Here is a 70,334-nt window from a genome sequence, read left to right as displayed (position 1 = left end):
TCATCGGTATTCTGAGTACAAGACATCGGAGCATTGGGTCATCATCCATAAGATGCTTTAAAAACGACCATGTTAAATCTCCTGAGTTTTTCCCTTCTGTCACTTTGCTTAGGTCTGGAATTGTCAGCTGATGTTCTGATCTAATCTCATGTCCATTGTTTTTTTCACACTTAGGATCCTGGTGAATGCTCTCATTCAGTGTTCTACATACCTTCCCATATAACTGTATTTTCTTTGGAACTGCTATCCCTTTATCAGTCCTGACCTTTCCATCTGAAACAATAATCCAGTGAAAAGAAGGGACCTGTTGTAAGGGAGAAAATCTTCCAAATGAAATGCAAGAGTAGGAAGTTTGTGTATATCTGAAAAGTATATGAAGAGGGAATAATATGAGAAGGGCATGAGAAAGATGAAATCTGTGGTGCCAGGGGCCAGAAAGACAGAGAACATGTACATGGGATGAAGAAAGGAAGGAAAAGTTCAGACAGTGGACATCAGTTGGTAAAAGGACTGAAGATGGGCATAGGAACTTATCCAGAATGGTACAGAATGGTTATGGATGTGTCAAGATTTGACTGTGCAGGGCAAATATGCAACAAACTGTCAACATGGTAACTAGGGTGGATGGGGGATTATATGGCCCTTTCACATTCTGTGTTACTTATCTTTGAACTGTGAATGTGATGATCCTACAGAGGTGGTATGGACCCCGCTTCCCAGTTACTAGAGATGATGCCATGCACACACACAAGAATGTATGAAAAATTTATTACTCTCATCATGGAACTCTCTGGAGATAGCAGGGCAGCACCCAAGCTGGTCCAGAACTGGCTTGAGTAGCATAAGGAGAGTGAGAGTTAGTGGCCCTGGTTTTTATTGTGATTAGGGGATGGGTCCAGGAAATAGTTCTCATTGCACAAATAGATAAGGGCTTGCATAGCTTGAACTTCCTTCAGGTGCCAAGTGAGGAGGCACTGGGATTTCTTTTAAACTTGCCCAGATGTGGGGCAGAAGGGAAGGGGAAGATAGAGGTTGAAAGCTGTCAGTGATCAAACATCAAAAATGGAGTCAAGATTTTTTTAAAATTACAGTTTAAAGAGAATCAATTCAGGAGATGCTTTTATTTACCATGTGATTCTGGTCTCTCTGTCCTTATAAACTAAGGAGTAATTACAAATTTAGCATTCAATCAATTTTTTAAAAAATGTGTGTAACCAGAAAAAACATGTGTTAAAAAACCAAGAATTCATACTTGGCCATTTGACTTCCTGAAACTCTCACTTCTGCAGAGTGGCTCACCTCCCTGTGAAGTCAGCTGAGGCTTTCTAGAAAAGGTGAGCCCCCAGAGGCAGCCTTTCCCCTCACCAGCCTCTTAAAGGGGATGTGGCTTATGGGACCAGAGGTGAAATTTCAGGGATTCCTGATCTGTTTGGAGACATAACAACTCCTTCTTTCCTTCTCGAGAGGATCAGCTGGGACCTATGAGTAATTAAGAACATTTAGATTCAAAAGGGCATTACTATGGTAGTGATTAATTTTAATACACTGAGGACCCATAACGTCCATCATATTTTCAAAAGGGTTGGAGAACTAAATGAAGTCAAGAACCACTGCTCGAGGGGTGGTGGAGCCTATTCAGAAAGAGCCCTGACTCACCCACTTTTGTTTTGTATCATACACACACACACACACACACACACACACAGAGTCCCACATCAACCTTTTCATCTGCTCTCCTGGTTCACCAAGTTCTCTCTCCAGATCCTCCAGCACAGTCACCACCTCCTCTTCACATTCTGGATGACATCCTCACACTCGGACCAGTTGCTGGTCATCCTACCCTTGAATATTTAACAAGATGATACCCAATGCATCAGAGGCCAATGCTTTGGGGGCACTTTTAAGGTATAGAACTAATTGTTGAACAGAAAGGTATTACTATCAGATGAGCTAGATGAAGGCTGTAACCAGGAGATTCTCTGAAGCTCATATAGCAAGAAGTTAACTCAGAACTCAACCCACAATTTGGGAAATCCTAGATGTCTTCTACATTCTGTTCACCCTTGGGAAACTTTCTTTGACTCGTAGAGAAAATGCAGGTATCTGAGGCAGTGTTTCCAGGTTTGCCCAATCCCCTTGGGAGCAAGGTAGAGAAATGGAGAGAGAAGGAATATACTAGACTTCTCTTTGAGATCACATCAAAGGCTGGCTTTCATCACAGCTCATGCTGTACCCTTTCACAGTGGCAGTACCTAACCAAGTGCTTGATGTCATTTGCCACTTTCCAACTTCCTCCACTTCTATTATTTACTTTCCTGAATCTGTTTCCTTAGGTCTGACTGAAATTCCAGTCTTATTCATGGGACTGTGGACTACCCAAGCCAGGAGAGTCACCACTGTTACCTGTACAACAGCTGATGAATAATGTAGGTGAGGGGTACAGTTCATGAGAAACAATATAGGTGGGTAGAAATCTTACTGGATAACTGAAGCTCTGGGTAACAAAGCTTCTAGTGCTAATTTTGCTAGTAATTAGATGGGGAACTTGAGCAGTCCCTAAATTTCTCTGTGTTTCAGAAGAGAAGTGAATCTTTTAGTTTCAAGGGGTTCTTTAAAAGTGACCATGGGGAGGAGTTAATAAACTGAAATATTTTTAAGGAGCCTACAAATTAGCCATAATACCTTTAATTTTGTCTGGCAGCAGGTGACTGTTCCTCAAGAGGTAAAAGCAGTGCAAGAGTTAAAATGTGTCTAGAGTGAGTGCTAGCCTCCCATACCAATATATGTATATATCTTGAGGGAATTAGAATTATTAAAAAATCATTATGCATGCAAAGCTTTATCACTATAATACTGAAAGGGAATATATGTCTAAGGAAAATTCATAAGTAATGCTCCAAATCATGAGATAGATGTGTATGCATAACCAGAGTCTTTGACCCAAGAATACGTGCAAAAGGACATCGACAAAGACTGTTGGACATATTTTCTCAGATTTTAGGGGTCTGGGATTTCATTTTACTCTAGTAACAAGCTAATTAACTTAGCCTGTGATTGTTTCATGGAATCTGGCATAAAATACGAGTTCCTGGGTCAGAAACAAAGGATTTTGTATGATTCCAAGAGGCCCAATGCCTTTCACATTTTGCCTTCAGAATTTCATTGTGTTTCTCCAATGGATCGATGCCTGCCCACCTCCCCTCCACCCCAAATAGCCATACTATTTAAAAGTCCTTGTAATTGTTATTCTTCTCCAGTTCTCAAAAACCTTAGGCATGGCAGTCCTCCTTGGGCCTTTTGTGCTCCTACATGTCTTGTTGCATGGGTCCAGGATATAAGGCCCTGATCTTTTTTTACTTTTTTTCTTTTTTTCCCAGCCCATTTCTTATCAATAGCAAGCCTAACACTTGTTATTCATAGATAGCAAGCAGCATGAGATCATCGTATTTGCATCAGTTGACCTTGCCCCCAAGTCCCAAGGAGGTGACATGATGGGCTCAGGTGGATGCTATACACACAACATGCCTATGTTGCATCCAGGGAAGCCTGAATTTAGGAAATTCTCAGCTTTTATCACAAGCAGTAAGTAAGCCTGGTAATTAACCACTGGGATGTGTTATCTCATCTTTCAAGATTACCAGCTACATAAACAATCTTGAGGAATAGACTGGTAAAAAAATGACCAGGGTCTTGTCCTAATTCTGTTTTATTCTTTTATTCCTTTTTCTAAAACATTGTGCTCATGACGTCCTATTAAAATTTATGTATTTATTCTTCTCATAGTTTATTTTTTTGTCAATGCCCACTGGAACATAAACTCCATGAGGGCAGAAATCTTTGTCCTTTTTTTGTTACTGTTGTATCCTGAATACCTAAAACAGTGTCTGGCTCAGAAAAGTGACTCAGTTAACATTATTGTTCATGTATAAGACTCCTACAGGTTAAATAATTTAAAACTGTTAAGTCCATGTGTATATCATTTTCAACTTTACTATATAGTATATACTGACATAGTTTTTTTTTTTTTGGCCGTGCCATGTGGGATCTTAGTTTCCTGATCAGGGGTCTAACCCATGCCCCCGGCACTGGGAGCACAGAGTCTTAACCACTGGACCACCAGGGAAGTCCCTGACATTGCTTTTAAAGGTGAGCATACCAGCTTACACACCCATCAGCTGTGTACAAGAGTTCAAAAATTTTCACATTCTTACTAGCAAATATTATTGAAGCTCTGTAAAATTTTGCTGAGGTATGGGTATGAAATGGCTTAAAATTTATCTTCTCTTAGTAAATAATGAGGTTAAGGATCTTTGCTTATGTTTGTTGGTCATTCCAGATTCCACATCTATGAATTGCCTGTGTATGGTTCTTGTCAATTATTCTGTTTGATTGTTGGCTTTTTTCTTGTTTATTTGTTAGTGCTCTCTGTATAGTCTGTATATTGATCCTTGTTGATCATATGGCTTGCAAATATCTTCTGTCAGTCTTCTGTTTGTAGTTTCTACTTGTTTCCGGTATCTTTTGATGTAGTTTAAAATTTTAATGATGTCAAATTTACAAAATTTTTCCTTCACATTTTGTGCAGTTTGTGTATTTTAAAAGAAATCTTGCTTTATTCAAGAGCATAAAAAAATGCTTCTAATTTTTTTCTAAAATTGTGAAAGTTTTCCTTTTTGACTTTTAAGTCTTTAAACAACTGGAAGTAATTTTTTATTTCTCAACCAAATTTTATTTTTTTTCCATTTATATCAAAACATTGCAGTGCTATTTATCAAATACTGTATATACACGTATACACCTGCACGCCTACATCTATATTTATTTCTATAAGTAACTGTAGATATTGGGAATTGAGTTCACGCTGATACCTTCAATTCCAATCCAACACCACAGGATTCATTTCAGCCTTTCTCTTTTTCATGTTTTCTAACTCCTTTTCTGACATGAGGAATCTGGCTCCCAATATCTTGTATATTTACTTAATTGATTAATCCTTCCTGTGTGTAATCAATTTCCCCATGTCGCCTTGCTCCTCTCATGGGCTCAGACCTCAGATCTTATGTTGGTGAAACTTGAATGGGGTCTGTGGAGTAGGTAGTTGTAATATATCAGTGTAAATTTTCCTGCTGTAGCTTCCTCCCTTCACCCCTCTGAATGCTGTTCTCACTCACTGGGGCTCCGAACTCACTCTGGGCTGGGCCGCCACCTCCTCTCCCACTTCCTTTGGCCCTACCTTTTGGATGGAATTATTCTGGAAGGAAGGTAGGATTTTGTTTAATTTAAAAGAAAATTACTACGGAAAATTTCAAACATATATAAGTGTAAAGAGAATATTACAATGAACCCCCCTCTGCCTCTCACGCAACTTCAACAACTCTCATCTTTGCACCATTTTCTTTTTTCCTCTGTTTCTTTCTGAGTATTTCAAAGCAAATCTAGACCTTATATCAGTTCACCCACAAGTACAAATTTCAGTATGAATTTCTAACAAATGAGGACTTTTTTCTTAACATGAACATAGTATCATTATGGCAACTAACTTGGTAGTGATTCCTTAATGCCATTGTGATATAGTTTTCCCAGTTGTCTCAAATATGCCATTTTACAGTTGTTTTGGTCTGATTAGGGCCCAAATAAGGTTTACCGTTGCATTTGGTTGGTATATCTATTCAGTCTCTTTTAATATATGACAGCTCCCCTTTCTCCCCTGCCCTTTTGAAAGATGCCATTTATTTGTTGAAGAACCTGAATCTTCTGTTCTATAGAATATAGAATGTCCCACATTCTGGATTTGGTTGATTACTTCTTTTAAGTATCATTTAACTCATTAATTCTCAAACTCAACTGCATACTGGAATCATCTAGGAAATATTTAAAGTCATTCATGCCTGAGTCCCACCCTCTGACATTCTAATTTAATTGATTTCGGTTTCAGCCAAGGTATCAGGATGTTTTAAAAGCTCCCCAGTGATCCTAATGTGCTGAGGTGTTTGAAAACTGCTTAACTTGCTTCTGTATCTCACCTATACAAAGGCATTAAGATCTAGAAACTAGATTCAGGTTCACTCATTTTGCCAGTGCTTCATGGCAGTGCCCTGTACCTAGTGTGGAAGCTCATCAAGAGAAGAATATTTTCTAGTAGTTTTGCTTTGTAACAGCCTTGACATCTCTCATTTTATTAAGTTTTATCTCTTTGTTATCCCTTGAACTGCAGAGGGAACAAAAACTAGGGAATAAAAACTCAGGAAGGGGGCTTCCCTTGTGGCGCAGTGGTTGAGAGTCTGCCTGCTGATGTAGGGGACACTGGTTCGAGCCCTGGTCTGGGAGTATCCCATATGCCGCGGAGCAACTGGGCCCGTGAGCCACAACTACTGAGCCTGTGCGTCTGGAGCCTGTGCTCCTCAACAAGAGGCCACGACAGTGAGAGGCCCACGGACCGCGATGAAGAGTGGCCCCCGCTCGCTGCAACTGGAGAAAGACCTCGCACAGAAATGAAGACCCAACACAGCCAAAAATAAATAAATAAATAAATTTATAAAAACAAACAAACAAAATAACTCAGGAAGGTATCAGCATGGTATTCTTCTATTTAATGAACTTCTACCAAACTTGTATTCCATTGGGTAGAAAGGGGACTTACTGACATCTTGGTCCACCAAAATAACTTTGCAGTCATTTCTGGCTTAAAATCTAATCCTGCCTGGTTCAAAGGAATCTCGGGGCTTCCATTTTAGGGTAGGCCTAATTTATTATAGGCCAGGCATTGTTCTAAGCACTTTACACAAAAACTCACCTTAATGTACACAACATCCCTTTCATCAATGCAATAATCAATAAACAATCTATAATAATAATAGAAAAGAGTTTCATTTGAGCCAAACTGAGGACTGTAACCCAAGAGACATGGATTCAAGAAGCACTTGAATTGTGTTCTGTCAGACTACAAAATGGGGGGCGGGGGCTTAGGTAGGCAAAAAACAATTTGTACACAAATTGTCAAGAATTAGGATTGGAGGAGACATCCCTGGTGGTCCAGTGTTTAAGAATCTGCCTTCCAATGCAGGGGACAGGGGTACAATCCCTGGTCGGGGAACTAAGATCCCACATGCCACAGGGCATCTAAGCCCACGTGCTCTAGAGCCCACGTGCCACAACTAGAGAGCCTGCATGCTGCAACTACTGAGCCTGCACATGCACCACAACGAAAGATCCCACATGCCACAACTAAGACCTGACACAGCCAAATAAATTAAAAAATTAGGATTGGAGCTGGCAAGAAGTAAGTGTGCTTGCTAAGCAAGGGTTGGTTGGGGCCCAAAATGGGTTACATAGTTACAAGGGGAGACCTTGAGACCTTAAGGTTGCAGCTGGCAGCTACTAGCTGATATTGTTTTGAGAACAGCTGGTAGTGTCCTTGAGTTTGATACAGTTTAGAAAATTCAGGTTCTCAGTGACGCAGGAACATTTCTGAAACCACATGCACAATGGTTACCCGGTTCCATTTTGGATGCCCGAACCACAGTTTCATATCTTGTCAGAACAAAGAACAAATATCAAACATGACAAGGGTGCATTCCTTCAAGGTTTCAAAAGAGACAGATTAGCACATACACAGCGAGTCAGCATGACCTTGGTGTCTGGGAAGGGACCCTTATCTTCGAAGGAGTAATAGCATTGGCATCATGGGCAGGGTAGGGGGGGCATTTATCTCTGTCTTCACAGTGGAGATTGTGAACAATATGGTAAATGCATTCTTTTTTAATGGTTAGAACAGATGTACACCATGTAAGTCAGAATGACTTCCCCATACCTCAACAGGCAAAAATTTCCTCCATCACTATCTACTGTTACTATCCCCATTTATAGATTGGGAAAGTCGGGCACAGAGAGGATAAGTAATTTACCAAGGTCACCCAGCTAGTACGTGGTACAGCCAAGATTACATACCCAGGTAACTTGGCTTGAGAGGCGGCGGATCTAACCACTATTCTAGACCATAAATGAGGGCTGGAAAGAAACAAGAAGAATGAGAGCCCAAGATAGTATGGTCCCTGATGCCAGGGACTAGAGAGTTTCTGATAGTGGGAAGCCTGGAAATCCTGGTTGCCTGAGAGGAAGCCATGGAAAATAGAAAGTGGTAGCTGTTGTGTGTGGAGGGGAAGAGGGACAGAATCTCTAGTTACTTTTGCAGGAGCAATCTCAATGGCTTTGTTGGCAGTTTGCCCCCTACAGTGTGTTAAGGTGAGGACTAGAGTCAGAGATAGGAGGACTTTCCTTCAAGTAAGTTTAGCCTTGAAAGGGAGGGAAGAATGGCAGCCGGAGTGGAGCAAGAGCCAGGGGCAGCCACTGCTTCTCCAAGCAAGTGCCTGGTGATGTGGTCTTCGATGTTTCTGAGAGAAAGGGCATGTCCTCCTGCCTGGTGCTCTGAGGAAGCTCTGCTTTCTACTGAATTTTAGTGTCAATCTTATGCCAGCTCTGTAGTCAATCAAGCTTTACATCAGAGCATGGGGGGGGGGGCACAACAGCATCCTTACAGGACTGAAAGATCTAGTCTTATTTCTTATGATACAGAGCCTGTCATCCTTTTCTTCTCTTTCCCCTAACTGCTTCCCTTGAGTGGAGGTAAGGGCATGGTTGCTAACGGGTTAACTCGGGGACAACCACCGAGAGGTGCTTCCTAGAGAGCCCGGGAAGTGGCATTGATTCCCACCGAGGCTTCCTGTGCTCCATCCTCAGTTTTTCTCCAGCATCTGGAATCTGTTCATTCCACCAAGACATCCTTTGGCGTTACTTATTGTGGGATTCGGGGTGGGGTGCAGAGGAGGACGCTGCAAAGGCACGGACTACAGGGGGCAATCTGTGAAGTGGCGCCCCAGGGGTGTCCTGGGCCCCTGGACACGCGGAAGGGGACCACTGCAGTTTTACAGTATAATTGTGATTTCCCACCTTTCAAGAATTTTCCGAAGAAATACAGCTCCCAGCTAGACTGAGGCCCAAGTACTGCCTTGGTCCAGGATGGCTAGAGACTCGAAGGAAAGCGCAGCCTTGGACGCCCAGTCTGCAGAGGACCGGACCGGGATCCTGACCGTGAAGGTGGAGAAGGAGGAAGCCTCAGCCTTGGCTGCTGAGGCGGGCGCCCCAGGCAGCCCAGCTCCCGGCTCCGAGCACTCCCGCCAGCGCTTCCGAGGCTTCCGCTACCCGGAGGCTGAGGGGCCCCGCGAGGCTCTGAGCCGGCTCCGGGAGCTCTGCCGACTGTGGCTGCGGCCAGAGGTGCACACTAAGGAGCAGATCCTGGAGCTGCTGGTGCTGGAGCAGTTCCTGACCATCCTACCGGGGGACCTGCAGAGCTGGGTGCGGAAGCAGCACCCGGAGAGCGGGGAGGAGGTGGTGGTGCTCTTGGAGTATTTGGAGAAGCAGTTGGATGAGCCGATGCCGCAGGTAGAGAGAACAGGTTTAGCCTGTGAAAGCTGTGGTCTGTTTCTTCCTGAAATCTCCAGATCAGAGTGAGGGGCTTTTCTTTAAGATCCAGAAGTTCTCAGTCTCTTTTTGTACCTGAACCTCTTTGCCAGTAAGGTGAAGTCCCTGGACTCCTTCACATAATAGTATTTTTTAAATACATAAGAGAAAATATAAAGGATTTAAAAGAACTCAATTATATTGAAATACAGTTAGCAAAGCATTAAATGTATGATAAAGTTATATATGTGCTTTTTAAAATTAATGCACTAAATATTAACATCTAGAGACAGGCCTAATAACTAGTATAATTTCAAAGTGGCGATGAATGACTTTGACATGTACCTGGTTGTAATGTGGTATGAGAACACCTGCAGTTTCAGTTGGTGACAGATTCCTGTGTACTGCTTATAACACCTTGGTTTGTTGCTTGCATTCATAATTGAAGGAAATGCTAAATTTTGCTTAGAAGCTAGTAAAAATAAAGTTATTTTTCCTATTCACATTCATGGAATACGTGGGAGGGAGTCGGTGGACAACAAGTTGGAAACCCCAGGGTTCATTTTTACTTGCATCTTCCTGGATGTTGTATGAGCCTATTTTCCCTTTGCAGTATTCTGTGTCCTTGTGTGTTCCTTTCAGCGTGTACATAACCAGACCAAAGACTTCTAACCTGTGACCCTGAGACCAAGGTTCTTGAGTAGGCATTAGTGTCCCTTAGCCCTGTAACAGAGAAGAACAGAGAAGAAGCATTTCAAGTCTCGGCTTCAGGCTCTTCATTCTTTAGATATGGGAAATTCTAAGCTGCACATGAGCTAGTTATTACGAAAGTGACTTGAAAATTAATTAATGACAAATGTCTGGAAGGAAACTTTTATTTAATGAGGACATACCATGTACCAGGCCCTGTGTTAGGTGATTTCACACACTGCGATCTTATTTGCTGGTCTCCAAAACCCTGTAAGCTAGAAATTATTATTTTCATTTTTTAGATAAGAAAACATATTAGTATTCTCTGAGAACTTAGCCCCAATTCCCAAAGAGTTTTCATAAAAGCACAAATATATATAATGAGGGAGCACAGAGTAATGCTTAAGAGTGTGGGCGCTGGATTCATTCTGCCTGAGCTCCCATCCTAACATTTCTGCTTTTACCTGGGTGACCTTGGGCAAGTTGCTTAAACACTGTGCCTCGGTTTCCCCATTACAAAAATACAGATAATAAAAGTACCTAGCTCATAAGGTTGTTGCACTCTGCATCAAGTGAGTTAATATTCACAAAGCTCTTAGAAATAGTGCCTGGGAAATAGAAAGTACTAGCACATAGAGAGTGTGGTAGAAGTGTCTGATGAATAAATAAATGAATGGCTTCTAGGTCCCAGGTGGTGAACAGGGGCAAGAACTGTTCTGTTGCAAGATGGCAGTGTTGACACCAGCTCAGAGGTCACGAAATACCCAGTTCCAGCCAAGAAAGGCTCCACTCAAGCATGAATCTCTGGGATCCCACTCCCTACCAGACAGAGGTGAGTATTACCTTCTGGGCAGTATGAATTCTGCAGACTTCAACCAGTTTTATTTAAGGATCACCTACAAGATCTACCGATAGGTGTCTTATATGCCCCTTGCAGATCTACTTTACTTTGAGACTAATAGGGAAATTTCAAACAATAGTGGAAAGCTTTCCTAACCAAACCTGGACACGGTAAATAAGACTTTATTAAAATTGGTGTTTGGAAAGAGTTGATTTTTGTAGCAACACAGTGATCTCCATTCATTCAACATATATTTCTGGAGGCTCCCTACGTGGTAGCCAGTGTTGTAGGTACCAGGGATAGCATTGTCAGTAGGACAGATTTCTTCCTCCAATGGAACTTACATTCTAGTAAGGAGAATAGCAAATAAATTAATATGATTTCAGATATTGGTAAGTGCTATGAGGAATATAAGGCAGAATATGTAAAGCCAGTCAGAATATTCCAGAATTGTAGGATTTCTACAAACCAAAGAGTATAAATCTTCTAAACCTGTCACTTAGAACAGGGTGAAAATCACTCAGTAGGAAACTGTTATATGTTCCCAAGTGTTCCCCACGTACTGTGAACATCTGGGCAGATTTCCAAGACAAACAACACTGGGATACACCAGCCAACAGGAAATCTTTATTTCTGAACAGAGGTCCTAGCCTAACCTAACTTGTTTCCTGTCTCCAGCAGAGTTCACCTTTCATAGGAAAACCTAAAGTTCCCCTTTACTTCTCTCAAATCTGAGCAAGTTCTATATAGGCAGACTCCCATTTCCTCCTTTCTGGGCCCAGCCTCATCTGACTCCTCTTAGTCTTTCAGAACTAAATAATAAAGCACCCAGGGCTTCCCTGGTGGCGCAGTGGTTAAGAATCTACCTGCTGATGCAGGGGACATGGGTTCGAGCCCTGCTCCGGGAAGATCCCACATGCCGCGGAGCAACTAAGCCCGTGCGCCACAACTACTGAGCCTGCGCTCTAGAGCCCACAAGCCACAACTACTGAGCCTGCGTGCCACAACTACTGAAGCCCATGTGCCTAGAGCCCGTGTGCACTCTGCAACAAGAGAAGCCACCGCAACGAGAAGCCTGTGCACCACAACGAAGAGTAGCCCCCGCTCGCCACAACTAGAGAAAGCCTGCTCACAGCAACGAAGACCCAATGCAGCCAAAAAAGAAAAAAAAGAAAAAAAGAAAAGAATAAAGCACCCAAAGAGCTACTAAAGAAATTTTAACAACAATAAAAATCCTTGGGACTTCCCTGAGTGGTCCAGTGCTTAAGACTCCGTGCTTCCACTGCAGGTTGCGCGGGTTCAATCCCTGGTCAGGGAAGTTCCTCATGCCGTGTGGTGCGGCCAAAAAAAGAAACCACAGAAATCCTCTTATTCCCTCTCTCAGCAAAATTCAAGATTAAAGGCTCTTCAGATGGAATGCTTTGTTTTGTTTTTATGTTGCTACCACTTCTTACCAAGGATCCAGCCCATCGTTTTGTGCATCTGTGGAGTATACCACATCTCTTCAGGCCGTAGGATTTGAGCTGGCAGGGATCAGGAATTTTGGAAAGACACACTGTATAAACTTCTTTATGGGAATTTATGCAGTTTTTGAACTTGGACTTCACGGCTTACGGAGGCTGAATGCCAGGGAAGTTGAATGTCAGGGTCAATCTCATCCAGAGCTTCTTTCCTTCTTAGTTCTTCAGGTTCCTAGGCTTGCCTCTGGAGGGCGCTGCAGAGAAGATGAAGTGGTAGCCGCCAGGCTTGCCCCAGAGTCCCAGGTGAGGTGGAGCCCCTGTCCCTCCCCCAGCACCCAGCACCCTTCACTGCTGATGGGCTTCCCATCAGATCCCTTTCTCTCCATGCCTCCTCCACCCTCATCCTGGATCTACATGGAGTTTGAGTATTCTCATTTATCCCAAGGTTGCTAATCATCATCTGTCATTATTTTGGTATTCACTTAAGATTTTCCTGTTTCACTCCTAGCTTGGAGACTGTGCTTCCCTGCTCTTCCTAGCCATCTGTTTGATCAGCTCCTTCATCAAGGAGATTTTCTTCTTCAGCAAGGGAAATTTAGCAAATACAAACTGAAGATTTTGTTGTGATGGTGATGTAGTTTTGTTTTTTTAAGTATCATAAACTGTGCTGCTAGTGAGGGATATAGAGTCATGCCTGCTGCCCTCTAGGAACTTAAACTTGAAGGAACAGATAAGGCGTGTGCTTTTAGTCTAAGATTTAATATTACAATTTGAATAGTCTTTACTTAACCTGGATTTTAATTTCTTACCCAGTCTTTCATGTCCTGCTTGAAGATCTCAGTATTTGAGGCTCCGTAGAACCTATTTTCCCTGGTTTTTCCTCACCTCAGACCTAGATTTCACTGTATTTTAAAATCATTAATACAAATAAGCCCCCATCCCCACTTTGCCAAAGCACACCACAAATATTTTGAAAAGTTTGGATATGGTTCTACTCCTTTCACTGCACTGGCCCTTGTTTTTCCAAACCTTTCACCTTCTGGACTGTTTAGATGTTTATATGAAAGTATTGATAATGTGTGTATTTCTTTCCTTTAATGGTTATTTTTTTGACAGAGATGTTATTAGAGATAGGGTTAAGTAGGCATAAGTATGCCATTCTTGCTTTTTTGTAAAGAGCTCCTGTAAAGGGGATGCTCCTTCATTGCATGTACCCAGCTTTGGGAGTGATTTTGGACAAGAGGAATTACATGGAATTACTCACTGTTTCAGGGGCTGCTGAAAATGGAAGATGTGGCCCTGACCCTCACTCCTGGATGGACACAGCTGGATTCATCTCAGGTGAACTTCTACAGAGATGAAAGGCAGGAGAACTGTGGCAGCCTGATCTCCTTGGGTAAGACTAATGGGCACTGATTTCTTATAAGGTTTCCTGGCTTCCTTTGTGTATTAGAATCTACTAGGCTGTTAGAAACTGTTTGAATTATGTTTGGAATTAGAACCACCATTTCTGAATCCCAACTACTAACCAGCTGTGTGACTAGTTTATTAACTCTTCTGAGCCTTGCTTTTTTATCTGTCCTGCCAGTGTCCTGGTCAGTTCAGTTTAAGTGCGATGAAGGAGGTACAGCCCTTAGTACAGGTCCAGCTCACAGTAGATGCTCAGTAAATGCTGATTTCTTCCCCTTCCCTTCCTGTTGCTAGCCCTTATAGTGCAGGAGAGCTGAGGGATCTCTTCAGGAAGTGGGCCATGGGACCATAGAGTGAGAGCTAGAAGTGAGCCAGGGATTGAATGCAGAGCCTGGCCTTAGAGATGAGCGTGCAGTGCAGAGGTGCATAAGATTGCCTGGCTTGTCTGAGTTCACATAGCTCACTGGCAGCACAGTGGGGGCTCCAGCTCAGATCTCCCAGCACTGATGCCAGTTTTATTTGGCAGACCCTGCCTCTGCCTGGGGTGCAGCCAGAGATGACTGCACCTTCCAGTGGTCAGTGAGTTCTGAGTTCCTACTTTCCCTGTTTCTCATAGAACATTTCAGAAATCCTTTCACTTGCCTTGTTTACTGTCACCTTCTGCTCAGCCCTTTTAGTATCTAATCCTAAGCACATGGCCCTGCCTTACTTTCTTAGAACTTAGAGCATCTGCATTTATCCCCAGCACAGTCTTCAGGCCTCACCACCTTCCCTCCAATCTCTCCATTCCCAGATTGTACCCTTCTTCCAATGGCCCTATTCTCATTCTCAGGTCTCCCTCCCCAGCACCCCTGTTCTCCCCCTTTATTCCCATCTTTATTCTAATACTTAAATCTTCATCCATGGCATATATACACCTCTGTAATTCTTGCCTCCCTGGGACTCATCACGAAGCTCTCCCCTGTGGCAGGACATAATTGACAGTTGCTGGCCATTTGTTGTTCAGGTGGTGCAGTGCAGACGAAGATCAGGGACCTGCCTCCAGACGAGGACCATCCAGGACAAGAGTCTGGGCAGATGCCATGCCACCTGGGTGAAGCCATTGGCCAGATTCCTGCACGTGCAGAAGCTGGTGCACAGGAGGGCAGGTTACAAAGAAAGCAGAAGAGTGCTGCAGGGAATAGGCGGCATTATTGTCATGAATGTGGAAAGACTTTTGCTCAGAGTTCAGGCCTGACTAAGCACAGGAGAATCCACACTGGGGAGAAACCCTATGAATGTGAGGAGTGTGGCAAGACCTTCATCGGGAGCTCTGCCCTCGTCATTCATCAGAGAGTCCACACTGGGGAGAAACCATATGAGTGTGAGGAATGTGGCAAAGTCTTCAGTCACAGTTCAAACCTTATCAAACACCAGAGAACTCACACCGGGGAGAAGCCCTACGAGTGTAATGACTGCGGGAAAACCTTTAGCCAGAGCTGCAGCCTCCTTGAACATCGCAAGATCCACACTGGGGAGAAGCCATACCAGTGCAACGTGTGCGGCAAAGCCTTTAGGCGCAATTCACATCTCCTGAGACATCAGAGGATCCACGGCGATAAAAACGTTCAGAATCCTGACCGTGGAGAGACCTGGGAGAGTCAGGGGAGGATGGGAAGCCAGTGGGAAAATGTTGAGGCTCCCGTGTCTTATAAATGTAATGAGTGTGAGAGAAGTTTCACTAGGAATAGAAGCCTTATTGAGCACCAAAAAATCCACACTGGTGAGAAACCCTATCAGTGTGATACATGCGGAAAAGGCTTCACCCGAACTTCATACCTTATTCAACATCAGAGAAGCCACGCTGGGAAAAAAATTCTGTCTCCATGACCCATGTCTTATATGCCAGAGTTGGTGCTCACTCCTCGTTGAACTGAAGCCACCGTGGAGCCCTTGCTGACTAGAAAATTGTGAGCTGGGCTTTATTTACTCCCACACATCATCAGGTGTTTGTTAGAAAATAGAGACTGGCTGAGGTGAATTATCTTCTACATCTTAGAAGGTGATTGAAAAAAGAAAACAACTTGCTTGATAAGAGGCTATGGGAGAGTTGTCTGGAAGAGGTCAGACCTGAGATGATTCTCACCTTTTAGACTTAAATGGGCTTCTAGACTGGCTAATTAATCACCCTCGGCCAGCACTTTATGACGTCTCCTGGGTGGATGGCTCTGATTTGGGGGGCTGCTGCTCTGACTGTTCATTTTGCCTATAATGAATTCCTCACCAGTTGGTTGGATCAATGATGTCTTATACCCCCATTGTGCCTTGCATACAGGTGCTATAAACATTTATTAAATATACCAGTGAAACAACCTTCATAGCTCTGAAAATCTAATGTTGTCTAGATTTCTGAGGACTATCTAAGGCCATTTGTGTGGCCTTAGTCTAATTCTCTGAGGTTCTAGATTCTGGGTCTAGAATATTTATCTAGATTCGGATTCTAGTATATTTATTGTCAAATACGTAAGATTGTCATAGTTGGGGTGGAGGAATCCATATTTTTTCACCAGCATAGTAGTTATAGTAAGAATGCCTTAAACAGCTTCTTTATCATTAAGACATTGTGAGACTGCTCCATCTGTACAATTCCAGTCTATAGTCAACGTTAACTACATTAGTTCATATTAATTTTGCTACTCTTTAGGGGGAAACCTTTCACATTCAGGTAAATAAAAATCAATTTACCAAGTCAGATCAAAACTATTATGAATCTTGACGAAAATCCTATGATGCGAGAATTCCCTGGCTGTCCAGTGGTTAGGACTTCACACTGCCACTGCTGAGGGCCCAGGTTCAATTCTTAGTTTGGGAACTAAAATCCCACAGGCTGTGCAGCCAAAAAAGTTTAAAAATTAAGGTAAAAAATCCTATGATCCTCAACAGCTTGTTCCTCACCTTTCGGTTATCTTGGGCCTAACCAAGTGCCAAGACACCATCCATATCCTTCTCTCCCAACTTAAAGCCAAGTGTGCATGAAAGCTCATGCCAGCTAAGCTTAAACTCCCTCCAGGTCAGAGGATTCACACCAAACGTTTATAACAAGTATTGTTCATGTTTTTAAAACTGCCCTGTGGTTGGGGAGAGGGAGATTGGGTCAGAGGCAGCCAATGTTGATAGAGACCCAAGTATGGGCAGTAGGAGAAAATGTATCTTTTCAGAAACACATTGGGAGTCCTGGGTATCTGACCAAAACGATTCTACAACATTCAAAGTATCACCCTGTGAAGTCAAGACTCTCAAGAATTTCATGATATCTCCTGTTTTCACCCAGATCACCTTCTGCTAAGTTCTTCAGAGACTGCTACCTTCTTCGTAGGTGCCTGAGTGCCCGTCCCCAGCTTCCAGCTTTAACAAGAATGGGTTCTGCCTCTGAGGAAATCGTCCCCAGCATAGCGTTTTCTTCTGTTCTCAAGTACCCTTGCTGGATTCCTGCTCTGAAGTACCCCTGGCTGACTAGGGACTTTGCAAACTGTGGGGCTCTTCCTTTATCATTTCCCTACAATCTTTCATTGCCTTCATTATCCCCTTGTTGCAGTATAATTTAAAACTTTAGTGTTCTAAAATCCTGTAGACGTCCTCCAGTTAATCTTCTCTAGCCTTTTAAAATTTCCTTTTAAATTAACCGTATTTTTGTTACCTCCGCAAAGCTAGCCATTTCCTCTTGTCTCCTTATCTTTATTTTTCCTAAATATTTGCTAATAGCCCTGATCTTAAACATTGTTCATTTTTCTTTGGTGTTTGTTTCTTATGTCATGTAAAGAGATACATATAAAGCCTTTTACAAACCAGAAAACATTATACACTTAATACGTATAATTTATTGAGATTAACAAAGGAACACTGCACCTCCTTTCACTCTTTCTGCTCCTTCCAAACCTAAAAGACTTCTCCATAGAGGAAGGAAAGATTATAGAAAACTACTTTTGAGTGCCTACCATGCCTGACAATGAAAGCGATAAAGCATACACACACACATGCATACATACTTGGGCTTAAGCTTTCAGTATAGTAATATTGATAAGACTTGCACATAAAAATAAGACAGTGCCATGGTAAATGACTTGTGAGTGGTGAACTGAATGCTGTGGAAGTTCAGAGGAGGGAAAGGTTACTTCTGGCTGTGTGCTATTGCATGGACAGGGTGACATGTTAGCTGAAAAGACTAAAGGAGTTTGTCAAATTTAGTAACTAAGGCAAGTTTGCAGAGATACATACATTGTAGCGGCCTTCAGTGCCAGAGCAAGGGGTTGAAATTTTATTCAGTAACACTGGGGAGCCACTGACATTTTATGATAAAAATATTATTTAGGAAACTATCTGGCATTATTGTGTAATTTCAGATTAAAAAGTTACTTTGCTGATAGGCTTTTAGACACCCCACTTTTGTATATAACAAATGTGTGTTTATAAGTAAGTGAATTATAAAATGGGTTTAACTCTAGCCTATTTAAAAGGATGGTCAAAAAAATTATTCTCAGATGAAATTAGACCCCACAAAATAAGCTGCTTAATTAGATATAAGCAGTATATAAAGTGGAATAAAACGTCACTTTTCATGCTTTTAAAAATTGTATTTAGGAATTTTAGTGTCAATTAGCCATTCTGTTGGATTGGCCAAAAAGTTCATTGGGGTTTTGGAAGTTTTTAGCCAATCCAATACTTCACTTCTCCAATTGAAACAATGCTGAAATCCCCCATTTTCTTTCTTCTTCCTTTTCATTAATAAGTAACTAATTATAGCTATTTTTTTCTACTTGGGTAGAATGAACAGTTACAATGAAAAGAGATTTTTGATGAATAGCCCTCCTAGATGGGTTCTTAATTTTGGTAAAGATGTGTGTATTCCTGCAAAAGATTCTGTTTCTTTTCCTTCTCCGGCTGCGTTGGGTCTTGGTTGTTGAGCATGGGCTTACTCTACTTGCAGGTGAGCGGGGGCTACTCTTTATTGCGGTGCATGGGCTTCTCATCGTGGTGGCTTCTCTTGTTGCAGAGCATGGGCTCTAGGCGCCTGGGCTTCAGTTATGGTGCAGGGGCTCAGTAGTAGTGGCTCACGGGCTCTAGAGCATAGGCTCAGTAGTTGTAGCACATGGGCTTAGTTGCTCCGGGGCACGTGGGATCTTCCCATGTCCCCTTCATTGGCAGGCGGATTCTTAACCACTGCGCCACCAGGGAAGTCCCTCTTCCTCCTCCTTTAGTGGGAAAAAAAATAGTAGGAGTGCCAACTTACCTCACAGGCTTGTGAGGATCTGCTCGTACAAATAAGAAGTGCTGGATAAATAATCTGAAAACATTAATATTGATAGAGAAATGGAGGTTAAACACTTTGTTAGCCAAAACCTCTATATATTGGAATGACAATTGTTTAATAGTAAAGGCTCTCTAAAAAAAGTGTCCTGACACAAGCGTGTGACAGTGATGTCCCAAATCATCTGTGCGGTTCCATCTCAATTATTCATAATGAGAACTTTACTCAGTAAACTTAATTTGTCTACTTTTCTCTAAACCCACTTTTTAGTCTATCTTTTGTTACTCCTGTGATAGCTAAAATTGGGTCTGACGAATTCAAATGCAGGAACCTTTTTTCAGTCAGCTCTGTAGATGTGGTACCTGTTTTGTACGTTTTAAATGGAGTTGCTGCTACAGAAATATCTGGGGATGACTACTTTCCTGTGGACTTTTTTTGTTAACATAACATTTTATTGTAGAAATATCCTTTTATTTCTGCATCTACCCACATTTCTCACTTTGTCTGTAGCATTAGCAAGTCCTTTCTATTTACCACATCAATCTAAGACCTTGGAATTTGAACATAGCAAGTGCTCCTGGTCTCCTTTCCCAATTAATGGCTGAATACTGTGATATATTCCTGCCTGTTCCATGTATTTTGTTTATTAGGAATTGGGTTGTCATCCAAAATCCTCTGCACAACTTTCCAAATTCCCATTTTTATTCAAATTTCTAAGCTACTTCAAGATTTTTAAGGGTCTAGGAAAAAAAAATCTGAACAACCCTAATGTAACTTATTTGTATAATAGTAATAAACCATGTGATTATTCCTTTCATCTGAGCGGATTCTTAAACAGCTAACACATTGCATAATTTCCAAGCTGTCAGAAAATAACTATAGTTTCAGGTATTAACTAAAGTGTTAAAACTTTTAACCGTTTTCTTCCCTCTGTTCCTCACCAATTCTGCCCATCAGCATTGGGATCCTCGGAAATGAAGTTTGTAGCCTTTCAGACTCGCTACAGCAGGGTGTATAGAAGGGCTGAGACATATGTGTGAGATAAATGACAGGCTTACCAGAGCATCCTTAGCCCCTAGCAGAGTTCCTATTAAATGAGTGAATCTGGAAATTGATCCAGCTTGTTCTTTTGTGTTATTTGTGAAATAAAATTCATATTTTATGGCAAGACAAGGAAAACTTAAACATAAAAAATTTTCTCTGGGGACTTCCCTGGCGGTCCAGTGGTTAAGACTCTGCATTTCCACTGCAGGGGGCCTGGGTCCGATCCCTGGTCGGGGAACTAAGATCCCGCATGCCGCGTGGTGTGGCCAAAAGAAAAAAAAATTTTTTTTTCTCTGCCCTTTGGCCTCCTCTCTTTCCTCTACTGTGCATTGCGTATCTGCATTATGCATCAACCAAACCTCCCCATCAGCAGAAATACCTGTTCAACCATAAAGAGAAACATTCTAGCACCAACAAGGTACTCCTTAAAAGGTAGCATTCCTTCTTAATGGGAAAAAAGCCCCTTAAAATGAAATGTAGAGAAAAGCTCTCTCTCCATGTTTGGGCCTCTGTCATCATTAGAAAAATTCACTCTGGAGTTAGTTTATAAATGTGATCATATTGTCTATGGCGCTGCTTTTGCTCTACAATGGCAGCACCCCAATTAAGCAAAATGTTATTTTCTCAAAAAATTTTTTTCATTCTTCCCATCAGAAGACCTGTATTACGAAAAATTGTACTCACTTATTATAGTTTGAATAAGATAATTATATTTCATTAATAAAAATGTGTGGAAATTTGTTTTCTGTCTTATTATATAAGTGCATATGTAATATCCTCAATTTTGTCTCTTGGTCCACAAAGTCTAAAATATTTACTATTGGCCTTTTACAGAAAAAGTTTGCTAATCCCTGTTCTAGATAATAGTTTTCTTAAGGAACAAAACTATATTCTAAAACTAATTTTCCCATATATTATCTGAAAGAGATATTCCATCAATCAATCAATATTTGAAAACCCCATCTAATACTAAGTGGCTTAATTTTATCCAAAAGAATATTTTTTTACATATAATATGACATTTTTACTTACAGAGAATCTGTAATACTTTATCCATTGTGATATTTTCACTATACATGTGACCATTCATTTTTAATACTCCCTCCTATTTGCCAGTTCCTAAGGTAGCATAGTTTATGGCAGGGCACCATGCCAGTCCTTGTCTCCTTCAATCACATTACTAAAATTTTACTTAGATCAAATGACCTCATTTGGTTCTATTTAATTTCTCCATTTTATTCATTTAGACACCTAGCATCAGGAAAGCACCATTCCTAATTCTGACTTAACTTTTCTGTCACTTTCCAAGTCTGTCAACTAACTGAGCAGGTCAACTTAACTATAGAGAACCAAGATGATGGTAATGTCTATGCACATTTAAGATCCAGGGGAAGTAATCTTGCATGAAATGTTTGCCATTTTAGAGAGTAAACAAAGTGTGTGCAGAACGTGGTTCCCAAACAACAGTTTCTGAAAAGCTCAACTAGATAAGGAGACATCTACAAGCCTGGGTTAGATGCTTCCCTGTGTTTTGCGAATTTAAGAATACAAATCATGACTCCAGTCCTCACTTAACTCAGGCTGAGCTCAAACTTTGATTTTAAAATAAGTTCTGGGTCTTGCTTCCAAGTGGGATTTGGTAGTCATTAATAAACGTAAACGTATCTCTGCCATGAAGATGGTGGACAAGGTCCTTTTTAAGGAGTTAACAAGAGGAGCGTGAGAAGTAGGGAAACTTCACCAAGGGGTAAAGATAAAGAGGGCGGAAGTGAGAATGATAGGAGAGAGGGTATCAAGATGCTTAACAGCAAGTAACCATGTAGAGAAGGGAGTGTTTGAACAGTAGAGGGATTCATTGATGCGAATTCCTCTTTTTACGTTCCCACGGGGCTCAGGATGGGGAATGTAAATCCTGACAACAGGCGCGGCCACGCCCCCTTTATCCGCTCTTGCGAAGAGGCCACCACGCAGCCTCAACCAAAACAGGGGCCTCACAGCCCACATGCTGATTGGGTTTTCTTCTGGCAAGCTCCGGAAGCGGAAGTCGTGCGCCCGACCGTTGCTAGAGCGCTTGCGTGGTCGGGAATCGCCGTCAGTCCCTGTCTTCGTAGTAACTGCCCTTGTGAAAGCGTGGCTCATGGTGCCAGTGTCCGGGTCGCGCTACCCCGAGGACATCCCAGCCTCTAGGAGACGCCGACGCAGCTCGTCGGGGAGCCTGCCTTCCGCGCAGACCAGACCATCCCCGTGGGGGCAGCCGTTCCCAATCCCACTCGCACTCCCGCGGCCGCGAGGGCCTCAGGCCTCAGTGGGGTGGGTCGGGCGTCGGCGCTCCTTGTACCTTTAGACGCTCTGGATCTCGGGAGCGGCCCAGCGGGCTCCGCAACTACGCTTTCTCGTCCTCTTCTGTCTACTATGGCCGATACCGCTACCATCACCACCACTATGGGGGCGACAGGCAGTGGGCGGAAGACTATGAGGAGAAGGAGGAGAGCTATCGTCAGGGGAGGCTGAAAGAGAGAGAAAGGACTGGGGAGTTGGGAGCACCTGAGGTGTGGGGGCTGTCTCCAGAGTTTCCTGAGCCAGATTCTGGTGAACACACCCCAGTTGAGGATGAAGGGGTAAAGACTAAGAAGAACAGCAGTTCACGTTCCCGCTCTGAAGAAAAAAGGAAAAGGGCCAGTCGTTCAAAAAATAAGAAAAGAGGGCTTCCCTGGTGGCGCAGTGCTTAAGAATCTGCCTGCCAATGCAGAGGACACGGGTTCGAGCCCTGGTCCGGGAAGATCCCACATGCCGTGGAGAGAAAACCTGCGTGCACAGCAATGAAGACCCACTGCAGCCAAAAATTAAATTAATTAATTTAAAAAAAAATAAAAGAAAGAAAAAGTCCAGAGGAAATATTCTGATAATAGCGACAGTAATTCAGACTACGACACTAGCTCTGATGATAAAAAGAGAGCAACAAAATCCAAGAAGAAAGAGAAGAAAAAGAAACACAGAGCTAAAAAGCCCAAGAAAAAGACGAAGAAGACTAAAAAAGAATCCAGTGTCAAAAGCTGTAAGGATTCAGAAGGGGAGTTGCCAGAAGATATCTGGATTGAGCAGTCAAAGATTGCAGATAACATGGCTCTAATAGGTCCAGAGGCACCTATAATACACACCTCTCAAGATGAGGAACCTTTGAACTATGGCCATGCTCTGCTTCCAGGTGAAGGTGCAGCTATGGCTGAGTATGTAAAAGCTGGAAAGCGTATCGCATGAAGAGGTGAAATTGGGCTGAGAAGTGAAGAGATTGCTTCTTTTGAATGCTTAGGTTATGTTATGAGTGGTAGCAGGCATTGCAGAATGGAGGCTGTGCGACTGCGTAAAGAGAACCAGATCTATAATGCTGATGAGAAGAGAGCCCTTGCATCCTTTAACCAAGAAGAAAGACGGAAGAGAGACTAAGATTCTAGCTAGTTTCAGAGAGATGGTGTACCGAAAGACAAAAAGGAAAGATGACAAATAAGCACTTTTGTTTTATAGCTGGACTTTTAAGAATTTTATCTGACCAAAATTAAAAGGCTTTATGATGCTGCTGTACCTACTATAAGTTCCTCAAGAAAAAACTGCTTTTTGAGATCTCTTTAGCAATTTATTTTTTGTTATTTTTAATTTTAAAAGTAAAATGTGCAATTCAAACACTACAGGAGGAAAGTCAGTAAAATGTAAGTCTTTTACCCCAGCCCCTGATCCTTCTCCCCAAAGAAATCTCTTTTTGGAATCTTCTATATCTGTCCATAAGTTCCGTGTATATACAAGCATGTATGTTGCAGGCTAAAAATTGGATCTATTAACCTGAAGGGTTTTTTGTTTTTTTCCCTGTTGCTCTGACTTTTCTCTGTTTGAGGGCTTCATTGCCTCATGGAGCCGTTCATTTACCCCAGGGAGAACCAGAAGAACCCCAGAAAGAACAAAGGATTCAATTGAGTGTATATTTCTGGTTTCCATTTAACACTGAGTTAAAAAGTAGAGGTTTATTGGCTCATTTTCCTCTTCAGGCTGGTTTCCCTTAAATAACGAAAAGGCTGCCAAAGCTCCTGAGTTTGGTTATATATTTTCCTTGTCCACCTATGAAGAGAGAACATTTTTGTCCTGGCATTCCAAACAAGAATACTGAGATGCAGCCTAATTAGATTAGCTTAGGTCACATGCCCTTCCTCACAAAAGGAATTGTTGCAAGGGAAATAGAACGGCCTACTCCTGAATCTGCAGGTTTTGTCACCCTGATGGGCTACATGGGCAAGGAATGGATACCTGAGTGAAAATCAGAGTAATGTTGGGAAGGGGGGGTAGGCAACCAACAAATGCTCACTACAGTTTTGAATGATTTTTTTAAAAATATAGAATAGAGAGTACAGGTGCTGAAAGCCAAAGTTTTCTTGAAGAAAAGCTTGGCTTTGACTTAGAAGCCGAGTACCTGATTGAAGGGGTGATAGGATTTATCCATAAAAATAGATATAAAAAAGATAACGATCCAGAGTGCTTGAGTATTCCAAAGAGTAGATTAGGCACCAGCTAGACTAGGAGGAGAAAGAACAAAATGAGAATAAAGGAGGAGCTCATGAAAAGGAGATCAGATCAGGTGGGACCAGGTGGACAAGAGAGTTAGCATTGAGAGACTGGCTAGCACCAATGCTGGAAAAGACTTTTAGAGTGAGCTCCACTCATGTTCTGTGGTAAGGCTTTTGTTGTCATCCAGTGACATCTTCCTGAACCCTGAGACTTCAGCGCTAACCAAACTAATTTGGATAAGCCCCTTTTCAAGGCTCAAGACCCTGGTAACCCCACAGAGCTGAAGGAGAAGGAGTGCAGTTCTAGAATCTGGCAGGACGGAGTGATGTAGAAGGGCACTTTTACCCCAGTATGTGACTTGATTGACACTGGACCACACTACCTTGAGATTTTCCCCAAAGAGAGTTGGGTGAAAGCCGCCTTGTTACATATGTATATTTCCATTTTTAGAAACAAACCATACCACACTATACAGATGGATCTATACCTTGCTTTTTTCACTAAACAATATATATTGGAGATATTTTATATCAATGCATGTAAATCTATCTCTTTTTAATGACTTTATAATATTGTATGGAAGAACCATGTTTTATCCAATGTTTAAGATGTTTTCTGTATTTTGGTATTATACAATACTTGCAGTGAAAATCTTTGTGGATGTATGAGAGTATTATCTGTAGCATACTCATCTAGAAATAGAATTAATTTTTGGGTCAAAAGTCCTTTGGGTCATCTAAAAATGGCCATCTAGAAGTGGAATTATTAAATCAAAGGGAAGATATTTATAAGTGCTTTCTATGTGCTAGGCACTATAGCAGATATTAGGGATAAACCAAACAGCAAGTTAGGCTTGATCCCTGCCATCAAAGAATTTTACATGCTACTGGGATACTTGTAACTCATGGCTGTAATGCAACAGTGCCTCTGATCATATAGAAAAGGAAGCTTTTATTTTAAATATCCTATGAATGGACCTGATGGAAACATATAGACGGCCGTTTTGTTTACAAAAATGAGGATAATCCTGGAAAATGAAAATCTCAAGTTCAAAAATTGATTTGTATTATTAGTGAAATGTAGCTCTGTCCTGGTAAAAATTGCATTTTGATTTGTTCTCACCTTATCTACCTCTACCCCTTCCAAAAGATACAAACAGACTACATAAAAATGCACACCTTGAATTTTTGTTGAAAAACTTGTCAAGCTACATTAAGTGTATTTATTTTCATGGGATAAACAACGCAATGCCAATAATCTCAGCCTTGATAATATGAGTGACATTTAAGAAGCCAGCCATGGTAGGGAGTTTGAAAGGGGGTAAATGAATTAGAATACATTTACTTCCTTTTAAAATTAAAATTTATGTTTACTCCTTGCATAATTTTTTGGGGGGAAAGCACTAATTTATAAATTTGAAAAATCAGTTGTATGTTTTCCCTTCAGGACAGAATATTAACTTCTAATTAGTAAAATATTTGCATTGACTGGATTTGTTAGCCTAAGGAAAAGTTTGTTTTTTTGTGTGTGGTACGCGGGCCTCTCACTGTTGTGGCCTCTCCCGTTGCGCAGCACAGGCTCCGGATGCGCAGGCTCAGCGGCCATGGCTCACGGGCCCAGCCGCCCCGCGGCACGTGGGATCGTTGCGGACCGGGGCACGAACCCGTGTCTCCTGCATCGACAGGCGGACTCGCAACCACTGCGCCACCAGGGAAACTCAGGAAAAGCTTTTAAGTAAATATATTTTACTTTAATTTTTTTTTTCTCTTTTTTCTTTCTTTCTTTCTTTTTTTTTTTTTTTGCGGTACGCGGGCCTCTCACTGTTGTGGCCTCTCCTGTTGCGGAGCACAGGCTCCGGACGCGCCGGCTCAGAGGCCATGGCTGACGGGCCCAGCCGCTCCGCGGCATGTGCCACCAGGGAAGCCCTACTTTAACTTTTAAAAGATATTTTCGAGCTCTGACCCTCAAGGAGAAGATAACTCTCCTGATGATAGAATTTTTTTTTCTTTCCTGTTATGAAAATTTCAGGCTTGAAACAATATGAATTATGACATAAAACCATGGTTAGTATGATATTTGTTTCAAAATTATCAATGATGAAACCAAAGTTTGTTCCGGTTTTTTAAAGGGTTTATTTTGTTCACAGACTATAAAAATACAGTTTGTGATGAGGTGGGCAAGAGAGGGAATATTTGTTTTCTTCTGCAGAATTTATTTTTGTAGTGATATATGATCCCCTGCACCACCCCCTCACCCCCATACATTGCAGAGAATAATCGTTGATTATTCTCTCCCATAGTAATAGACTGTAACTGAGCAGGACCCTATGGGGCCTCCCCAGGACAGACACCTCCCCCATATCCTCTGCTGTGGCTCCTCTCTGAAGTATAGATACATAGATAATAGTATCTGATGCATTCTTCCTGAGTTGTTTTACAGATGCTAAAATTTACCAGAAGAACCCCAGAAAGAACAAAGGATTCAATTGAGTGTATATTTCTGGTTTCCATTTAACACTGAGTAGGAAGCCCTACTTTAACTTTTAAAAGATATTTTCGAGCTCTGACCCTCAAGGAGAAGATAACTCTCCTGATGATAGAATTTTTTTTTCTTTCCTGTTATGAAAATTTCAGGCTTGAAACAATATGAATTATGACATAAAACCATGGTTAGTATGATATTTGTTTCAAAATTATCAATGATGAAACCAAAGTTTGTTCCGGTTTTTTAAAGGGTTTATTTTGTTCACAGACTATAAAAATACAGTTTGTGATGAGGTGGGCAAGAGAGGGAATATTTGTTTTCTTCTGCAGAATTTATTTTTGTAGTGATATATGATCCCCTGCACCACCCCCTCACCCCCATACATTGCAGAGAATAATCGTTGATTATTCTCTCCCATAGTAATAGACTGTAACTGAGCAGGACCCTATGGGGCCTCCCCAGGACAGACACCTCCCCCATATCCTCTGCTGTGGCTCCTCTCTGAAGTATAGATACATAGATAATAGTATCTGATGCATTCTTCCTGAGTTGTTTTACAGATGCTAAAATTACCACCAAATGGAAGAAATTAACTACTTGATGATCATGAGCCCCTAGACCTACAGGCTCCTAAGAACTGATAACGTTAACCGCCCTGTTACCACAACACCAACCAATCAGAGAAGTGTGCAGGAGCTTGACCACCGTCACCTGGCTTTTAAAAAATGCATTGCTGAAAACCTTTGGGGTGTTGGGGGTGTTTTGAGCACGGACCACGCGTTCTCCTTGCTTGGTCCTGCAATAAACCTTTCTCTGTTCCAGACTCCGACGTTTTGGTTGGTTTGGCCTCACTGTTCGTCCAGCTCACGAACTTGCGTTTTGTAACAATTCTGAATTTTTTATTACCTTAAACCCTTCAATACAAATATACGTTCATTGTTCAATTTAATATTCAAAATACTTCGACATTTATTTTTTCCACTGTATTTGATGACTTTTTAAATTGGGAAGACATGGTAATATATGTGTCCGTGTTTTAATTACGTGAGTAAGCAAAGTGGAACGCCAGCTGTTTGTGCTAACAGTAAAGTGAGCTGGCCCGTTTTTTACATGAATAAAATTAATTTTGGCTTAAAAAATGAAAAAACAGTAAGCGCACAACGGGACGCCCCTCTCAGCCTCGGGGCTTGGAGAACGTTCAGCCAACCTTTGGGAGCTTGGCCGCCTCCTGCGAGGCGGGAGCAGAAGGCCATCGAGCCGCGGTCCTCCCGCAGTCCTAGAGCGACGCTAAAGTGAACCGCGGAGCGAGAGCCGGAGATCAGCAAAGAGCTAAGACGGGGCTTGAGAGCGATTGGCCCTTCCTGCCGGTCGTTGGAGCGGTGAGTGGTGACTGTGCCACAGCTTGGGGAGGAACTGCAGCCCGTGGGCTGGGGATTAACTGATTCCCTGAGGGTGGAAGTGCAGGGAAGCCTTACCCGACAGAGAGGCCGTGTGGACTTGGGGCGGGGGCGGGCGAGAGGTGTCAATCCTGGGCCCTAGGAGGGGAATGATGCTGTGGATCTAGTTATTGGGGCACAACCTGCTGCTGCATATTTTTCATCCACTGAGCTCAATTTTAAATACCTATTAAAGGTAAACCTTGGTAACATTTGAGCAGAAACCTGAGGGAGGTTAAAAGATCTGTGTGGCCTTTGGGGGTACGAATTTTCTAAGCAGGGGGGAACAGCAAGTGCAAAGGCCCTAAAGCGGGAGCTTTTTTAACATGTTCGAGGAATAGCAGGGAGACCAGAGTGGTTGGAGCGCAGTGAACAAGGGGGAAGTGTGTAGAAGATGATATCAGAAAGATTGGGGGGTGGGAGGAGGCCTGTAGAAAAAGTGGGCATTGTATTGTGTAAGGAATTTGGTCATTTCTTGGCGTGAAGAGTTGTCGGAAAATCTTAAGCAAAGGAAAAACAGCTGACATGTTTTAAAGCATCTACAGCTGGGAACTCATGATGCGAACAGACTGTAGGAAGGCAGGAAAAAAGCCGGTCCCAGTTTGAAGGCTGTCAGGCAGGGAGAATCCTCTCTTACTTGGGGAAAGTCAGCCTTTTTTTTTTTTTTTTTTTTTCGGTACGCGGGCCTCTCACTGTTGTGGCCTCTCCCGTTGCGCAGCACAGGCTCCGGATGCGCAGGCTCAGCGGCCATGGCTCACGGGCCCAGCCGCCCCGCGGCACGTGGGATCGTTGCGGACCGGGGCACGAACCCGTGTCTCCTGCATCGACAGGCGGACTCGCAACCACTGCGCCACCAGGGAAACTCAGGAAAAGCTTTTAAGTAAATATATTTTACTTTAATTTTTTTTTTCTCTTTTTTCTTTCTTTCTTTCTTTTTTTTATTTTTTGCGGTACGCGGGCCTCTCACTGTTTTTTTTTTTTTTCTATTCTGGCCTTCAGCTGATTGGATGAAGCCCACTCACATTAATGAGAGCGATCTGCTTTCCTCAGTCGACTGATTTAAATGTTAATCTCATCCAAAAACGCCTTTACAGAAACACGAGAGTAATGTTTGGCCAAATATCTGGGTACTCGGTGGCCCAGTCAAGTTGTCACATAAAATTAACCATTTTTATTTTCTGTCTAAGAATCATTACTTTCGCAGACTTTTTTTTTCAGTTTCATTAAGAGTTCCATTGCCCCTTGAACAATGCCGGGGTTAAGGGCTCCTACCCCCAGTGCAGTCGAAAATCTGAGTATAACTTTACAGTCAGTCCTCTGTATTCACAAGGCCACATCGCAGATTCAGCCAACTGCAGATTCAGCCTATTTATTGAAAAAAAAAATCCATGTATCAGTATAAGTGGACCTGCGCAGTTCAAACTTGTGTTGTTCAAGGGTCAACTGCAGCAGGATTGGCTTTTTGAATTATAAGTCCATTTTTGACAGAAAAATATCAGCTGGGAGTGCTACTCTAATACACATCCAGGTTGTGGCCTCTCCTGTTGCGGAGCACAGGCTCCGGACGCGCCGGCTCAGAGGCCATGGCTGACGGGCCCAGCCGCTCCGCGGCATGTGCCACCAGGGAAGCCCTACTTTAACTTTTAAAAGATATTTTCAAGCTAATCCATGTATCAGTATAAGTGGACCTGCGCAGTTCAAACTTGTGTTGTTCAAGGGTCAACTGCAGCAGGATTGGCTTTTTGAATTATAAGTCCATTTTTGACAGAAAAATATCAGCTGGGAGTGCTACTCTAATACACATCCAGGAATATATAACAGCTGGGTGATATTTTTCAGCTAGCTGTTATATATTTGGAATTTGGAACCTAACTGGCCGCAGCCACTAACTGAGCCTCACGCATATTGGTTCAGAAGTGTGTGCCAGCAATTGGCAGACACTAGTCACTGATTTCTAGAGTCACTCAAGAGTTGTCAAAATCAAGAATGCTCACTCTACACATACCAAGAGCCTGTTTCAAAGGACGATGGTGGAATTCTCTAAGTTCAGTTTTGACATGTTGGGTTTGAAAGGCTTTTGTAAAGTATCCAGAAACCAGATAGCCAGAAGGAAATATAGATATGGCACTTTTGAGGTATCTGGGCTGAAAAATAAGGAAGTCATCAGCATAAAGATAGTAATTGAACTTACAGACATACCTGTCCTCTACATTACCCCCTCCTATCTTATGTCCTATTTCTCTCCTTCCTTTCAATGTCCTATTTTTTGAAAGTAATTTTTGCTTACTCTTGCCATTTTCTCATTCTCCTGTGGCAAGGTGACTGTCCTCCCTATCCCATGACCAGAATTGCCTTCACAGAGGTCACAGTGACCTCTTTGTTTTTTAATTAAGTGCATATGTCATTTCGTAGGTGAACGCACCTTCCTATAACATTTCACTCTCGAACACTGCCTCTTTATAATTCCAGTTATAAATCAGTCAGTTGCTATTCTTTTTCTGGGGGTGGGGGGATGTTCCAGTGTGGACCAGAAAACCTGCTAAACAAATTCTAAAAGAGCTGTACCACTATTTAGTTACTATTCTTTACAATTATTATCTCATTTACCTCAAAACATCTCTGTGAATTAGATATTACCTTCATTTTACAAATGAGTAAACGAACTCATTTTGTAGCTAGCTCTGTAAGTGACAGAGCTAGACTAGAACCCAGGCCTGTCTGAGACCCAGGCTCTTTCCATCACTCCACACTTACAGAAACAGATCCCCTTGGCCTTCTAGATACTACTATCCTTGTTTCCCTACCTCTGCAGTTGTTCCTTCTTACTTCTCTTCCTTACATGTAGGTGTTTCCCAGGGTTCCAGCCCACTTAGCCTTTTCCCAGCCGTAACTAACAACTACCCTGAACATGTGAGGTTTTCCAACAGTTTTGTGCTCAGACTTTTCTGTCTGAAAAACCCTTTCCCGATTTTCTTGCCTAACTTTCACTTGTCTTGTAAGAGTCAGAAGGACTCACCTCCAGAAAACCTTTTCTTTCTTTCTTTCTTTTTTTTTTTTTTTTTGCTATTTAATTGCTTTATTAGCTTTACATTTTCCCATGCAAATGGGTGAAACTCTACTGTTGACAGAAACTTAGATTGGGTGCCCAGGCAACCTCCAGTGAGAAGCTGGTAACACAGAACCCACCTGACACATGGAAATTACATAAGGTTCACAGCAAACGGATCAGTAAAGGCATATCAGGAAAATGTAAGGAGAAGGAGAATGAAAATGGGAATCACAGTATTAATCTCGTGGAAAATGGCAGGAGTCAAGGCATAAGGCAAAATTCATCATGATGGTCATGGTGATTAGAGAGCTCCCCCATAAGGATACGCAGACAGTTCCTCAACTGCAGCTCCCTAAGTTTTCTCCTGATTTCTCTCATCTCCTCCATGAACATTTCCATATCATCTCCATCTCCACCCATCCCATCGTTGACCTGCCTCTTGGGTATGGCCCATGGAAAATTAGGGGCAAGTCGGCGAGCCTGTCCCTGTCTATTATTTCCTGCTGGCTGGTGGCCTTCGCCCCCTCCCAAAGGGCGGTCTTGCTCTGCATTCTGCACAGGCTGCTCCACTTCTCCGTTTTCCTGGACCTATCCTCGCTGCCGCCTGCTCTTGATTCTTGCCACGAGTGCGCCTCCTAGACGCTTAGTCCCGCAGACCTGCAAGGGGCCGGGGTGGGGACAGGGGGCTTCAGAAAGCCTTTTCTGACCTGCTGATTCACTTGAGATTTCTTACGGAGCAGAGAGCTGTAAAGGCCAAGGAGTTCTTTTATCTCTGTGTCTCAGCAACTAAGCGAGTCTGGCACATTGTAGACAATCTGTAAATGAGATGAGTTATGAATATCCGTATATTCTTTTAGTTAATTCTGAAACTGCTTTAATTAATGAACCTACAAGCAGTTTTACTCATTTTGTGTCTTTTTTCCCCTCTCAACATTTGGAGAATTTTCAAATCTACCGAAAATTTGAAAGAGTAGTACAATTAATACAATATACCCCTCATATAGCAGCAGCTGTGAACTTCCTGCTACATTTGTGTTCTCTCTCTCTCTCCACACACCGTCCCCCATAATCCCCCCTCCCCAAAACATTTGAAAATAAGTTTTAGTACCATCTCCTGAGAATAAGGATATTCTCTTATGTGACCACCTGAGAAAACTTAAGATCTACACACTTTTTCTGTAAAGGGCCAGATAGTAAATGTTTTGAGCTTTGCAGGTGATACGATCTCTATGGCAACTACAGTTGACCCTTGAACAGAAGGGTTTGAACTGCATGGGTCCACTTATGTGCGGATTTTTTCAATAAATATATCAATAGTATCAATACCTGTGTTTTCATTTTACAGATCTTTAAGTGTGGGGAATTGTGTTTGATTAAAGATCACAATATGTGGAGTCAAAAGAACTAGAGTTTGAATCCTGATCCTATCCAAGCTGTTTCAGCTTCCTACCCTTGGTCATCTACCAGTTCCTTTGTGTTTGAGGCAGAAATAGTAAGTAGTATACGGATTTTTGACTACACAGGGGTCAGTGCGCCATTGTTCAAGTACTCAGTCCTGCAGTGTATTGTGAAAGCAGATGTAAACACTATCTAAACAAATGGGTTTGGCTGTATTCCAGTAAAGTTTTATGTACAAAAACAGCCTTTGGGCCCTATTTGGTCTGCTGGGCCATAGTTTGTGTGTGTGTGTGTGTGTGTATATATATATATATATATATATATTATTCATATTCAGATTTCTGAATTCTTCAAAACATATTTGTATCTTTTTTTTAACTTAAGAGCAAATTTCACACATTGCATTTTGCTGTATCTCTTTAATCTAGAAAAATACCTTCCCCACACCTTCTTTTTATTTTCACGACATTGATTGTTTGGAAGAGTACATGCCTATTGTAGAGAAGCTGCATTCTGGACATTCTGGATTTATCTGAAAGGTTCCTCATTGTTAGGTTCATGTTAAACACTTTTAGTAAAAATGCTACCTAAGTGATAAGGCACAAGCTCAGTTGTCTTGCTGTTGGTGTTACTAGGTTTCATTTGATTAAGTTTGTGACTGCCAGATAGCTCCATTCTTCCCCTTGTAATTCATAAGCAATCAGTATGGTGATTCTCTGAGACTATGAGCTTGTCCTTTCCCCCTACTCCTTTCACCCAATGATTTCACCCATTTGTGGTCCTTGATTGAAACAGTTATTTCCTCAAGGGCTACAAAATGGTGATTTTTTCAAATCTGTTATTCCTGCTATGTTAGCTGGCAGTCTTCTGTAAAACAGAGTCTTCTCATTTTGTATGGTTGTTTCAGAGAGAAAAGAAAAAGGATAGTAATTATTGGAAATGTATAAACCCAACAAAGGGGTGTTGCTATTGTTGTTATTATCATTACTACTACTATACTATTACTGTTTCTGTGATTCTTGTTATTACATTTTCAGGGGTATCCCTGAGGAGGCAGTCAAAAGAAAGTTCTCTAGAACAGAGAGAGCAGTCTGAAGCTGGGGATGGCAACAGCATTGGTAACCACTCCTTCCCCGGCTCCTCTGAATCTGAAGAAGGAGGGACTTCACTTAGTGAAGGAGGATCACCGCTCTCCTCGGGAACAGGGGGCCAAGCTGCAAGGAAATGGCGCAGGCCTTGGGCAGGAGCCACTGTGCAACCAGTTCAGGCAGTTGCGCTATGAAGAGACCACAGGACCTCGAGAAGCGCTGAGCCGGCTCCGGGAGCTCTGCCGACAGTGGCTGCGGCCCGACGCCCACACCAAGGAGCAGATCCTGGAGCTGCTGGTGCTGGAGCAGCTCCTGACCATCCTGCCTGAGGAGCTGCAGGCCCGGGTGCGGGAGCATCACCCAGAGAGTGGGGAAGATGTGGTTGTTGTACTGGAGGATTTGCAGCCAGAACTGAGAGGAACAGAACAACAGGTGGTAAGGGTCAGATGCGCTCTTTTGTAGGAAAGCAGGAATTGAGACCTCTGGCCAGAGTGGTGGCCATGAGCTCACCAGTGGGAGAATCGTTAAGCTTTGGTTCAGTTTCTTTTCAGTCTGGCTGTTCATTGCTGAAGGTCTTATCTCAGCCTTACCTGTCTCTGGTGGGAGGAAACTGAATGTGCTCCAGCTTCTCCAGCCTCTTTTCTTTGCCCTTCTGTGGTTTCTCTTCGCTCTCTTTTCTAACATAGAAGTGTTTTTCTGAACAGCAGTTTCCTCCTAAACCCACGTGTACCTAATCATCCCTAGGACCCAAACCAGGCAAAGAAACAGAAAATGCTTGTGGAGGAGACGGCGCCTCTGAAAGCAGTGCTGAAGCAGCAGGTCCAGCCTGAGGGTGAAATTCCCAAGCCCAAAAGACAGAAGGGTAAGAAGTAGATTGCATCTTCCTGCATGTGAGATGTGGTGGGCTTCATGGTCCCCCCCACACCCGAGGCCCTGCTCAGCACACTTGGCATTTTGCGTCTTGTTCTTGTTTTGAGTCAGGTTTACTGAGGTGTAAATTACATGCAGTAAAATTCACTCTTTGTAAGTGTACAGGCCAATGACTTTTCACAAACATGAAATAATTGTACTTGTCTAATGATCACCACAATCAAGATATAAAAGTTTCCATCACCCCAGACATTTCCTTTTCCCCTAATCCTTGTTTCTGTTTTTGGATGTTTCTAGTTTGGGTGGGTTTTTTGTTTGTTTTCTTTTTTTTTTTTTGCGGTACGTGGGCCTCTCACTGTTGTGGCCTCTCCTGTTGCTGGATGGAGCACAGGCTCCGGACGCGCAGGCTCAGCGGCCATAGCTCACGGGCCCAGCCGCTCCGCGGCATGTGGGAACTTCCCCGACCAGGGCACGAACCCGTGTCCCCTGCATCGGCAGGCGGACTCTCAACCACTGCGCCACCAGGGAAGCCCTGGGGTTTTTTTTGTTCAGTTAAAACTGAATGTTTCTCCTGTGTAGACGTTCACCTTCCTCTTCTCCCCATTACTGTAGGGGTGAATTAAAAAAGGAGTGCTAGTTTCTTACCCAAGGCAAAGAATTCCAGCCACATGATTCATTACTCATTTTTTCTTACCACATTCAAATTATTGTAAACGACTACTGTCTTTTACTTCTAAATGTTACCTGAATTATTTTATTTTGCTCTACCATAGAAATAGAAATTTCTCTTTCTAATTTGTATCCCTTTCATTTTCTCCTCTTTCCAGTCTGATACAAGCCCTGCTTCTCTTTTTGTTTTACTGTCTGTCATTTTAGTGCTTCCACTGAAGTTAAATTACCTCCTGTTCATTCTCTGTCATTTAAACACATTCATTAACGTTGCTCTCCTCGTTAAAGCCCTTCAGTGAGCTAAGTAGTGTTATTCTTTCAATTTTTTTTGATGTTTGAAAAATTCCATAATAAAAAGTAAAACATAAAAACCAACCCACCACCTTCAGTGACTCCCAATAGCCTTTAACAAAGGCCTCACACGGCATGTTCTGGCATTTGCAGACCTTGCAGCCCCATGTCCACTAGCATCACCAGCTTGCTCCGATTTGCTTGAGACTTTTAGCTCCAGCTGTTGCATGTGCTGGGAAACCCCTCAGTCCCAGACACATTGGGCTAATTAATCGCCCTTTGTCCCACCTGATCACACTGTGTGTTGCCCTCATGTTGAGTTGCATTCCATTTCCCATTTGCTCCTCTTCTGTCTGGAATACTTTTTCCTCACTCTCCCTGGCTAATTCCTCCTCATCCTTCAGGACCTAGCTTAGATATCACTTTCTTTGTCCTTCCCTAATTTTTCCAAGTCTGGATCAGTTTCCCCACCTCTGCTGCTAGAGCTCCAAGTTTTCTCGTACCACGGAACTGATCGTATTATATTAGAGTTGCTGGTTTACTTCTCTTTTTCTCCCACCAGACCAAAAGGGCATGGGCTTTGTTTTGTTTCCTGAGTCTGCTACTGTCCCTGGACTAAAGTAGACCTTCAGTAAATGTCTGTTTGATGAATGGCTGATTTCAATTCTAAAGGCTCCTTTTACCTACTACCTACTCCCCCTGCTCAATTTCTGAGTCTGCTTCAAAAGTCCTCTTCTTCTGGAAGCTTTCTGAGTAAAGTCACTGAAAGAGAGAGGCCTACCTTTTCTAAACAGCCTTGCAGAAATGAATTTATGCCGTGTAATCAGTGATGGGTGTTTAAGTATGAAAAGTAGATTTAGCAATAGTAGATTCTTGAAACTGTTCCTTACCCTCTAGATCTGTTGAAAATGGTATTTTATATTCTTCTTTTATTTATTTATTTACTTTTGGCTGCGTTGGGTCTTCGTTGCTGCATGCGGGCTTTCTCTAGTTGTGGCGAGTGGGGGCTACTCTTCGTTACGGTGCACGGGCTTCTCATCGCAGTGGCTTCTCTTGTTGCGGAGCACGGGCTCTAGGTGCGCGGGCTTCAGTAGTTGTGGCATGCAGGCTCAGTAGTTGTGGCTCGTGGGCTCTAGAGCGCAGGCTCAGTAGTTGTGGTGCACGGGCTTAGTTGCTCCATGGCATGTGGGATCTTCCCGGACCAGGGCTCGAACCCGTGTCCCCTGCATTGGCAGGCAGATTCTTAACCACTGCACCACTAGGGAAGCCCCATTATTTTATATTCAAGTTCAGGTTGTTTTTCAGTTTTGGAGGCCCCTGCCTCCCCTTTTAGTTGTGTATGTCATTATAAAATCACTGGAAAAGAACCTCTCTTGTTCTCATCCCTTAACTCTCACTCCCTCCCCCATGGAGCCTACTTCATCCTCTTGCAAAAGGCCTTTACACATAGTACATGTTTTTAATCTTCCCTCTCCCACATGTGCTTTTACTTTCCCTGATGTCTCCTTCCCACTTCCCCTTCACTTTCTCATCTACTCTCACTCATTAAATGATCTGCTGCCTTTATCTTGCTTACACGAGGTAACCCTCATTTGCTTGTTATGAGTGCTGCTTAGATGCTCCTTCTTCTATTTTCTCCATCCATCTCCCCTTTTACTCTCTCATTCTGACTTTGCATCCCCTTTCAGGCTCCTGGACTTAAAAGACTTATCTTATCTACTGTTCCCTCTCACCCTCTTCCCTGTGTGTCTGAGCTAAGGTTTTATTCAGCACACATTGTTATAATTTGCTTATATGTCTTATGTTCCAGACATATAAGCAAATTATTACAGCACTGAGACATAATAGCTCCATTGAACCACACAGGAAAGCAGTTACTGCCGTCCAAGGAGATCAGGAAAGGCTAAGACATTTTTGTGGACTTCATGTTACCCTCAAGGCCTTGTGGCCCAGTGTTTTTGATTTATTGGTGAGGAGACTGAGCCCAGAGGAATTACCTAAGATTACACAGTTAATCATGATAAAATTGGCACCACGTCTGTGTGTCTTCATTTCCAGTTTATTTCTTCATTTCTGGTGCTAGCCCTTTCTTATTGGCCCCAGGGTACTCAGTTGACCTAGCTTTCTAATTTTCCACATGAGGCCATTATCAAGAACATACAGCCATGCCCTTTATGACAGTTTGCTTGCTTGCTAACTTCTGTTTGTGTGTATGTATGTATAGATGTGCGTATCACATGATAAACCTCAAACCATTTAAAATAAGTTGCCTCTCACCATAATCCCCCAAAGGCAGCCACTGTTAAACAGTTTCTTATGTATCATTCCATGTATGTTCTATGCAAACACCAGCACCCACAACATTTCCACTTTGCACACATGGCTTGATTCAATTTTTTTCCCTCCTAATTGTAGATTCCTTTCCCTAAGCACCAAAAAACAAGTAACTGGTGGTATATATTTAATGTTTCAGGTGAGGAGACAAGGATTGAGAATGGGAAGCTGGTTGTGGAGACAGACTCCTGTGGAGGAGTGGAATCATCTGGGAAAATATCTGAACCCAAAGAGGCTTATTATGAGGACTCTAACTTGGATAGGCATCAGGCCAAGGCCAAGGAGACGACTGACTATAAATGCTCAGAATGTGGGGAGGGGTTCATCCAGCACTCAGACCTGATTAAGCATGAAGGTTCACACAGGGGAGAAAAGCTCTGTGAATCTGAAGTGTGTCAGAGTTCTAGTCTTACTGGACATCAGAAAATCCACTCTAGAGAGAAGGGTCATCAGTGTCATGAGTGTGGGAAAACCTTTCAGAGAAGTTCACACCTTGTCAGACATCAGAAAATCCATCTTGGCGAGAAGCCTTATCAGTGTAAGGAGTGTGGAAAAGTCTTTAGCCAGAATGCAGGCCTTTTGGAACATCTCAGAATCCATACTGGAGAGAAACCTTACCTGTGTATCCACTGTGGAAAGAACTTTCGGCGCAGCTCTCACCTTAATCGACACCAGAGAATTCACAGTCAGGAGGAGCCCTGTGAGTGCAAGGAGTGTGGGAAAACCTTTAGTCAGGCCCTACTCCTCACCCACCGTCAGAGAATCCACAGCCACTCCAAAAGCCATCAGTGTAACGAGTGTGGGAAAGCCTTCAGTTTGACCTCAGACCTTATTCGACACCACAGGATTCACACTGGAGAAAAACCTTTCAAGTGTACCATATGCCAGAAAGCCTTCCGACTAAACTCACACCTTACTCAGCACGTGAGAATCCACAACGAGGAAAAACCATACGAGTGTAATGAATGTGGAGAAGCCTTCAGACAGAGGTCAGGTCTTTTTCAACATCAGAGATATCACCACAAAGACAAACTGGCTTGATGAGGTGTCCTCTCCTTACGGACCATCAGAGACAGTACATTAACGAGCAAGCCGGCACTTTAGGAAAGGCGCTCTAGCCAACCCTGGCAGAGAACTCTTGGGGACCAAGTTGGAGGCTATCTGCCTCCTCTCTCTTTCCTTCGTTTTCCTTGTTGTCAGCTTTGGGCCATAGTAATTTGACCCTAGACCCTGGGGGATCAAAGGTAAATAGCATTATTTACTGCAGGACTTCTCAGAGCCTTTAGCATGCTAAGTGCATAGCTATGCATCTCCAAGTAGTAGAGAGCCTCATGATTGAGTGAGGGCTTTAAGTCAGCAATGAATCAAGTGTCCACAGATTTACAGGCTTAAACAGAAAAAGAGCAGGTTGATATTTTTGCATATGCTACAGCAACAGACTCCTATACAATAAAACCAATGATGTTTGGAAATATATCACACTCAAAAGGTATCTTAAAGCACAGGTTAATGGTAAACATTTTTTAAGTCAGCAATGAATCAAGTGTCCACAGATTTACAGGCTTAAACAGAAAAAGAGCAGGTTGATATTTTTGCATATGCTACAGCAACAGACTCCTATACAATATAACCAATGATGTTTGGAAATATATCACACTCAAAGGTATCTTAAAGCACAGGTTAATGGTAAACATTTTCGCCCACTGGTTTTATTACCCTGCCTGCCCCTAGCATTATCCTCTCCTTCCCTACCCCCAATCAGCATTTTGGAAAGCAAAGATGATCTAATTTTACCATTTCGCAGCCCCATCCCTGCCATAATACCTCATTGATTCAAGTTAGAGAGTAAGGTTTTATTTAGACTATGGAAGAGATTTCATAAGCCATTTGAATGAACTGGGCTGAATTAATCCAAGTAGCAACTGTCTTACTTCATAACTCCAGTGTCAGTATAGTGGCTGCTGCATAGAAACTTCAAAAAATGGGGAAAGAAATTGGACTTTTTTCCTTTAATACTGAGGACAGAATTTTAAAATCCTGCTTGTTCTGGAATTTTGAAAGTCAAATCAGAAAAACAGCTTGGGAAGGAAAAAAAAAAGTTAATCCAAGTAGCAACTGTCTTACTTCATAACTCCAGTGTCAGTATAGTGGCTGCTGCATAGAAACTTCAAAAAATGGGGAAAGAAATTGGACTTTTTTCCTTTAATACTGAGGACAGAATTTTAAAATCCTGCTTGTTCTGGAATTTTGAAAGTCAAATCAGACAAACAGCTTGGGAAGGAAAAAAAAAGAAAAAAACAGCTTGGAAGAGATCATGATCTTCATGTTGTGAATGCCAAAATGTCATGGTAATGATGAAGAATATTAAGCTTAGGGAAGTCCACTTCTGAATATATCACCAGGATGATAAACATCACTTGCTGATTGGTGGTAGCTGCTTGGGGTACTTCTCACTCTGTCACGTGAGTGGGAAGACTGGTGAGTCCTCATGTTTTGCTGAGGTTTTTGTTCAGCTGAGTATAGTTTAAAAACAACAAAAAAAAGTGGGAATGATGTAATAAAGGTTTGTTTTGCTCTTAAGTAGAAAAGGCAGAGACAGCAGTCCAGCACTGGTAAGGTGGTTTCATGACATCACTAGGGAACCCAGCTTCTGCCTTTCATGCCATCATTCCTTAAGGTCATCATCCTTGATGGCTGCTGAAGCTCCAGCCATCACATGCAAAATGTGGACAAAAGGCAGAAGGACAAAAGAGACTCCTCCTGGTCAGTCAGCTCCCTTTAAGCAGCCTTCCTGTAAATCACTTCAGCGGTTGTATCATAGGCCAAATCTTAGAAAAGGGAAGCTGGAAAGTGTGTCTTATTCTGGGTTGCAGAATGCCCAGCTGAAAATCAGTCTTCTGTCACTAAGAGTAAAGGGGAGAGTGAAGGCTGAAATAGGCACTTGGGGGCCTTTTATATAGATATATTTTTTATTATTATTTTTGGCTGCGTGGTGTCTTCCATTGCTGCGCACGGGCTTTCTCTAGTTGAGGAGAGGGGGCTACTCTTTGTTGTGGTGGTGAGCTTGTCATTGTGGTGGCTTCTCTTGCTGCGGAACATGGGCTCTAGGCGAGCGCATAGTTGCTCCACGGCATGTGGGATCTTCCTGGACCAGGGATCAAACCAGGGTCCCCTGCATTGACAGGCAGATTCTTAACCACTGCGCCACCGGGGAGGTGCCTGGCACTTAGGAGTCTTTGGCCCGCTTCCCACTCGGATCTGAGTGGATGCAAGCTGAGCAGAGCAACAGTTAATACCATTATCTGGAGGAGGACCAAATCAGCAGGAGAAGCAGCTGTAATTTTTTGAGAAATTAAAGAATTTCATGGAAAGTCAGTCATGTTCCATTGCTTAGGAAACCATAAAGGTATGTGTCTTTATTCTGCCTTTATGAGTAAAATTAAGTTGATAACAGGGATTTTTCCAAGAGTTTTAAGGGGTGTGCTGAGGTTTGTACCTAAACATTTAGCTCCATGTCATAGTTTAAATCTATTTGATTCTGTTCAGTTTAAGGAAAGAACATGGAATATCTTTATTATTCTCATTAAAAAGCAAAGATAATTAAAAGATTCAAAGTATGAACAATTGATATATACCTTAAATATATGGAAAATTTATTCTGGCTTTCTCTTTTCATGATGATTCCATAGTATAGGTATTATAAGCATTCTAAGTTCATTTACACCTTAACCTAATTCTTCCTTACAGTTCCACAGGAACTGGTGTTCTCATCTGTACCCTGGGGCAGATCCATAACCACCTGGGCAAAATTTTGGATACAGATATATTTAAATAACGTGTTTTCCTTATTTATTCCTGAAAACTATAGAAATATTGAACAAAGGGCAAATGTTATAACAGATCTTGACTGGGGTTTTGCTTGCAATGTAAGACATCCTAGACACCCTAAAAGGCAGTTAAAAATCTTTTCAGAGAGCAGAAGTCCAGGAAGACTAACTGTATTGCAGCAGTATCTTCTACTGGTCAGCCATTTCTGTTTGGGTCTGCTTTTTTTTTTTTAATTAATTAATTAATTACTTATTGGCTGCGTTGGTCTTCGTTGCTGCGCGTGGGCTTTCTCTAATTGTGGCGAGCGGGGGCTACTCTTTGTTGCCCTTGCGGTGTGCAGGCTTCTCATTGCGGTGGCTTCTCTGGTTGCGGAGCATGGGCTCTAGGCACATGGGCTTCAGTAGTTGTGGCATGTGGTCTCAGTAGTTGTGGCTCACAGGCTCTAGAGCGCAGGCTCAGCAGTTGTGGAGTACGGGCTTAGTTGCTCTGCGGCATGTGGGATCTTCCGGGTCCCCTGCATTGGCAGGCAGATTCTTAACCACTGCGCCACCAGGGAAGTCCCTGGGTCTGCTTTTTAAAGAGTTTTTAAAGAATAGGTTTACTGTCAAAATTGAAAGTCTTTTCACATGTTAATTGGTTGGTAAGTAACATGTTAATTCTGATTTTGAACTGCCATGTTCACCTTGGCTGAATTATTCTATTAGATTCTCCTTTTACTCTTAAACAGCAGTGCCCTTAAAAATTAAATAAGGGAGCTGTATATCAAAATTTAAATGCACATGCCCTTTGACAAATAAATTTCAGTGTGTAGTATTTACCCTAGAAATATACTTATAAAACCATGTAAAGATATTCAATGGTGTTCTCTACTTAACAAAGAAAAAATATAGTAGGAATAGTTAAGTAAATTAACCCATACAATGGAATACTAATTAGCTGTTAAAAGATAAAGTGGTATGGAAAGATCTCCAAGCTTTCTTAACTGAAAAAGATAAGGTGCAAAATTATATTGTGATGCCAGAGGTGGTTTAAAATACATACTTATTAAACAGATGTTTAATGAGTGCTACTGTGTGGCTGTTAGCGTCCTGGGAAGATATACACAAAATATTAACAATGGTTAACTGGGGAGTGGGATACTTTTCATTTTATTGTTTCTATGCACCTTGTGTTTTAATTGTACATATATGATCTGTATGTTTAAGTTTTTAAAATTTGTGCTGCTTGCTGTATTGTAATCTTTATTAATCTGTTCCCCCAGCAGCCTGTGAGGACTCTAAAGACAGAAACTCAGTTTTGTCTTCATCATCGAGTTGGTTTTTAATTGAAATGATTGCAAAAATGAGGGGCAGGCTGGGAACATCCCCATGGCCTGGTGGGGACTCAGCAACTGAGCAGGGCGGGCGGGGTCTGCGGGGGTCCGCCAGGCGCACCAGTGAGACGTGCGGCCGCATTCCTAGAGAGGCATGGAGCCGGCCGGGCTGCGGTTCGGCTGCTCGCGCGGCAGGAGGGGAAATCTGACCCCGGGTCCCGACGGCCGGAAGCGGCAGACGCTCGGGCCCTGCGGGGACAGGCGACTGGCTCATCCCGACTGTGGAGAGCCGGGCCTCCGCCCTCCGGTGGGGCTTTTCACTGGGTCGGCCATGTCTTCGTTGTGCATGTTCCTTGAACTTTTGGTCCGTTAACCAGCAATTAGACGCTCACTCACCGAGTGCCCGCTATATGCCAAGGCTAGGAGCTAGGGGGCAACCGCAGTAAGATGCGTTCTGGGCCCGTCGCAGGTCCCGGCTACCGACATCCCAGTACATCTACGTGCCTCCGGCAAGACGTCCGCCAGTATTTGTTGAATACCAGGTAAGCCTGGGCTCGCTGAGGTCATGCAAAGATAAACCCCTGTCCTCAAGGGGCAGGGGTGGTGGTGGTGGTGCGGGGTGTGATCCGTAATGCGGGTTGGAGAGGGAAATTGGTTGGTGAGTCAGGTTTGGGCTCACTTTTCCATGGGAACACCCTCCACCTGAGTGGCTCAGAGGACAGAAGACTGTACATTAGGTTTGGGGGTGGCATTTGCACGGAGCCTTGGGAATATACCGTTAGAAGACTGGTCGTGGCCATAAAGTACAAGGTTGGTGGAACAAATCTGAGTATCAGCTGGCAGTGTTACGAGGCATTTGGGAAGATGATGGCTTTCTTGGAGGTAGGGTCTATGTGTTTTATTATGGGGTTAGCGTTATGCTTGGAAAATGACGTGCTTGATAAATGTTTATCGAGTGACAAACACACAAGTCAAACTCAGTTAAGATCAGATCCTGGGGAGTTTGAACTTAGTTCAGCCTGCTTTTTGGTGGGACAGGTGTGTCGAATATGCTTCGAATTGTGCTTTAGGAAATATCGATCCAGTGATGATGGAGTGTGTGGCGCGGCAGGAATACCACACAGAAAATTATTGTAATAGTGAATGTAAATCGTAAAGCAGGAGTAAAAAGGAAGGAGTGGCTGCAAGAGGCGTGTGGAGGAAGAATTGACTGGACCCAGGGTGATTATATATAATATATGTAAGCTGGTTTTGAGCCTGAATGCATGGAAGGTGGTGGTGATGCCAGTAGAAACTGAAAAATACAGAGTGCGTGCAGCTTTGAGGGGACTCTGATTTCAGTTTGGGATGTGTCGAAATTACAGTGCAGGAGAGGCCCAAGATGTGGGTTTGGAATACGAAAGGCAAGTCAGAGCCAGACTGAGATTTAAGTGTTCTTAGAATAGAGACATATTGAATTTTGATTGAGATCACAAAAGGAACAGGTGAGAAGAGAAACAGAAGTTGAAGTATTTCTACTGTTTGTTATCTATTGTTACATAAAAAAATAAAGCCCCAAACTTAGTGGCTTAAAACAACCTCAGCTTATTCTTATGATTCTATGGGTTGACTGGGCAGTATTACTGGAGTTACTCATGTGGCTGCTGGTCAGTCAGCTGGGGACTAGGCCCAGCTGGGGCTCCGTGGTTCTCTTCCACGTGACCTCTGCATGGCTAGCTTGGGCTTTCTCACAGCATGGAAGTCTCATGGCTGTGTGTCTGGCACTACAAGAGCACTTCCTCTTACACTGTCATTTCTGCCATATTCTATTGGTTAAAACAAGTCACAGGTCAGCACAGACTCAAGGGAAGGAAAAGTACACTCCACCTCATGTCATCATGACAAGTGACAAAATCTCATCATAACAGGTTTTAGGGGATGGAGGCTTTGGAAACAGTCTACCTCACCTACATTTAAGGTGGAGTATTCTGTGAGAAATATGCAGAGATGAACTTTAAGAGTATATTAATCTGTCCATAAAGACAGCCATCTGGCTCCTCCATGGATCAAATTATCCCTTCCCTCCATCTAAAGTATAAGCTGCTCAAGCATTCTTATTGTTAACCCTTCTTCCCTGGTGTCCCTTACCTTACATCCCTTGCCTCTGGGCTCAACTCCCTTAGGATTCAAGGTAGACTTCTGATTAAATTCACTGATAATATTGATAAGCAGGCTCAGTTTTTGAGCATCACTTAGAGTGGGGACAAAAATATGTTACATAGAGTTTTGAAGCTCTTATAATTTTTATGTTACTGATCAATTCTTATGCTTCAGATGTACATTTGGAAAAACATTTCTGGAGCATAGACCTCAGCTAAGTGAACTTTTTTCTAGCCTTTAAGGTCAACATGGATGAAGCTTCGCCAGGCCCCGCTCCTGAGAATGGAGACAGCCTTGTGAAAGTGAAGGAGGAAGATCCCACATGGGAGCAGATGTGCAGCTCACAGGACAGCAGCTCCCACACTCTGGAGCTTTGCCGCCTGCGCTTCCGGCGGTTCTGCTACCAGGAGGTAACCGGGCCCCGGGAGGCTCTGGCCCAGCTCCAAGAACTTTGCCATCAATGGCTGCGGCCGGAGACCCACACCAAGGAGCAGATCCTGGAGCTGCTGGTGCTGGAGCAGTTCCTGACCATCCTGCCCCAGGAGCTCCAGGCCTGGGTGCAGGTGTATCCTCTGGAGAGCGGCGAAGATGCAGTGACAGTGCTGGAGAATCTAGAGAAAGACACAGGAGATTCAGGACAGCAGGTGGGAAGAGAATGTGCATGGTGGCCTGGGAGATGTAATGGCGAACATTTGTCTGTTAAGTTTTAACTTTTTACTTTGAAGTAATTTACAACTTACAGAAGTTTTGGGAGAGTAGTACAGAGAACTACTGTGTACTCTTCACCCAGATTCACCAGTTGTTAACATTTGTTACAGGATGTGCCCCTCTCGTGTGCGAGCACGTGCTCCCTCTCTCTCTCTCTGTATATGTACATATATGTGTACACACACACACACAGGCTCACACATTTTTTTTCTTGAACCATTTGAGATTGGAGTTAGTTGGAGATACCATACCCCTTTATCTCTAAACACTTCGGTGTGTATTTCTGAAGAAGAAAGATATTCTCTTGTATAACCAGAATACATACTATCAAGTTTTGGGAAATTAAAATTTTTATGATACTATCACCTCAACAGTAGTCCTTGTTTAGATACATCCATGATAGCCCAGTAGGATTCTTTATGACAGTTTTGCCCCAATCCAGGATACAGTCCAGCATCACACATTACATTTAGTTGCCGTCTCTTCAGTCTTCTTAGATCTGGAAAGGTTGTTCAGTCTTCCTTTGTCATACAATGATTTTTTTTTTTTTTTTTTTTTTGCGGTACGCGGGCCTCTCACTGCTATGGCCTCTCCGGTTGCGGAGCACAGGCTCTGGACGCGCAGGCTCAGCGGCCATGGCTTCACGGCATGTGGGATCTTCCCGGACCGGGGCACGAACCCGTGTCCCCTGCATCAGCAGGCGGACTCTCAACCACTGCGCCACCAGGGAAACCCAACAATGACATTTTTGAAGAGTACAGACCAGTTATTTTTTGGAATGCCCCTCAATTTGGGTTTGCCTTGTATTTTCTCATGATAAGACCCAGGTTGTGCATTTTGGCTAGAATACCACAGAAGTGACATTGTGGTCTCCTCAGTGCATCACATCAGGAGGCACATGGTGATGGATTGTCGCATTACTGATGAGGTTAAGGTGGTATCTGTCAGATTTCTCTACTATAAAGTTACCATTTTCCCCTTTGTAATAAGAAATTTGTGGGAGATGTTTTGAGACAGTGTACATATCCTATTTCTCATTGAACTTCCACCCACTAGTTAAGCAACCATCTGGGTTTTTGTTTTGTTTTTCTAGGCAAGGATCTTTGCCTGTCTTGTGTCTCTTCTTTGGCACTATATCCCCAGCACATAGAACAGAGCCTGGCTTTTAGTAGGCATTCAGCCCATATTCGCCAAATGAGTGAAGCAAGTCTCTGTCTTGCTACTTTGTCTTACTTGCTGCTGCTTAAGGATTAAATGGAGCTTCTCTGGTGTTCCCTTGAGGATATCCCTAACTGCTGTTGGGTCCAGTTCCCACCAGGATGCCTTTTCTCTTCTTTTCTTTTTTAATATCTTTATTGGAGTATAATTGCTTTTCAATGTTGTGTTAGTTGCTGCTGTATAACAAAGTGAATCAGCTATATGTATATATATACCCCCATATCTCCTCACTCTTGCGTCTCCCTCCCACCCCAGGATGCCTTTTCAAAGTGAACCTTTTGTCCCCAGGCTTCTGTCTACACTCAGGGACAGGATGTGCACCTACCGGTGACAGAATATCAAGGAACCTCTTTGGAGTGTCAGAGGCCCCAGCTACTGCCTGGGGTAACCACCTTGAAGTGTGAACCCCCAGAGCCCCACCAAGAGGTCACCCAAGAAGTGAGTGGTGAGTGCCGCAGGGTGAGTTTAGTAAGGACACTGGGAGCAGGCCGCTGGCAGGTGCATGGCCTTCTAAGTAAAGCTTGTTTATCTGTGGGTTTTTGTTGTTGTTTTTGTTAGCCCTATACCTAAGCAAACTTTTAAAAACATTTGGAATTGTAAAATGTTAGAAGTCTAAGATATTCTTATCCAACACCCTTAATAGTTAGGAAAACCAAAACTCAGAGTTTAAGTGACTTGACCAGGGTCAACAGAGGCAGAGTTAAGTCACGTGACCTTCTGACCAAGATTCTCTCTTTACTATATATCTCTATTCCACATTTCTAATTCTACACTTGTGAATATTTTAAATATTTACTTGGTAGCTTTCCATAAATTTGTCTTTTCCCCATGGTAACATTTTCTTCAGTAGCCTCCCTGCCTCTAATCTTTCAGTAATTTACATACAGCTTTAGGTTTAAACAGGTTCTCCCCTTCCTGCACTTGGAGTGTACCCTCCTGTGTGCACGGCTCTCACTTTCCGTATCCATCCCAGCTACTGGTTATATTTCAGCTGTGTGCAGTAAGATAGGCCGTGTAAAGAAGGCAAAGTCTGCGGCCTGCAGTTTGCAGATGGTTTGAGAACACACAGAAGTATACAGATCATTCAAAAAGGAGACCTCAGAACTCCGCAGTGCAATGTTTTTTAACCTTTGTGGTGAGGGATGCTATCATTTTCCCCCAGAATTTATTGAAAAGGATTAACTCTCTTCCCTAGAAAAGGCATACAAAATGACACAGACAACTTCATGATTTACCACATTGGTTTACAGTCACCACATTGGTGATATGTGAATACTGATATTTTGATATTAAGTGCAGAATAAATGGTTCATATAATAAATGATTTTAAAACATTCAAGGGGGATAAAAGAAAATGTATGAGGCTCAGATTACTTGTGATATTTACCCATTGGAGCATAAACAGAACTTGATATTTCCCTACTTACTTGATTGATAGTTCTGTCTTATTTCTTTGGTTATTAAAAACCACCATGACATGAAGCCCAAATGTTTTACGTGAAAAAGTTTAGACGTGGTAGGGAGCCTTACGGCCCTGGGGTTGGGAAAGCTTTCCTGGAGTCATGAGCTTGCATTGAGCCTTGATACCTGAGGAGTTGCAGTGGAGCAGGCATAGGGTGAGTGTTGCCATCTGCCTGTGAGATGATGAACGCGCATCTGCTGAAATCAGTTTCACCTCATTTTGACTGTGGAGGGGGAGGGGTAATGAAGAATGGAGGTACTTGTCAGAATGGTGAAGATAATTGACAGAAAGATAACAGCGGTCATAGGATATAAGATTCTTTCGTGTGAGCATGAACTGGCTCTCAGAACTGGACTCCAGCAGCATCTACCGGGCGGAGGGGGGGCTTCTTCGGTTCTCTAGGTCCCCGTGCGATGCGCCACTGCTGTGGTGTGTGTAATCGGGTTGCTCTGTTGTCCTTTCGGAAGCACACCCTGTCATTCTCAAGGGCTTTTTATACCCTCTAAGGCCCTCCCAAACATTCTGGAGACTGGCTAAGGGCCTCCCTGCTTACTAGTCATAACCCAAGCACATTTCTCCAGGATACCTGCGACCAAATGAACTGAAGATCAGTTTCCCAGGCTACCTGCATTCCCTCCTCTCCTGCTAGTATTTTCAATGGGGTACTAAGTCAACCAGCATGACAGGATGGTGGGGTCTGTTTAGGGGAAAGAGTGGGTGGGGGGAATGGGAAGGTCAGTTGGCGCCATTTTATGGGGTGTTTAAATTCAAACCAGGAGGTTTGGACTTTATCATTAAAAAGTTGGGTGCCACTGAAGCCCTTTTTTAAAATCAAAAATATGATTTATAGTGACTGTGTTATTTGTGTGTATATAGTATTTCATTCTCACCTGTCATGGAACACTAGATTTAAAATGAAAACTATTGAGTACTTTATTTTTGCCAGTCTCTTAATGCTCAAATGTGCTTGATTCTTAGGGTCAGACACATTGTTAAATTTTCGATATGTTGATGGAGAAGTAGAAAAGACCTTGAGATCATTTTATTCATTGCAACTTAAGCCCATTTTCTCTTGTTCTGTCTTTGGCAGAGATATAGAGCAACAGATCAGTGTGGTATTTGTAGTGAACTTTAATATGTTTGAAAACATTCCTCCGCCTTCTTCCCAGGCTTAACCCTAATGCTTTTCCACCTCAGGAGGATTATAAGAGGCAAACACAGAGTCTGATCTGACCTTTGCTCTCTCAAATTTCCCATTGCTGTTGCTCTCTTTCCTCACTGCATGATACCTTTGCCCCCTTCCATCCTCTCTTGCCATCCTGCCCCTCCTCAGCTTAGCCCTTTCTCTGACAGCAGACCTGCTTTACACTGCGCTTTTTAAGCTGTTGGTTGTTTGGCATATATGCATTGTGGGGAGGTAAGGTAGTAACGGTGAATCAGGGGCAAGGCTATTTTATTGTCCTAGCAAGCTTATTTGCTCTAGATGTGAAACAACAGCAACAGAAAGATTACACAGTGATCCACTGTGTCTGGAGCAAGGAAAAGTGGTACTATGTTCTGTGTTACATTTTGGTTAGAATTATCCCCTGTGCTCTTTATTTAGTAATTTTGGGCTCCTTATATTGTTGCCGTCTTGAAAAATAATGATACATTACCTTGTGTGGGGTCTTACAACTTACAGAGGGCTTTTACAGAGAGTTTTTATGTTACCTCAATCTTCATTAACCTTGTAAAGTAGACTGTGTTCTCCCCATTGTACAGATAAGGAATTGGAAAGAATCTTTTTAAGTAACAGTGCAGTGCCTGGCACCTTGCAATCATTATGACTGTCTGAATTATTGTCACAGTTTCCAGTGTGGCAGATTCTCAAAAGTTCTCCTAGCTCAGGGTTAGCATCTCTTCTAGGTATGTATGTATGACTGTTTTTGTGTGTGACTTTTTTTTATTGATGTACAGTTGATTTACAATGTTGTGTTAGTTTCAGGTGTACATGTATGACTTTATTTTTTTAGAGCAGTTTATGTTAAGCAAAATTGGAAGAAAGGTACAGAGATTTCTCATCTACCCCCTGCCTCCCCCCATACGTTGCCTCCCCCATTATCAACTGTTTTTTGTATCTTTATTTTCTCTTTTCATCTCCTCTTATCTGCTTTCCTGTTTCCCCTTTGCCTTCTCTCTCTGTTCTCCACTTCTTTTCGTTCTTCTTTGTTCTCTGGTTAATGTTTCCTTTATCACCAAGTTCTGCCTTCCCTCTCCTTATTTTCTTCAATGATTTCTAATTTTTCTTTATGAATGTGAAAGTGCATCGCTGTAGAGCACCTCATGAGTTCATAAACACCACTTATTTTGTGGGTAGGGACCCTAAAGTTTTAGAATTTTAGAATTCTGAAAAAATGGAAGCAGATATGATGTTCTAGCATAAGATCTGTATCTTAGTTCCTGGATGTTTAACAAACATAAGAAGAGTTGGGGTCTGGGTCGCCCACAAAGGGCTCTCTCCTAAAAGCCATTGTGTCTTATTCAGGACTCTTGTCTCCTCCTTCCACAGGGCCTGCTCCCCAGGGACCAGCCCCTCCCCAGGAAGAGAATCCCAGAGACCAGGCAGCAGTACCGGGGTTTAACTCAGCCAGGTCCCAGGTGAGCATGGTGCCCGGGCTGTGCGAACCTCAGTCGCAGCCCTGCTTCCCTCGAGCGCCTGTCCCCGCCCTTTTCTGGGCTCGCACTGCTCACCCTGGAGCCTTCCGCTGGCACCGTCCCTCTGCCTTCACAGGCCACTTATGCCTCATCCGGGGAGCTCACATAGATCACATAGATTATGCAGTGGCCTCATTCCATACCGTATGCAGGAGGCACATCCAGATCTCAAGGTATGAGAATAAGGGGCAGAGTTAGGCCCTTGGTTTCAGAAAGTGCCTCTACTCATCTGATGCTCAGTGACTGATGTTTTTTCTTTTGAGGGGGTCTCTGGTTTCTCTCCCCAGTCTGAGAAGCAGTACTCTTCCTCATGTTACCTTATAGTCCCAGTGTTCTGCACATACCCAATTAATATTTGGTGATGATAATGGAAATTCTGTGTATCCAAGGCAAAACTTCACATCTTCACAAAATAGACTCTTGTTTTTTTTCCCCCCTTATTCTCTTGTCCAATCATTTTTCTAGTCATTTAGGAATGACTAGCTAAAAAATATTTAAGTCTCCTATTTAAGTCCTCTGCTGCTGAGTCAGTTTCCTCAAGAACAGGGTCTTCATGGAGTCCTTTCCTCACTCTGTGACTTTTTTTTTTTTTTTGCGGTATGTGGACCTCTCACTGTTGTGGCCTCTCCCGCTGTGCAGCACAGGCTCAGCGGCCATGGCTCACGGGCCCAGCCGCTCCACAGCATGTGGGATCTTCCCAGACCGGGGCACGAACCTGTGGCCCCCGCATCGGCAGGCGGACTCCCAACCACTGCGCCACCAGGGAAGCCCCACTCTGTGACTTTTAATTTGTTCTTAATCCTATCAGACCCAGTGCCTCCTGTTCTTAACAAATACTCCACCTTCCTGAAAAGAAATGTATAGCAAGTAAAACTTACCTATATGTATATTTAAATCAATATAATTATTGCTATATTGCAATGCTATATAATGGAGAAACAAAAAGCAGTTTATTAAAAAAAAAGTATTTCAAAAATGTAGGGCTTCCCCAGTGGCGCATGAAAAAAAAAAAAAAAAAAAAAAAGCAAATGTTTGGACATGATCACACCAAGAAATAACAAAGTAGTTAAACGTTTGCACTGATGTGTAATCATTAGGTTTGAATTAAGGAGGAATAAGAAGACCAAAAGGCTAGGAAAATGAAAGGGCAGAGATGTGGGTGGACAGTAGAATGAAACTAACATTGAGTCAAATAATGAAAGACCAGCCAGAGAAAGAGAAAAATAACATTAATTGAAGTAGACCTAAGATGAAGTTATGGCTTGTATTGTGTCCCGAAAAGATATATTGAAGTCCTAACCCCAGGTACCTATGACTGTGATCTGATTTGGAAATAGATTCTTTGTAGATGTAATCAAGTTAAGATGAGGTCCTACTGGAGGAGGGTGGGCCCAGCATCCGACAGTCGATGTCCTTATAAGAAGGCCATGTGAAGGCAGGGAGACACACAGGGAGAAGGCCATGTGACGGCAGAGGCAGAGACTGGAGTGATGCATCTACCAGCCAAGGAACACTCAGGACTGCTGACAACCCCCAGAAGCTGAGAGAGGCAGGACAGTCGTCCCTTAGACCTTCGGAGAGAGCAGGGCCCTGCTGGTTGGCTTGGTTCGACTGGTCTGCAGTGTGGTATTCAACACCCTTCACACCTAGACCCCTTATCCTTACCACAGTGAAGACTGAGAGGCCATTTTTTGCCTTTTTAGACATCAGTGAAGACTGAGGAAGCAGCAGCCCAGGCCCTTGTCCCAGAGCAGTGGCCACATCTGAGTCTGGCCCAGAGGAACCTCTATGGAAACTCGGCTCAGGAGAAGGTTACAAACATCAGTCTGATGCGTAAGGACAGGCCTCTGGCTGGTCCCCAGCTGTGCTCACCTTTCCCATCGTTAACCCTGACTCGGCCCTTGTGAACCCACATTTCCTACATGCCCTCACCCTTCCTTCCCCTTCTTCTGGCCTCTGCTTCCACACTTCTCTCGGCCCCTGCCAATCTGAATCCCGCCCAGTCCCCTTATCTTCTTCTGTTGCTACTCACTACTGATTCTTGCTGTTATCTTCTCTGATCGTGATTCCCTCAACATCTCCTCCTCTGCTCCCTTTTTTCTTCCCTTTTCAAGGGTCCCATATAATTTGTCATTTTCAGACATCCCTTAATATCTGAAAGTTCCACAAACACCTCTGCCTGATCCCTTCTTTACCTCAGAGGAAGTTTTCTTCACTCTCTGTGAGCACTACTGTCTATATGTAATATGCTTTGCCCTGTTAGATACTCTCCCCTGCAAATTGACCTTTCTTACTATCTTCCCATACTCTGCCACATGTTTAGGACTGCTGTGACTGCACTCCTGGTACACCTGTTGATTTTTTGTTTGTTTTAATTTGGAACATCCTATTCCTTACCCTAGAGATTGTTTTTCTAGATTCAGGCAACAAATGACATTTAAATTATTAACATTATTTTAGCTGAAGAAGTTGTAACTAAAGATGGATTGTTTAACACAAAGCAAGAAACTTCTGAAGAAATGGAACGAGGTGCTGAGGTCTCAGGAATACCCAACAGGTGAGTGTCCATGGTCCTAAGTAGAACAAATCCTGCAGATGTGAGAAGAAATTGAAATGAAACTGGAGAAACCAGTTGGTAAAAGCCTGCTTCCCTGGAATAATACAGAAAGAGTAACGCTCACTTCTGTGATCATAGGAGGTCCCACGCCAAGGAGGTGACCTGTCAGTATATCATAATTATACAAAACTTCCATTTGGTACACGGTTGCCTCCAAGAATCATCTCTGACTCAGTTTACCTTGCCTGATCACTCTTCCCCTGGCTCCCTTATGTCGTGGGGCTACAGATACTGAAGCCAGAAAGAAAAGAAGATAGAGAAGCAGAGGATTTAGACAAGAGAGTGAGGTCTGCAGGTAAGGTTTGTTGCCATGATGGTTAAGAAAGAAATATCATCAGACCTGGAAGAGGACTTGGGAAGACAGGTAGGGTATCTTCGACCTCCATTAGGAGAATCCTGAGCAAGGATTAAAAGGAGAGTAGCTGATGACGAAGGACAAATTACAGATAGTAGTGGGTGCTTAATGAGTGTTGGTTGTGGAATGAATGCCTAGCACAGGTGCTCCTAAAGCAGAAAGAGAGGGACCGGATCATGAGCAAAGGTTGGGTTCTGGTGAGGCCATTAACTCCTTGGAGACGTGAGGAAAGAAGAAAAAGGAAACAGCGTGCGATAATTACACTGAAGAGTAGGGCAGGGGATGAGGATTCTCCTTATTGACATTTGTTCATCTTAGGGAAACAGGGAGCTAAATCTCAGTTAAAAGAGATATGTCTTGAAGCCTAAGAAGAGAAGTAAGCTCTTTCATAAAGCTGGTGAAGTCCGAGCCAAGCTGCACTAAAGTAAGAGAAAGAACACTGTGACTTAGCTCAGAGTTATAACTGGAGAATAGGAACCTGCTGTTGTGTCTGTCAGGTACGTTTACATCAGGTAACTGAAACCATCACAGTGCCTCCGAGAATCAAGATACCTGTTTCACGTGACAAGAAGTCTGAAGGGGTAGGATGTTCTAGGTTTGGTGCTCCATCATGATGTCAGAGACTGAGTGTACCGCCCCCCCCCCTCGCCCCCCCAGCAACCTCCCCACTCATTCAGCAAGCATTTTATCACTCATGTTCAGTCATGTATAAGACAGAGACCCTACCTTCAATAAGTCACATGAGGGTACAGCAGATGAGAAAACACAACACAATGCAGTATGACGACGTGCCCTGTAGCTATGATAGAGCTTGCAGGAGAGGACCCAACAGAGATGTGGATACTGGAGAAGACCTCCCAGAAGAGGTAACATTTGAAACAAGCCCTGATGAGTAAGCAGGAATTTACCAGCTAAAGAGGAGGTGGATCAGAGAGAGGCAGAGAAAGAAAATGCAAATGCCTAGAGAGGACAGGAGAAGACTAGGAGAGAAGAGTTATAGGAGCCACAGAAGATCATTTTATTATTTTATTTATTTATTTACTTATTTAGCCGCGCTGGGTCTTAGCTGTGGCATGGTGGATCTTCATTGCCGCATGCAGGATCTTTTATTAGTTACGGCATGCGGGATCTAGTTCCCCGACCAGGGATCGAACCCGGGCCCCCCTGCATTGGGACCGCAGAGTCTTAACCGCTGGTCCACTAGAGACGTCCCAGAGGATCATTTTAAAGAGCAAGTTTCTGCTTGAAAAATTCTGGGTCCTCTTTGGAGTAGGAAAGGAAGTCATGTTTGGAGATAGACTGGTAGATTTGAGAAGAGTGATGAAACACCTGTTGTGGGGAACAGGGAAGAAAGGGACGAGAGGACATGAGAAGGATTTCTGGGCAGTGTTGAGTAACTAGGTGAGTTTTGGAGACCATCATATTTAGCAGTGTCAGTCTACCTCGTTGTTTGATTTCTCTGGCACTACTCACTCCTGGGTGAGGAACAGAGACGACTAAGGATGGGGTTGATCTGGTGCTGAGTTTTGCTGGCCCACCACTACAGAAGGACACTGGGGCAGGGTGATTGATGATCCTGGCACGAGAAGGACTAAGGTGGTGATGGATCACGAGGTCTAGACAGAATAGGAAGGGAGGTAAAAGCAGGAGGAAACGGAGGAGTCAGAGTGAGATGGAAGAACAGGTGTTGTGGGACAAGAGTGCAAAGAGGCTAGAGCGAAAAGGAATTGGCTACAGAGTGAGCTCTTGGAGTTCAGTTTTCACCAGTGGAAAGTTCAGTGTAGTGACAGGATTCAAGCAGAGCCCCTGAAGTTGAAGATGTCAGGGAACTCTAAGATGGATCTACTGAATGGATCATACATGCAGACATTAAAGACACCCAGGATGATAAATGCTCTAAGCAAACAAGTATATATAGTGTAAACTATATTACAACATACTCTCTTCACTGCTTTTTCCTCCCTTATGTCTTCTTAAATTGGCCTAATTTAATGTACCAACAGGACATTTGTAAATGACATGCATATTTCTAGAATTAAAGAAGTTTATGTAAAATAATACTTTGCATTTTAGTAACTTCAGCCTATTTCCTTGAAAACTGCATAAAAATCAGTCCAAGGGCAATAAGTTTGAGTTTCTCTTTTGTTTCTCCCCAGAAACAGTGCATCCACCAGATGAATGCAGAACTAGGGGAGGCTAAGTTGTTCCATGTTCAGAAATTCTGTGAGAGGTGAGGGGGCTCAGTAAATAACAACCCATTTCCTTGTCCAAATTCAGAACCAATTGATAGAGACACAGGAGTAAAACAGATGATTCTGGAAACCTCTGCTTTATGACTGACAGAAGCTAGACTGATAAAGCCACTCAGAGGCAGAGCTAAGTGGCCGCATAGTGACAGCAGACCCTCCCCGCGCATAGGCCTTCCTGATGCATCTTGGGGGAAAAAGGAAGATGGAATGTCTGCAACTGGCTTCTGAAGAGGACAGCCCAGTTCTTTCTCCCAGATTCAACAATTAGTTAAGTCATGAGGAGTGAGTGGGAAGTGGGAAGAGGCCAGAAATGTTCAGTCTGGCCAAAGCCCTCCCCATGGAAACATGAGGCGTGAGAAGGAAGTATTCCCCACAAAAGAATCCTTAGGCGTCAGTGGATTTATCCGGTATCAGTGAATGAGACTGAGAATTTTTATAGCATACATTCTTTTTTCTTTCCCAGAGATTGGGTACCCCAGGCCCCTTGTAGTACCCCTGTTCCTGCTGAAAGAACAGTTGCGCATTTGAACACTCTGAAGGACCGTCACCCTGCTGACTTGTGGGCTCGGATGCACATCTCATCCCTGGAATATGCTGCAGGAGACATTACCCGAAAAGGGAGAAAAAAAGACAAAGCTCGAGTGAGTGAACTGCTCCAAGGCCTCGCATTTTCTGGTGATTCAGATGTGGAAGAGGATGACGAGCCTGAGACTCAGCCTGCTCCAAAAAGACCAAAGGTGTCAAGCGTCCCAGAGAAGAGCTGGACTAAAAGGGACATTAAACCCAACTTTCCAAGCTGGTCAGCACTGGATTCTGGACTTTTGAATCTCAAGAGTGAAAAGCTGAACCCAGTGGAGCTCTTTGAGTTATTTTTTGATGATGAAACATTCAACTTGATTGTCAGTGAAACCAATAATTATGCTTCTCAGAAAAATGTCAACTTGGAAGTCACAGTTCAGGAAATGAGGTGTGTGCTTGGTGTCCTGCTTTTGAGTGGCCTTGTGAGGCGTCCCAGAAGGGGAATGTATTGGGAAATGTCTGATGCCGATCAGAACCTGGTTAGAGATTCAATCAGAAGGGACAGATTTGAATTGATTTTCTCATACCTGCATTTTGCAGATAATAGCCACCTAGATCAAAATGATAAGTTTACAAAATTGAGGCCTCTCATAAAGCAAATGAATAAAAATTTTCTCCTGTATGCTCCCCTTGAAGAATACTATTGTTTTGATAAGACAATGTGTGAGTGCTTTGATAGTGACCAATTCCTGAATGGGAAACCTATTAGAATTGGCTATAAAGTCTGGTGTGGTACAACCACACAGGGTTATCTGGTTTGGTTTGAGCCCTATCAAGAAGAGTCAACTATGATGGCAGGTAAGGATCTTGATCTTGGTTTAGGTGGAAATCTAGTGATGAATTTTGCTGATGTTCTTTTAGAGAGAGGTCAATATCCCTATCACCTGTGTTTTGATAGCTTCTTTACAAGTGTCAAATTGATGTCAGCCTTGAAGAAGAAAGGGGTGAGGGCAACAGGAACAATTCGTGAGAACAGGACTGAAAAATGTCCCCTGATGAGTGCAGAACATATGAAGAAAATGCAGAAGGGGTATTTCGATTTCCGAGTAGAAGAAAATGATGAGATAATTCTGTGTCATTGGCATGGTGATGGTATTATCAGTCTGTGCTCCAATGCTGTTGGCATAGAGCCAGTCAATGAGATATGTTGTTTTGCCGATGACAAGGAGATCCCTCAGATAAGTCAGCCTTCCATAGTGAAACTGTATGATGAATGCAGGGAAGGCATAGCTAAAATGGAACAGATCATTTCCAAATATAGGGTGAGAATAAGAGGCAAGAAATGGTACTCAGTTTTGGTGAGCTACATGATTGATGTAGCCATGAGCAATGCATGGCACCTGCACAGAGCCTGTAACCCAGGTGCCTCTCTAGAACTCGGGGATTTTCGGAGAGATGTTGCCCATTTCTACTTGGCACATAATGCAAATATGTCAGATTAAGGCAGGTAAAACAGATACAATGCAGACATTAGTAAGACACAGAAAAATCAAAACTACATCAGATTGTACCCAAAGCAAACCTGATGTATGTATACAATGAAATTATTAATTAAATGACTAATATTTCTTTTAAAAAATCTATGTAGAGTTTCAAAAACTGTTATAACAATGTTAATGATCTGTAAAAATGTTGAAATCTATTGGTATCTTTTTCTAGGTCTAATTTTGATATCAAACGTGGGAACTCCTTTATTAGTTGAATTGAATTGATGAATTTGTGCATTTAAAGAATGAAATCCTGCCTCCTTTTCTTTTTTTCCTGGTAGTTTTCTCTGGGGAATGCCTTTTTTTTTTTTTTTTTTTTCTTTTTTTGGCTGCGTTGGGTCTTCATTGCCGCACAGGGACTTGCTTTAGTTGCGGCGAGTGGAAGCTACTCTTCATTATGGTGCGTGGGCTTCTCATTGTGGTGGCTTCTCTTGTTGCGGAGTACAGGCTCTAGGCACACGGGCTTCAGTAGTTGTGGCACATGGTCTCAGTAGTTGTGGCTTGTGGGCTCTGGAGCACAGGCTCAATAGTTGTGGCACATGGGCTTAGTTGCTCCACAGCATGTGGGATCTTCCCGGACCAGGGCTCAAACCTGTGTCACCTGCATTGGCAGGTGGATTCTTAACCACTGCACCATGAGGGAAGCCCCAGGAATGCCATTTTAAAATGCAGGCAGAATTTAATGCAATCCCTATCAAATTACCCATTAACACTTTTCACAGAACTAGAATAAATAAACCTCAAATTTATATGGAATCATAAAAGACCCAGAATTACCAAAGCAATGCTGAGGAAAAAAAACAAAGTTGGAGGCATAACCCTCCCAGACTTCAGACAATACTACAAAGCTACAGTAATCAAAACAGTGTCATACTGGCGCAAAAGCAGACACATGCATCAATGGAACAGAGAGTCCAGAAATAAACCTACACCTACGGTCAGTTAATTTTCAACAAAGGAGGCAAGAATATACAATGGAGAAAAGACACTTTCCAGCAAGTGGTGATGGAAGAGTTGGACAACTGCATGTAAATCAATGAAGTTAGAACACACCCTCACACCATACACAAAAATAAAATGGCTTAAAGACTTAAATATAAGGCATGACACCATAAAACTTCTAGAAGAGGACCTAGGCAGAACATTCTCTGACGTAAATCGTATCCATGTTTTCTTAGGTCAGTTTCCCAAGGCAATAGAAATAAAAGCAAAAATAAACAAATGGGACCTACTCAAACTTACAAGCTTTTGCACAGCAAAGGGAACAATAAGGCAAAAAGACAACTTATGGACAGGGAGAAAATATTTGCAAATGATGTGACTGACAAGGGCTTAATTTCCAAAATAGACAAACGGCTCATACAAATCAATAACAACAACAAAAAACCCAATCAAAAAATGAGAAGACCTAAATAGACATTTCTCCAAAGACGACATACAGATGGCCAAAAGGCACATGAAAAGATGCTCAACATTGCTAATTATTAGAGAAATGCAAATCAAAACTACAATGAAAAGATGCTCAACATTGCTAATTATTAGAGAAATGCAAATCAAAACTACAATGAGGTATCACCTCACACCAGTCAGAATGGCCATCATTAAAAAGTCTACAAATAACAAATGTTGGAGAGGATGTGGGGAAAAGGGAGCCCTCCTGCACTGTTGGTGGGAATGTAAATTGGTGCAGCCACTGTGGAGAACAGTATGGAGATTCCTTAGAAAAACTAAAAATATAGCTACCATGTGATCTAGCAATCCCACTCCTGGGGATATATCTGGAGAAAAAACTAATTCGAAAGTATACACGCACCCCAGTATTCATAGCAGCACTATTTATAATAGCCAAGACACAGAAGCAACCTAAATGTCTATTGACAGATGAATGGTGAAGAAGATGTGGTACATATATACAATGAAATACTACTCAGCCATAAAAAAGAATGAAATAATGCCATTTACAGCAACACGGATGGACCTAAAGATTATCATACTAAGTGAAGTAAGTCACACAGAAAAAGACAAATATGATATCACTTATAAGTGGAATCTAAAATAGGCTACAAATGAACTTATTTACAGAACAGGAACAAACACATAGACATAGAAAACTTATGGGGAGAACCAAAGGGGAGAGGGTGGGGGAGGGGTAAATTAGGAGTTTGGGATTAGCAGATACACACTACTGTATATAAAGTAGGTAAACAACAAGGTCCTACTGTATAGCACAGGGAAGTATATTCAATATCTTGTAATAAACTATATGGAAAATAAAAATAACCATAGAATGGCACTGAATCCATAGTTGAAAATCAGAACAGAGCCCATGATGTCAGGATGATCTAAACAAAATGTAGGTTTCAGAGGCTGAAGACCTGAGCATTGGTGTAACCGCATCTGATTGTGTGTAGGCAGGAATGCTGAAGAAGGAGAGTTCTGTAAAGGGAAAACCGGGGGTGAAGCAGTCTCTTTGAATATTGAAATGAAAGGTGTGTCCTATTGTGACTGTGGACGTTGGCGGTAGAAGCCAAAAGAGTCGAGAAAACTGAGGCAATATGGAGCAAATCAGGGTAACAATAGAATCATTATGAGAAGAAAGGGAAGGATAGCAGTAAAGTTGACGTAAAGCCCATGTTGAAAACTACTAAGGAGATTAAATGAGTCCAGGATTCAAGTCATAAGGATAGATAACCAAAGGAGAAATACTTCAAAAAAGTGGATGATGTGAACTCTTTCATGTTGAAGTCTCGTATTGATGAATTAGTCTAGTGGGTAAAGAGAAGATGGACCCCACCTCACTTCTGTGGGTCTTACCTTGCATTCCTTTCACACCCGGACATTTACTGTCCCAATTCTGGCTGAATGGCAGGCAGTCAGGCTTGAATTCTTTCAACAGGCGTGAAATTGTGCACATGCTGAGGTGCAAGTGTAAGCCATGCATAACAGTAACAGATTCACTTCACACTCAGATGCTCAAATATATTCATTATTTCCTTTAATTAATCTGTTATTCCTTGTGAAGTACCAATATATCACTAAGGTGGGTTAGTTTCTGCTTTCAAGCAATGGAATGTCTGGTATCTATAAATACCCACTTACAAGAGTATTAATAGAATGCAGGTTTAAATTCAATGATAAATGAATAGTACAGATACTGATTGCTAATGTGGGCAGGAATTATTTACAGAATAAACTCTTATTTCGCTTTCTTTTCTATCTTGATCTTTAGAGCCCTCTGGCTGTCCCCTACTTGGCAGTTATCAAAGGCTGCACTTAATATCTCCTCCTTCTAAATGTGTTCTTCTCTAGGGTTCCATAATTAAATAAATGACTTCAATACCTGCCCCCCAGGTAACGCAGATGTCATCTGTGATCCCTTCCTTCTACCAGCCACCTCTAATCTCTCTTGAATCTGTTGTACGTCTCCACCCCCTGCCATTACTATCATTTAGATCACAGTTCTGTGATGTTGCCTGGCTGCCCACCACAGCCTCCCTCCACTCCCCCCGACCATTCCCTTCTCCAAATCACATCCACAGTGAGAGTTCTAAAGAGCAAGTCAGCACTGGCCATGCAGTATCTTATAAGGCAGCATAAATAATATTTCTAAAGCAGCATAAATGTGGGTCTTGGCACCAGAAAGTCTTTGAATTCCAACTGTATGACCTTGGGCAGATTACCTCTCTGAGTCTGGCCTACACTCTCACCATGACCCTCAATGCCACCCCACAGTTGAGAAGAAACAGTGAGCCCAAGGGATATGGTGAGTGACTCTAGTCCTAAGACTAGAGCAGAACTGGCCCAGGTGCTCTATACACACCAGTACCTGCTCAGGAAGTGATGGAGTAATAAGCTAGAAGGAACCTGGTTCCCTAAAGGCTGGAATAGAGCCCTGGAAATTGCCTCCCTCCAAAATTTACATGTGAGGACATAAACATATCTTGGTGAAGTCACTGCTACTGGGAGGAGGGAGGGGTTAGGTCTTTGTTACTTCCAGATCTCTCAGAGATGGCTCAGAGCCAAGGCCCAAGGAAATCCTGGTAGCAGAAGTGCTATCTGCAGATTTCCTGGTGTAAAGGACTCTTTCCTAGCAGGCTAGATTCCTGATTCTATGTGAAGCTGTTTTTCTCCACCTTGGTTCCTGTAGCCCTTTTTTGTTCTGGAGGGAACTGGCATGGCCACAACTGGGACTTCTCTTGCTTCTCCAGATAGTCCAGATAATTCAGTAGCAGGTTCACTCTGCCTGGAGCCTGGGATTCAGCAGGACTCCAATTTAGCATCTTGGCTTCAGAGGTAGTCCTATTTTTTTAATGACACGTGTGTGTGTGTGTATACACACATAACTGCACACACATATTAATATGGATTAACTAATCCATATTAATTAAGGGGTTAATATACAGACTATAAAGAATTTCTGCCAATCAATAAGGAAAAGTTAAAAAGCCCAAAAGGAAGCTGGACAAAGGATATGAATAAGGAATTCACAAAGGAAGAAATGCAAATGGCCAATAAGCATATAAAAAGATCATAATTCTATTAGTATTTGGAGATTAAAAATAAAAACAACACACCATTACACACCTAAGAGATTGGCAACTATTTAAAAGTTTGATTAATATTGGCAAGGATATGGGATATGGGATGTAAACTGGCAAAGCCAATCTGGAGTTACTTTAGTATCTATTAAAATTTTAAATGCATAAATGATGTCTTTTTTTTTTTTTTTGCGGTATGCGGGCCTCTCACTGTTGTGGCCTCTCCTGTTGCGGAGCACAGGCTCCGGACGCGCAGGCTCAGCGGCCACGGCTCACAGGCCCAGCCGCTCCGCGGCATGTGGGATCTTCCCGGACCAGGGCATGAACCCGTGTCCCCTGCATCGGCAGGCGGACTCTCAACCACTGCGCCCCCAGGGAAGCCCAATGTGATATTTTAATTTTATCATCCCACTGTCCTTGGTAGCTAGAATTCTTGACATGGGAGAAAAGTGTGGTAGGCAGGCTGTAAGATGTCCTCCAATGATCGCAGTTCCCAGTATTCAAAGCCTTATATAATCCCTCACCCCCTTTAAATAGCTTGCTTCTAACCAATAGAATACAGTAATGTTGAGGGGATGTAACCTCTGTGAATAGGTTAAAAAATTTTTTTTTAAAACTGTGATTTTTGCTTGATAGCTGATGCTCTCCTCTGGGGATTTAGATGAAGCAAGCAATCATGTTTTAAACAAAACGATATGACAACTTATGGACTGGGAGAAAAATATTGCAAATGATGTGACCGATAAGGGCTTAATTTCCAAAATATACAAACAGCTCATACAACTGAATAACACAACCACAACAAAAATCCAAACAACCCAATCAAAAAATGGGCCAAAGATCTGAATAGACATATCTCCAAAGAATACAGATAGTCAAAAGGCACATGAAAAAATGCTCATCATTGCTAATTACCAGAGAAATGCAAATCAAAACTACAATGAGGTACCACCTCACACCAGTCAGAATGGCCATCATTAAAAAGTCTACAAATAACAAATGCTGGAGAGGGTGTGGAGAAAAGGGAACCCTCCTACACTGTTAGAGGGAATGTAAATTGGAGCAGCCACTATGGAAAACAGTAGGGAGGTTCCTCAAAAAACTAGAGTTGCCATATGATCCAGCAATCCCACTCCTGGGGATATATCCAAACAAAACTATAATTCAAAAAGATACATGTACCCCTATGTTCATAGTAGCACTACTTACAAGAGCCAAAACATGGAAATAGCTTAAATGTCCATCAACAGATGAATGGAAAAAGAAGATGTGGTGTATATATATACAACGGAATATTACTGAGCCATAAAAATGAAATAATGCCATTTGCAGCAATGTGGACCTAGAAATTATCATACTAAGTGTAGTAAGTCAGAAAGAGAAAGAGAAATACCATATGATATCACTTATATATGGAATCTAAAATACAACACAAATGAACGTATCTACAAAACAGAAACAGACACACAGATATACAGAACAGACTTGTGGTTGCGGGAGGAGGGATGGAGGGAAGGATTGGGAGTTTGGGATTAGCAGATGCAGACTATTATGTATAGAACAGATAAACAACAATGTCCTCAAAACTCTGCAACTCAGTTGTGGGGAAAACCTAATCTTGATTGGGAGACAAGACGGCAGAGTAGAAGGACATGAACTCACCTCTTACATAAACACCAAAATTACAACTAACTACTGAACAACCATCAATAAAAAAATGCTGGAACCTACAAAAAAGATACCCTACGTCCAAAGATAAAGAAGAAGCCACAACAAGACAGTAAGAAGGGTACAATCATGATAAAATCAAGTCCCATGCATGCCGGGTAGGCGACCCACAAACTGGAAACTAATTATACCACAGAAGTTCTCCCACAGGAGTGAAACCTCTGAGCCTCACATCAGGCTCCCCAGCCTGGGGGTCTGGCAATGGGAGGAGGAGCCCCCAGAGAATCTGGCTTTGAAAGCCAGTGGGGTTTGATCACTGGAATTCCACAGGACTGGGGGAAACAGAAAGTCCACTCTTAGAGGGCACACACAGGGTCTTGTGTGCACCAGGATCCAGGGGAAAAAGCGGTGACCTCATAAAAGACTGGGCCAGACTTAACCTGCTAGTATTGGAGGGTCTTCTGAAGAGGCAGGGGGTAGCTGTGGCTCACTGCAGGGACAGGGACACTGGTGGCAGCAGTTCTAGGGAGTACTCATTGGTATGAGCCCACCTGGAGGGCACCATCTTCTCACCAAGATGTGGCCCCAACCAACAGCCTGTAGGCTCCAGTGATGGGATGCCTCAGGCCAGACAACCAACAGGGCAAGAACACAACCCCACCCATCAGTAGACGGGCTGCTTAAAGTCTTCCTGAGCACACAGATTCCTGATAAACACACTCCCTGGCAGGGCCCTGCCCACCAGAGGTACAAGACCCAGCTCCACATACCAGTGGGCAGGAACCAGTCCCTCCCACCAGGAAGCCTGCACAAGCCTCTTAGACAGCCTCATCCACCGGGGAGCAGAGAGCAGAAGCAAGAAGAACTACAATCCTGCAGAATGGAAATCACAATCACAGAAAGTTAGACAAAATGAGATGGCAGAGGAATATGTCCCAGATGAAGGACCAAGATAAAAACCCAAGAAGAAAAACTAAGTGAATTGGAGATAGACAATCTACCTGAAAAAGAATTCAGAATAATGAGAGTAAAGATGATCCAAGATCTCAAAACAGAATGGAGGCACAGATCAAGAAGATACAAGAAATGTTTAACAAAGACCTATAAGAACTAAAGAATGAACAAACAGAGGTGAACAATACAAAAACTGAAATGAAAAATACACTAGAAGGAATCAATAGCAGGATAACTGAGGCAGAAGAACAGATAAGTGAGCTGGAAGACAATGGTAGAAATCACTTCCATGGAACAGAATAAAGAAAAAAGAATGAAAAGAAATAAGAACAGTATGAGAGAACTCTGGGACAACATTAAATGTGCCAACATTCACATTACAGGGGTCCCAGAGGGAGAAGAGAGAGAGAAAGGATCTGAGAAAATATTTGAAGAGATAATAGCTGAAAACTTCCTCAACATGGAAAAGGAAACAGTCACCCAAGTCCAGGAAGTGCAGAGAGTCCCAGGCAGGATAAACCCAAGGAGGAACATGCTGAGACACATAGTAATCAAATTGACAAAAATTAAAGACTAAGAAAAAATATTAAAAGCAATGAGGGAAAAGCAACAAATAACACACAAGGGAACTCCCATAAGGTTATCAGCTGATTTCTCAGCAGTATCTCTGCAGGCCAGAAGGGAATGACACGATATATTTAAAGTGATGAAAGGGAAGAAGAACCTACAACCAAGAATACTGTACCCAGCAAGGCTCTAATTCAGATTTGACAGAGAAATCAAAAGATTAACAGACAAGCAAAAGCTAAGAGAATTCAGCACCACCAGACCAGGTTTGCAGCAAATGGTAAAGGAACTTCTCTAGGCAGAAAAGAAAAGGCCACCGCTAGAAACAAGAAAATTATGAACAGAGAAGCTCACTGGTAAAGGCAAACATACAGTAAAGGTGGAAATCATCTGCACACAAATATGACATCAAAACCAGCATCTGTGAGAAGAGGACAGCACAAATGCAGGATATTAGAAATGCATTTGAAATTAAAAGAACAGCAACTTAAAACAATCTTGTTTATATATAGTCTGCTATACCAAAACTTCATTGTAACCATGAACAAAAATCTACTATAGATACACACACAAAAAAGAAAAAGGAATCCAAACACAACACTAAAGTTAGTCATCAAATCACAAGAGAAGAGAACAAAAGAGGAAGGGAAAAAAAAAACACCTATAAAAGCAAATCCAAAATGGCCATACGAACATACATATTGATAATTACCTTAAATGCAAGCCGATTAAATGCTCCAACCAAAAGAAACAGACTCACTGAATGGATAAAAAAACAAGACCCATATATATGTTCTCTATAAGAGACCCACTTCAGATCTAGCGACACATACAGACTGAAAGTGGGCAGATGGAAAAAGGAATTCCATACAAATGGAAATCAAAAGAAAGCTGGAGTAACAATACTCATATCAGACAAAACAGACTTTTTTTTTTTTTGCCCGCACCATGCAGCATGCGGGATCTTAGATGCCCAACCAGGGATTAAAACCATGACCCCTGCAATGGAAGTGTGGAGTTTTAACCATTGGACCTCCAGGGAAGTCCCCAAAATAGACTTTAAAATAAAGACTGTTACAAGAGACAAAGAAGGACACTACATAATGATCAAGGGAGCAATCCAAGAAGAAGATGGAACAATTGTAAATATATATGCACCCAACATAGGAGCACCTCAATACATAAGGCAAATACCAATAGCCATAAAAGGAGAAATAGACAGAAACACAATAACAGTGGGGAGTTTAACACCCCACTTTCATCATGGACAGATCATCCAGACAGAAAATCAATGAGGAAACACAGGCCTTAAATAACACATTAGATCAGATGGACTTAATTGATATTTATAGAGCATTCCATCCAAAAGCAGCAGAATACACGTTCTTCTCAAGTGCACCTAAACATTCTCCAGGATTGATCACATGCTGGGCCACAAAGAGAGCCTCAGTAAATTTAAGAAAATTGAAATCATATCAAGCAACTTTTCTGACCACAATGTAATGAGACTAGAAATCAACTATAGGAAAATAACTAAAAAACACAAACATGTGGGGGCTAAACAATATGTTACTAACCAACCAATGGATCACTGAAGAAATCAAAGAGGAAATTAAAAAATACCTAGAGACAAATGAAAATGAAAGCACGATGATCCAAAACCTACTGGATGCAGCAAAAGCAGTTCTAAAAGGGAAATATATAGCAATACAATCTTACCTCAAGAAACAAGACAAATCTCAAATAAATAACCTAACCTTACACCTAAAGGAACTAGAGAAAGAACAACAAACAAAACCCAAAGTTAGTAGAAGGAAAGAAACCATAAAGCTTAGAGCAGAAATAAATGAAATAGAGATGAAGAAAACAACACAAAAGATCAATGAAACTAAAAGCTGGTTCTTTGAAAAGATAAACAAAATTGATAAACCTTTATCCAGACTCAACAAGAAAAAGAGAGAGAGGGCTCAAATCAATAAAATTAGAAATGAAAAAGGAGAAGTTACAACAACGGACACCAGAGGAATACAAAGGATCATGAGAGACTACTACAAGCAACTGTATGCTGATAAAATGGAAAACGTAGAAGAAATGAACAATTTTTTAGAAAGGTACAATCTCCCAAGACTGAACCAGGAAAAAACAGAAAATATGAAGAGAAGAAATAGAAAATATGAACAGACCAATCACAAGTACTGAAGTTGAAAATATGATTTAAAAACTCCTAACAGGGGTTTCCCTGGTGGTGCAGTGGTTGGGGTTCCACCTGCCAATGCAGGGGACACAGGTTCGAGCCCTGGTCCAGGAAGATCACACAGGCCGTGGAGCAACTAAGCCCATGCACCACAACTACTGAGCCTGCACTCTAGAGCCCACGAGCCACAACTGCTGAGCCTACATGCTACAACTACTGAAGCCTTCGCACCTAGACCCCATGCTCCACAACAAGAGAAGCCACCGCAACTAGAAGCCTGTGCACTGCGAGGAAGAGTAGCCCTGCTCACTGCAACTAGAGAAAGCCCACGCACAACAGCAAAGACCCAATGCAGCCAAAAATAAATTAAAAAAAAAAAAACTCCCCCCCCAAAAAAAAAAAAAACTCCTAACAAACAAAAGTCCAGGACCAGACGTCTTCACAGGTGAATCCTATCAAACATTTAGAGAAGAGTTAACACCTATCCTTCTGAAACTATTCCCAAAAATTGCAGAGGAAGGAACACTCCCAAACTCATTCTATGAGGCCACCATCACCCTGATATCAAAACCAGAAAAGGATACCAAAGGAAGGAAGGAAGGAAGGAAAAAAAGAAAATTACAGGCTAATATCACTGATGAACATAGATGCAAAAATGCTCAACAAAATACTAGCAAACTGAATCCAACAATACTTCAAATGGATCATACGCCATGATCAACTGGGATATATCCTAGGGATGCAAGGATTTTTCAGTATCTGCAAATCAATCAGTGTGATACACCACATCAACAAATTGAAGAATAAAAACTATATGATCATTCAATAGATGCAGAAAAAGCTTTTGACAAAATTCAACACCCAATTATGATTAAAAACTCTCCAGAAAGTGGGCATACAGTGAACATACTTCAACATAATTAAGGCCATAAATGATAAACCTACAGCTAACATCATACTCAACAGTGAAAAGGTGAAAGCATTTCCTTTAAGATCAGGAAAAAGACAAGGATGTCCACTCTCAATGCTATTATGCAACATAGTTTTGGCAGTCCTAGCCATGGCAGAGAAGAAAAAGAAATAAAGGGAATTCCAATTTGGAAAAGAATAAGTAAAACTGTCACTATTTGGGACTTCCCTGGTGGTCCCGTGGTTAAGAATCCGCCTTCCAATGCAGGAGACGCAGGTTCAATCCCTGATCAGGGAACTAAGATCCCACATGCTGCGGGGCAACTAAGCTCACGTGCTGTAGAGCCCACATGCCACAATTAGTGAGCCCATACACTGCAACTACTGAGCCCGCACGCTCTGAAGCCCGCATGCCACAACTAGAGAGAAGCCCACATGCTGCAACTAGAGAGCCCATGCACCACAACCACTGAGCCTGTGCACCACAACCAGAGAGAAGCC

At 42.5% G+C, this 70,334-nt stretch overlaps 5 protein-coding genes and 1 non-coding gene across 6 annotated transcripts; 4 read left to right on the top strand and 2 right to left on the bottom strand.

The window, feature by feature from the left end:
• The first annotated feature begins 8,756 nt into the window (after positions 1 to 8,756).
• Positions 8,757 to 16,107, top strand: LOC112412565 (zinc finger protein with KRAB and SCAN domains 4-like). Its single transcript, XM_024764303.1, has 5 exons — positions 8,757 to 9,438; positions 10,831 to 10,978; positions 12,668 to 12,750; positions 13,720 to 13,843; positions 14,864 to 16,107. Exons 1-5 carry the CDS (start codon positions 9,016 to 9,018, stop codon positions 15,724 to 15,726), a joined length of 1,641 nt encoding a protein of 546 aa, XP_024620071.1. The 5' UTR covers positions 8,757 to 9,015; the 3' UTR covers positions 15,727 to 16,107.
• A 6,215-nt stretch (positions 16,108 to 22,322) lies between these two features.
• NKAPL (NFKB activating protein like) lies at positions 22,323 to 23,690 on the top strand. The gene is given in 4 exon segments (XM_024764311.1): positions 22,323 to 22,442; positions 22,444 to 22,906; positions 23,064 to 23,625; positions 23,627 to 23,690. Coding segments are annotated over 4 exon segments (1,209 nt in total).
• Positions 23,691 to 28,567: 4,877 nt separating this feature from the next.
• Positions 28,568 to 39,712, top strand: ZSCAN26 (zinc finger and SCAN domain containing 26). Its single transcript, XM_024764304.1, has 5 exons — positions 28,568 to 28,599; positions 33,051 to 33,197; positions 34,141 to 34,626; positions 34,936 to 35,053; positions 38,495 to 39,712. Exons 3-5 carry the CDS (start codon positions 34,207 to 34,209, stop codon positions 39,394 to 39,396), a joined length of 1,440 nt encoding a protein of 479 aa, XP_024620072.1. The 5' UTR covers positions 28,568 to 28,599; positions 33,051 to 33,197; positions 34,141 to 34,206; the 3' UTR covers positions 39,397 to 39,712.
• On the bottom strand, positions 31,165 to 31,226 carry LOC112412613 (U7 small nuclear RNA). Its single transcript, XR_003005842.1, has one exon. It is a non-coding gene; the product is annotated as a U7 small nuclear RNA (small nuclear RNA).
• On the bottom strand, positions 31,967 to 33,043 carry LOC112412604 (protein BEX3-like). The gene is made up of 2 exons (XM_024764341.1): positions 33,032 to 33,043; positions 31,967 to 32,293 (listed from the first exon to the last, which is right to left on the bottom strand). Exons 1-2 carry the CDS (start codon positions 33,041 to 33,043, stop codon positions 31,967 to 31,969), a joined length of 339 nt encoding a protein of 112 aa, XP_024620109.1.
• A 3,000-nt stretch (positions 39,713 to 42,712) lies between the features above and the next one.
• On the top strand, positions 42,713 to 59,248 carry PGBD1 (piggyBac transposable element derived 1). Its single transcript, XM_024764298.1, has 7 exons — positions 42,713 to 44,037; positions 45,869 to 46,278; positions 47,849 to 48,005; positions 51,571 to 51,659; positions 53,420 to 53,549; positions 54,177 to 54,273; positions 57,401 to 59,248. Exons 2-7 carry the CDS (start codon positions 45,883 to 45,885, stop codon positions 58,956 to 58,958), a joined length of 2,427 nt encoding a protein of 808 aa, XP_024620066.1. The 5' UTR covers positions 42,713 to 44,037; positions 45,869 to 45,882; the 3' UTR covers positions 58,959 to 59,248.
• Positions 59,249 to 70,334: the final 11,086 nt, after the last annotated feature.

This window comes from Neophocaena asiaeorientalis, unplaced genomic scaffold (genome assembly GCF_003031525.2).
Source record: "Neophocaena asiaeorientalis asiaeorientalis breed wild unplaced genomic scaffold, Neophocaena_asiaeorientalis_V1.1 scaffold239, whole genome shotgun sequence".
In the NCBI taxonomy this organism is placed as follows: domain Eukaryota; kingdom Metazoa; phylum Chordata; class Mammalia; order Artiodactyla; family Phocoenidae; genus Neophocaena; species Neophocaena asiaeorientalis.
This window is presented reverse-complemented; position numbering and strand designations above follow the sequence as displayed.

Excerpts from the sequence above, each read along its gene's own strand:
- ZSCAN26 (XM_024764304.1), top strand. The coding sequence starts at position 34,207 with ATGGCAACAGCATTGGTAACCACTCCTTCCCCGGCTCCTCTGAATCTG. Across the intron at positions 34,627-34,935 it reads GAGGAACAGAACAACAGGTG|GACCCAAACCAGGCAAAGAA; the intron begins GTAAGGGTCAGA and ends AATCATCCCTAG. Across the intron at positions 35,054-38,494 it reads CAAGCCCAAAAGACAGAAGG|GTGAGGAGACAAGGATTGAG; the intron begins GTAAGAAGTAGA and ends TTAATGTTTCAG.
- PGBD1 (XM_024764298.1), top strand. The coding sequence starts at position 45,883 with ATGGATGAAGCTTCGCCAGGCCCCGCTCCTGAGAATGGAGACAGCCTT. Across the intron at positions 48,006-51,570 it reads GGTCACCCAAGAAGTGAGTG|GGCCTGCTCCCCAGGGACCA; the intron begins GTGAGTGCCGCA and ends CTCCTTCCACAG. Across the intron at positions 51,660-53,419 it reads TTAACTCAGCCAGGTCCCAG|ACATCAGTGAAGACTGAGGA; the intron begins GTGAGCATGGTG and ends TTGCCTTTTTAG.
- LOC112412565 (XM_024764303.1), top strand. The coding sequence starts at position 9,016 with ATGGCTAGAGACTCGAAGGAAAGCGCAGCCTTGGACGCCCAGTCTGCA. Across the intron at positions 9,439-10,830 it reads TGGATGAGCCGATGCCGCAG|GTCCCAGGTGGTGAACAGGG; the intron begins GTAGAGAGAACA and ends AATGGCTTCTAG. Across the intron at positions 12,751-13,719 it reads GGCTTGCCCCAGAGTCCCAG|GGGCTGCTGAAAATGGAAGA; the intron begins GTGAGGTGGAGC and ends TCACTGTTTCAG.